Source organism: Pistacia vera, unplaced genomic scaffold (genome assembly GCF_008641045.1).
Source record: "Pistacia vera cultivar Batoury unplaced genomic scaffold, PisVer_v2 Contig143, whole genome shotgun sequence".
NCBI classification, from domain to species: Eukaryota; Viridiplantae; Streptophyta; class Magnoliopsida; order Sapindales; family Anacardiaceae; genus Pistacia; species Pistacia vera.
Window position 1 is genome coordinate 1,030,764 of NW_022195500.1, and position 72,089 is coordinate 1,102,852.

Here is a 72,089-nt window from a genome sequence, read left to right on the forward strand (position 1 = left end):
AAATCGAATAAGGTCGATCTGAAGATGCAAATCCATGGATCGAGCAGGGTTAATCCGAAGGTGTAAATCCGTGAATCGAGTAGGGTCGGTCCGAAGGTGTAACAAACATTTGATCAAGCAGAGTCGATCTGAAGATGTAAATCCGTGGATCGAGCAGCGTCGATTCGAAGGTGTGATTACGTGGATCGAGTAGGGTCGATCTGAAGATGTAAATTTATGGATCGAGCAGGGCCGATCTGAAGGTGTAAATCCGTGGATCGAGCAAGGTCAATCCGAAGGTGTAACAAACATTTGATCGAGCAGGATCGATCTAAAGATGCAAATCCATGGATCGAGCATGGTCGATCTAAAGGTGTAATTATATGGATTGAGCAGGGTCTATCCGAAGATACAAATCCGCGGATCGACCGAGGTCGATCCAAAGGTGTAATAAACATTTGATCGAGCAAGGTCGATTTAAAGATATAAATCTGTGGATCGAGCAGAGTCGATTAAAAGGTGTAATTACGTGGATCGAGTAAGGTCGATCTGAAGATGCAAATCCGTGGATCGAGCAGGGCCGATCCGAAGGTGTAATTACGTGGATCGAGTAGGGTTGATCTGAAGATGCAAATCTGTGGATCGAGTAGAGCCGATCCAAAGTGTGAAAGCTCATGAATCGGGCAGGGCTGATTCGAAGGTGTTAGTTGCTGAATAATGTTTCATTGAATTCAGGCCGTGAGACCGACTGTCTATGAAGGCAGTGGATGGGCCCACTTATCCTTTTTAAATAAAAAATGAAAAGACAACAAATATTTAGATTGATTACACCTAAAAGTAGTAGCATGTAGGATGGATTGCATTCCAACTGTTGCTGATGTCTTTGCCTTTGGGAGTTTAGAGCTGGTAGGCACCCTTCCCTACTTTTTTGGTGACCTTGTAGGGCCTACAATCGATCTGAGCTCTGGCCTCTTGTCGTTTGCATTCAGTCATACCTGGCGTGAATTGCCTGATTCATCTCATCTTCCTCCCACCTTATTTGAATCGTTGCTCTAGCCAAGGCGTCTTCCATCGTGGTGCAACCTAGCTTTGTCAGTTCTTTGTATAGTTCACCATCCGAGAGGAGACCTTTTTTGAAGGCGTCTACGGCTATCTCAAGGTTACAGGAAGGGATGGAAATCTTCTCTTTCTTGAATCTGTTGACATACTCTCTCAATGGCTCTCCCTTCCTCTGGTATACTCTGTATAGATCGGCCGACAGCTTCTCGAGTTTCTTGCTGCTGGAGAACTGCTCCACAAAGGTGTCGGTGAGCTGAGTGAATGATTCGATGGAATCGTTCAGGAGATTTGTGTACCATTGGAGTGCTAGATCGGATAAGCTTGAACCAAAACTCTTGCACATGCAGGCTTCCCTCAACTCTTGGGGTATTGAGACAGTGAACATCTACTGCTTGTACGAGGCTATGTGATCATCTAGGTCGGTTGTGCTGTCGTAGGGTTTCATGCTGGGAATAGTAAACTTCTGAGGCATGTCGGCTAGGGCGATCTCGTCCACAAAGGGTGAATCTGCGTAATAGTGAGGCCTGCTCTTCTTGGTCGGGACCGGCATTCCTAGGATGCGCCTTATCACTGCCTTTACATCAGCCAGCCTTTTGGCCAGTACCTGTTCCATAGGAGAGAGGGATACCACTAGGTCATACCGTTTGACTAGGTCAACCATTGCATTCGTCCTTGGCATATTCAGTTGGGTCATCCCGCGCAGTATAGTCTGGTGGATCATTCCTTCATGCACACCCTGGTGGCTCGGATCTTCATTCATTTCCTCCGGTCGGATGACTCCCATGGTAACTGATCTAGTGTTTCGCCCTACATGAATGGTCAGGAGGGTTGTTTGATATTCGTTCGGGTCCGTCAGGATGGGTAGGCTCGAGTGCTATAGTTTGGTTGGGTTGGCCGTTCAACCCGTGAGGGTGAGATGAGCTGAATGGTGTTTGTGCGAGGATGGTTGACTGGAGGTGAGGCTGGATGGTAAGAATGGGTTAGTCTTGCAAGTGTGGGCTCTCTGTCTCTTGGGCGTGTTGATCTCGAGACTGGGGTGGATCGGATGAATGGGGTTCTGTTGGCAGATCTTTTCCTCCATGAGTCAGAATCGAGTCGTCAACCACTGATGAACTTAATGGACGTGGCCTTTTACCGGAGGCCGAGGGTCTGTGCGCTGGGGTTTGGAGAGGTTGCATGGATGGAACTGGGGCGCGGAATCGATTGGGAGGTACTTGGCAAGGCAAAAGCTCCGGATCATAACTCACCTTCTCTTTAAGAGACTGGTTTTCGGTCCTGATGGATACGTTTTCGCTCCGGAGTGCATTGTTCTTGGCTTCCAGTGCGGCCATCTTGTCTGAATTTTGTTGCATGAGAGCGGTCAGAGCTTCCAGTCTAGCCTCGAGGCCAGAGTTAGCGTTTTTCGAAGGGTCATCCATGGAAAATTCCTCTACGTAGCAAGGTTCATCGAGCTGAATGATTGCTAGAAGCCCCATGGTAGGCGCCAAACTGTAGACGTAAAAATCTACCTGTACGGAAGGGGGGTCTGATCCCGTGAGATTGAGGCCACTAGCGATCAGCTACACCTACACACGTAGAGAAATAAGCGTGAAGCGAATGGAAAATACCGGGATGGTGTTTGTCGTAGGCACTCCGACGCTCAAGTCAGCAAGATTGAAAGAGGCTAGTATAGTGAAGGCTAATGAGTAGAGAAGTTACCGGAAGTCTAGTCGGGGACTATGACTACGGCAGTGATGTGAAGCTCTCAAGTAAGAGCTTCGAGTGTAAAGGTGTAATGTAATCTAATCTCCCTTGTGAGAGGGCTGGCCTCTGCTTATATAGTGATTGTCTGGTCTCCCAGTCTTGGTGGGAGTAGGAGTCCTAGTGTGACTCTGATACAAACCCTAGAGGAATTAGGGCGGTGGTGAGTTGTCTTATCAGTGTTCGAATAGGAAGGTGATCCCAAACAGGAAAATAACCTCGAGTAGGAAAGTGACCTGAATAGGAAGGTAACCTCGAATAGGAGACTGATCTGGAATAGGAAAGTGATATGTGGGTGCCGTGGGCTTTGGACTTGCTCATAGGTCCAGGAAGTGAACTGGGATTTGGAGGCCCGGACCCAATGGTTTGGGCCAACTGTATCTTGTATCAAATGGGCCTAATTCGGATGGGGCCACATCGGGATTAGGCTTGGTCTCTTCCTCATTCAGTATCGTTCTCCTATTTGGGCCAAAGACGATTTTTGGCCCTAACAATATATATTTCCAAAATTCATCAGAAATTGCTTCTTTTTTTTCTTTTTTTTTTTTTTTCTAAGAACCTTAAATTTTTTTTAAGTTCGATGAAATATATAAAAGTTTGTTAAGTTGTCAATAATTCTTGGAATTTTTTATTGCAATGGACAAAGAGTCGCAAACACCCGACTCATAAATTCAATGAGAGAAGCCGGAAGGTAACAGAAGGATTTAACCTGCTAGATTTTTTATCTAGAGATGGCTGAAAAATATTCAGAACTTTGAGGGGTTTAAGTAATAGAGTCATCATTTTTTAAGAGTTTGAGAGATCATTGGGCAAATATTAGGGGGCGCTGGCTATTTACTCGTTAAATGGATTCATTTGTACTTCTCTTAAGTCTTAATTGAGAGCTTTTAAATTCAGAGCTGGGCAAGGCCCAGTCCCAGCCAGGCCCAGGACTGGGCCTGGTACCGGTCCCAGGCCCATAAAAAATATCAAGGCCTGGACTGGTCCCTAGGACCAGTCTTAGGCCCATAGCACCGGTAGAAAATTATATAGGATAGTACTAATTATGTATGATATTGGAATTTGGACATGGTTATAAATATAATTGATAAGTTTTATTTATATTTCCTTTAAAACATGTATTTTATTAATTAAAATTAAAATTATATATTTTATAAGTATAGCTAGTAAAATGAATTGAATGTCACATATCGATTTGGGTTTGATTCAATTTAATGATTTGGATGCATGTGATTTTACACCTTGTAAATTGAAAGGTGGTGCTACATGTACAACAACCAAAAATTTATTTTAATTTATCGAATTAGTAAACATTAATTTGCATAAAAAATAAATGAAAAAAATAAAAACACAAATTAATTTTACTTTTAGTAGACAAAAAAGGTCATCATTTTATTTGTATTAAAATTATTTCTTAAATTTAAAATCATTTTAGTGAAATTTAAAAACTTATATAATTTGCTAATAATTTTTTTGACTTATTTAAATTATTGGCATAGATCAACTAGATTTAATTTAATTACTATTAAAGCATACTTAGTCAACTAATCACATTATAAAATAATAAAAATATATTAATTAATATATTAATGATTAGTGCAAATCAAGTTGTCCTCTTATTATATAAAAAATTAATTTTATAAATGTATTTGTGATATCTAAAGTCACAAATTAATAATAACATTTTCAACTAATTACAAAATCAAACAAACACAAAACAAACTCACAAGATTCATACTTTTTTCATCAGAATAAAAAACCTTCATAAAAACAAATATGATCTAACCCTAAAATAAACTAAACTAAAATAAGTAATATACATACCTAAAACTGATAAAACAGAAAATAGTCTTTAAAAGTTGTAACTTCAACCGAGCCGGTAAGACAAAGAGAAAGAGAAGCGCACTCACTAAATAAAATTAGGGATACAAAAGTTGTGGTCCTATGGAGATTGGCCGCATACAGCATATATATAATATATTTATAATAATGAAATTAGTGGGCCAATATAATCCCAATATTTATAATGGGTGAGCCTGACATTGATGTATTAACATATTATAGCAATTAGTTTGATTGTAGACCATATATATTTGTACTTTTTGATATAAAAACAATTAATTATAAATATTTGTAATTTTTTTTTTTTAAATCTGGGCCTACCCTCAAGGATGCTAGATCCCCCCTGTCATGAACAATGAGGACACATTGAGGTCGAATTCATGGTTCATATGTTTCATTATCATAACGGATGTATTGCCACATGTATCTCACTGAGAATTTCAAAAAAAGAATCTCAAAATATTCAACAGTTTGTAAATAGCATAAGAAAAGAAGCTATTATATATGTTATAAAAACAATCATTTTCTTGAAATGAATAGGAATTCGGAGGTGCTTTTAGGCATAAGAGGTTACCTCGCACGAACAACTTTAAAAATCTTATTATCTTTTATTTTATTACAATGATTATTCACCCATCACTGATTATTCGTAATCACGCCCACATCTATTCCAATTCCACTAAGGTCAATCAGATCTCTTTGGTTGGTGAAAATTTTCGTATCAACAAAAACCAACGTTTAACAAAACAAAACAGTTTTGGAACTTCATGCCCCCTTTGTCCAGGATGCGGACAAAGGCCAACCCCAATTGGATGCCCCCAATCTCAAGTACAAGAATACCACTATGAAGAATCTTAGATCTAGTTAATTCAACTTTTTCACTTTTAATCAAGTGGACCCTTAAAGTTTGAAAATTGTATTATTTGTATCCCTTTGCCTAAGAGTATCAACCATCTATTCAGTTTTTTAAGTCAAAATCACTTATATATCCCCACCTTTTGTTTAGTTTAACGTCATGTCAACTCGTGTAACTTGTTCATAGTAAGGGTGTTGGCTGAGCCGAGTGTGGCCACTCGTACTTGGCTCGGTGGAAGCTTGAGCTCGGCTCGACTCGACTATAGTGTCGAGCTCACGAGAACTTGGCTCGAAAAGCTCGAGCTCATTGGGAAAGTGGAAAAGTTGAGACGTTTTTTTTTTTTTTTTTTTTTTTTTAAACTCAAGCTCGACACTATAGCAAACGAGTCGAGCTCGATTAGTCCAAAGCTAAGCTTGGCTCGGCTAAGCTCGTTTACACCTTTAGGCCACTTCATAGTACAAGCTGGACCTTTTTATTGTTTTTTAATGTAGTAAATATATGAGATTATCATATCATTTAATACATCGTCACTTCATTTATATATCAATGTCATATATGATGACACATAATTTAAGATATGAAATTTGTAATAAGTTTTGAGAAGAATAGTATTACTTGGTACTTATATATCAATTCTATTTTAATTATTAATTTTATTTACCTTTATTTTAAAATATGATAGCAAACTGGTCAAGGTGTCCAAGAAATAAGGGAAAGAAGGTGTTTCTATTGATGGATGCCTACACAGCAATATAGAGAAGAGAAAATTTCTTTGCGAAGAAATTTAAGAAAACTAATATTTTTTATTATATGAACGTAATACCACCATTTTTTATTCTTTTTTCTTTATAAAATTAACAAATTTATGATAATTATAAATTTTTCTAACCAATCACTTCTTTTGATATATGTTTCCAAAATTCATCAGAATTTTTTTTTCTTTTTCTAAGAACCTTAAATTTTTTTTAAGTTCGATGAAATATATAAAAGTTTGTTAAGTTGTCAATAATTCTTGGAATTTTTTATTGCAATGGACAAAGAGTCGCAAAAACCCAACTCATAAATTCAATGAGAGAAGCCGGAAGGTAACAGAAGGGTTTAACCTGGTAGATTTTTTATCTAGGGATGGCTGAAAATATTCAGAACTTTGAGGGGTTTCAGAGAATTAAGGAAATATTAGGGGGTGCTCCGTTATTTACTTGTCAAATGGATTCATTTGTACTTATCTGAACTGTGAGCTTTTAAATCAGAGCTGGGCAAGGCCCAGTCCCAGCCGGGCCCGGAACTGGACCCATATTTTGGGACCAGTCTTTCAAAGATCATTCCTCATGGGCTTGAACCGGTTTCAGACCCATAAAAAATATCAGGGCCCGGACTGGTCCCTAAGGCCAGCTTAGGCCCAAGACCAGTCCTATTGGCCTGAAAAATTATATAGGATATTATTAATTATGTATTATATTGGAATTTGGACATGGTTACTTATAAATATAATTGATAAGTTTTATTTATATTTCTTTTAAAATGTGTATTTTATTAATTAAAATTAAAATTATATATTTTATAAGTATAGCTAGTAAAATGAATTGAATGTCACATATCGATTTGGGTTTGATTCAATTTAATGATTTGGATGCATGTGATTTTACACCTTCTAAATTGAAAGGTGGTGCTACATGTACAACCACCAAAAATTTATTTTAATTTATCGAATTAGTAAACATTAATTTGCATTAACAAAATGAAAAAAAAAAAAAAAACACAAATTAATTTTACTTTTAGTCGACAAAAAAGGTCATCATTTTGTTTGTGTTAAAACTATTTCTTAAATTTAATTATATTCAAAAATCTTATTTCCACTTCAAAAGTTAAACATCCGAAAACAAACATTAAGAGCAAAAAAAGAAGTCAAAAATAAAATAAATGAAACAATTTTTATTTTCTGATGTTACATTAGATTTTAGATTTTTCTAGGACAGCTTTAAAGTTTAAACTAGTTATGAATTCAGCAGAAAACATTGACATGGCTATGCAGGTGAACTTTCAAATCATACTCCATTTATCAACAAGACAATATGAAGATTTTTTAGCAGGAGAAAGATCTAGGGTTAGCCTAATTTTCTGCATAGATAAATAATGCTCGCAGAACCTTCGGAATAATGAATACCAAATTCGAAGACGGGGTACATAATCCTTTTCATCTCTTTGACAACATACTGGTTTGAGCTACCTCTTTCAAAGAGTGGTAAGCACGATTGATGATGAGAAAGCATAACTGCACCAGGACAAACAAGCAAAACTTGGATAAAACTATGATTGGCAAAGAAACAGAGTCAACAATACCAACAAATTAAAAAGGTCGTGAATCAAAATACAAATGCCATGTTTTTTTTTTTTTTTTTTTTTTTTTTTTTTGTTTAATGATCTAGGGTGTTCGGGCTAGCTTCTATGCATCTCAACTAATCTCCTAGTGCCCTAAAATTCTGACTGGGTAGCCCTTCAGTGACCAACCCTATTAGAGCCTGGGAGGACTCAAACTCAGAAGCTTGGAGAAATTTCTTTTACTCTTTTATCATCAGGCCACCCAGTGGTGGTGCCCTATTAATTATCAACGTTGGGATTTGAAATAGGAAAGAACAACAACATTCTGAATAGCTTGATCCTCCCACCCAATGGTAATCCTCCAATGACCACCCCTATTAAGGCCTGGAAGGACTCGAACTCAGAAGCTTGGAGAAACTCCTTTTGCTCTTTTACCATTAGGCCACCCAGTGACCAGTGGTGGTGCCCTGTTAATTATCAACCTTGGGATTTGAAATAGGGAAGAAAAACAACATTCCGAATAGCTTGATCCTCCTATTCCAACTCTTCCCACCAACGTTCCTCTGCTTCAATAATAATTTTAATTGGTTTGCGCAACCAGAATCAAGAGGAAGCTTCTAATTAAGTTGTGGACATCCAAATATGTTCATGTGTGTAGATGCAAAAAATCTATGGTTGTAGAAATGATGGATCGTGTTAGGTTTAAGCCACTAACAATCCGCTGGACCTGTACACACGAAGAGACAAGCGTGAAGCTTATGGGAAACACCAGGGTGGTGTTTGCCGTAGGCACTGCAACGCTCAAGTCAGCAAGGCTGAAAAATGCTATTTAATAAGAACTAAGGGGAAGAAGGATTACCGGGAGTCTTGTTGAGTCTTGTCGGAGGCCAGGACTACGACGAAGGTGTAGAATTTTTGGGAGTAGGAACTTGGGAGCAAATAGCTGATTTTGAGTAGTAGAGATTGAATATTCAATCATGGATCCCTTATGAGAGAGTAGACCTTTGTTGATATAGTAGTCATAGGATCTTTGAATCCTAGTAGGACTCTGAGTCCGTAATTATATAAGTTTAGTGAATAGGAAAGTTTTTGATTTACCTGCCTTTGGAATAGTAAGAGTCCTAATTCATATAAGATTCAAGATCTTGGATGAATTATGATACCGATGGATCTCTTGGGAGAATTAGAACAGTGGTGAAATAGGAAGTGGATGTCTTTAGGGTTTGAATAGAACACTAGACCCTTAATAGATAATATGGGCTAACAAGCCTATCCAGGTTTAGGCCATGGTCTTGAATCATGTTGTAGATGTTATGCGCTTGGGCCTGATAAGGCCCAAGACAATTTTTTGCCTATACAGTTAACCTCCCACTCTCTAAGTTAAGTAATTAACTTGGAGAGTAGTCCAGTTCAAACGGTAATGATCTGGGCTGAATGGAGATGTCTCAAGCCGAGTGAGAGTGTTCAAAGTGGGTGAAGGTGAAACCACTCGGTCAAGCAAACCGAGCGAGAGGATGTAGGGCACATCTTGTGAAGGTGACCTCACTCGATGCATCGAGCCGAGTGATGGGAGTGTACATCCCTTGAAGGTGTTATCACTCGGACAGGCGACCAAAGTGAGAGGATGTGAGGCACATCCTATGAAGGTGTCCTCACTCGGTGCATCAAACCGAGTGAGAGGATGTGAGGCACATTTTGTGAAGGTGTCCTCACTTGGTGCATCGAACCGAGTGAGAGGATGAGTCGGGCATATTGACGGTGTTTCCATTCATTTTAAACAAGTTGCATGTAAGACTCAGGTAATTCTCTTGTATTCCTTGACAAAAAAGGGCCAAGCCGATTGAATACTTGGGATATTTTCTAAACTATATGTATTTCAATCCACACGGGTTCAGGTGGTGTGGATTACTGCGTGAGATATTGCTGAGTTGGCTCTGCTCTTTAGTTTAAATGCGGACACAAGTAGAAGACTTAAGACGATTCATATAGTGTCATGTATGGTGTGCATATGTTAAGCAACAAACTAAATGGAGAAGAAAAAACCAAATGGAGAATAGACCAAATGGAGAAATAATATGCATGGCATGCATGCATAATAAACCGAATGAAAAGTAAGTCAAATGGAGAAAAAAGACAAATGGCGGTGAATGCTTCTATCATGTGATTGGAAAAGGTCGAGCAAAATGAAGTTTTAAGTAAAACGTACCAGGCAAAAATGGTGCGCATGCAAAATGTGCCATAGTGGTTTCGAATGGAGGATCATTTAAGTGAACAATGCATTTGCACATGCCCCAACAGGTGCTACTTTGCTCGCTGATGCAATTGTTGCTACTGTTGCATTGGCTTCTTGTAAAACCCCCCTCCAGTCAGGTATCCTCTGAATATCCCTCAAAGAGAATCCCGAGGATACATGTCTGGAGAACGAGTTGTATTTAGAAAAAATCTGTATAAGGATAATAATAATAATATCCAAAACATGCATATAAAATGTCACGCAGGATCCAAACTTATAATTTACAAACTTTAAGAAATTACACAATCAAAACATATTTATAGGGTGGAAGCTTCCAAAGGTATTTCACAAATATTTATCATTTACATTATTTACATCAAGATAAAAACATCGAGATGACAATAAATCATCTCCCCTCACGTGTAGTCCCGCTGTCTCTAGCATCCCTCGCTTCTAGTCTACCTGCAAAGCAATCAACAATGAAAGGGTGAGCGCTAATCGCTCAGTAAGGAATGATCTATTTCATTCTGAATGTACTATTTGATCTTTATTTAAACATATTTATTAACACATCACTTATCTTTTACATCTAGGGATACTTCCCCTTTTATTACTAATTCATATGCTTTTCATCATTTTATCCCATGGCTAGATAAACATCAATGTGTACACATACAAATAAGTATGTAAACATAGTACACACACATCACATATCATGACATAACATCTAAAATCATCTAACATGAGTATAAATCATCTCATGATGTAAATAACATCATAACTCATGTAATGCAACTAAATGCATATGAAACATTTAACGTCTAGCCGATCGGACCTTTCTTAGCATCTTAAGCACTTCATATCATCTAGCCTCAAATTTCATCTAGAGCTCATATCATCGGGAGGCGTGCTTACGCGTTATTTAGCATCTAAAGCATATATTCATCTTTCCTCAACCGGTATACGAGGATATGCTTACGCGTTTTCCATCATGTCTATATGCATCTCTATCATGTCTATTTGCATCTCTAACATCTTATGGCATGTAAATACATATTTTGGTGAGCTTAATACTTTTAATTCATCTATGGATTATCAATCCACTTACATTACCTCTTGCTCACATACATCATCTTAAAACATGTATTATATTGCATCTTCATGCCATTTCATAACATTAATCATGTATTAACATCATGACCATGTATATCTTTCAAATATCATCTAACTAATGGGTAAACATTAGTACATGTTATACTTACAATAATACATTAATAATCAATTCATAATCATAAGAATTGATTATGTTAAATCTTAAACTTTAATAACCAGTTTATGCTTCAGGCCATTTTCCATCCTTTTCTCAAACGAATTGGCTCTTGGCATAAACATAAAAGTTATAGGTCTGTGTCTTAGCTTTCTAATGCTTCAAGAATCATCTCATTTCGATTTTTATAACTCAAGTTATGGTCGAAATACTGAAGCAGGGTTAACAAAACCCCTAAGCCCACTAAATCCGAATTTTCATATTAACTATGCCACATCAATTCCTATTGACATTAACCAATAGGTTAACTTATGGATCAAATAAACCTCCCCTTAATAGTCTTTAACATCTTAAAGGAAGTGTAAAATCTCATTCCCATAATCATCCATTATTGCTATAACATTGTAAGCTAATGCAAACAACACATCAACACTTCTAATAGCAACCATTCAACACCATGTGGCCTCCAATACTACAATTTTTGCCACAATCAGTATCCACACTTCATTTTCTTCAATCAAACATAACAACTCATAAAACATAAATAGCAATAACTTCATGTATAATGAATTCAAGGCAATAAGTAGAATAAATGAGTTCAACTACACTTGCCATCAACTAATTCTATGCCTTAAAGCCTTAATTTAAGGTTTCATAAAAATCTACAAACCCTAGCATAAACCCTAAAGTCATGGGAGGTTCTTCCTTACCTTTTTAAAGACTTCCTCCAACAAATCCTTTGCCTTTGACTTCTTTTACACCTTAATCCTACATATATAACATTATACCTCAACATCTACTTCAAATCTTCAAATCACATCAAAACTAAAGTTTTTAATCCTTACCTTAAACCCTTCAAATTGAAGATCCAAGGCTCCTATCTTGTTCTCCTTGAAAAATTATGCAAAACTCCTTGAAAACCTAGAGAAAGAAAGCTTGTTTCATGGAAGATTTGAGAGAAAATGGAAGAAATGTTGAAGAAAGGCTCTCTCCTTTGGCTTGAACGAATTTCATCTCATTTATAGGAAAATATTTCATTTATTTTCCAAAATTATGCAATTGGCCCAATTATTTTAATTGTATAACTCATAAGTCCTTAATTCTTCATATAAGGGCATTTTGGTCATTTCACACTAGACATAATTATTACTTAATTAATGCCATTAAATGCAATGAAGCCTACTCATCCTTGACTTTTTTCAATGCTTATCCATAGGCAAAATAACCATTTTACCCCTAAGCCTCTCTATGAATAATTGATTCAAACCATTCCAAATGAATTGACTATTTTGCCCTTAATTAGATTTTATGCTTTTTAACATAAAATTAACATCTAAAGGACTAATTTGAGTTAGGAACATACCTTTGATATCTTGGGTATTACACTTCTGTATCATTTGACACTGCCTCTGGTGGGGCCGCATTTGTTGTTTGAGCTGTGGTTGTTGCGACTATGACTGTTGCCCTTGATTTGGTAATAAAGGTGCACTCTGTTGGCTTCGTTGCTGCAATGGAACCTTGGATTGTTGTAGCATATGCATAAAGTGTTGATTAGTTTGCATGCTGAGTCTCCAGACTGATTTCCAAGTAACTGTTACTGTTGCCGTGACTAAAATCCTGAAATATCATTTTGTGGGCCCAATTGTTGATGATGCATACTTGAGAGGTTTTGCTGAGCCAACATCTGCTGCTGCTGATGTTGTTGTTCCTCACTCTGTCACCTTTGCCTTGGCTAAATACGTTAGTGTGAAGAGTGTAAGGATCACCGCTTAAATTTCCCCGGAATTCAAAGTCTATCTCATCCCAAGCTGAGCCTTCTAATTTTAAGTAGTAGGCAATAACAGTGCCGTTGTTGAGAATTTACCCACGACCATCTCCCCAAGTTATATCAAAATTTGGTAGAAATTAGCAGAAGCAAGCATGAAATAGCGAAAAACCATAAAAGTCATTAGCATTTTGCTAGAATAAGAAGCCATGGATTGAGCTAAAGCCTTGATATTTTGTTGGAATTGATGAATAATGCAAAGGGTTTATATAGCAGGAAAAGTGGTAAAATTAATTAAACAAGTGACCAAAAAGGGAAACTTAAGTGCGTGTATTGAAGGATCCTGGCAGGTCTTGAAGCTGATGGAGAGGAACCCGTCATCATCAATCATTATTCATGAAAGTGCTTATGAAGAAAACGAACAGGCTTTGAATTTTTTTTTTTTTCTTGTTTCTGGTGTGTGGAAAGAAGCAAAACTCGTTTTTGCAAAGGGGCTTCAAGATATACGATACCTTCATTCGGCTCGATAGGTTTTGAATATATTGCAGAGTCGAATGAATCTACATAAGGGTTTTGGGATTTTGGCTCGAAAGTCAGTTTTGGAAAGATGTTTTAGACATTTTAAAACACGCCCAAGACACACAAGGATATTTAAAACATGAAATACCTTCCAAAGAGGCAATTAGACATGCACTGATGTACATAAAGTCCCAAAATGTGATCAATGTTTAAAGCGGTGCATGAATAAATAATAAACATGGGAGATGTGTTTCAATGCTTCAAAATATTATGTTTCCTGTTGAGCAAATATAATATGATAGGTGAATGATTCCTAGATAATTTCAATGGATTTAAAATGAAGAAAGGTAAAGAAAAACTTTCTTATCATGGTGAAACTTTTTTATTAACGATGTCAGTTGAAGGCAGTTATGTGTCTCCTCTCATGTTGCAAGTCGTCGTTGGTAGATGATTGTCAGAGCCCCATGGTGGGTGCCAAACTATAGATGCAAAAAATCTACGGTTACGAAAATAGGGTTTAATCTCGTGAGGTTGGGGCCACTGACAATCCGCTAGATTTGCACACAAGAATAGACAAGCATGAAGTTTACAGAAAACATCGGGATGGTGTTTGCCGTATGCACTCCAACACTCAAGTCAGCAAGGCTGAAAGAGGATATTTAACAAGAGTTAAGGAAAAGAAGGATTATTCGGAGTCTTGTCGAAGGCCAAGACCACGACGAAGGTATAAAATTCTCAAGAGCAAGAACTTAGGAGTAAGGAGGTGATTTTGAATAGTGGAGATTGAGTATTGGATCATGGATCCCTTGTGAGAGGGTAGACCTCTGTTTATATAGTAGTCATAGGATCTTTGAATCCTAGTAAGACTCTGAGTCCATAATTATAGAAGTTTAGTGAATAGAAAAGTCTTTGATTTATTTGCATTTGGAATAGTAGGAGTCCTAATTCATATAAGATTCAAGATCTTCGATGAATTAGAATACATATGGAACTCTTGGGAGAATTAGAATAGTGGTAAAATAGGAAGTGGATGTCTTTAGGGTTTGAATAGAACACTGAACCCTTAATAGATAATATGGGCTAACGGGCCTATCCAGGTTGGCCCATGGTCTTGAGTCGTGTTGTAGATGTTACACGCTTAGGCCTGATAAGTTCCAAGACCATTTTTTGCTTATACAATGTGCGTCAGAAGTGGGAAGGACAAGGCATTCCGGTTGATACTTTTCGATTTTGGCAGACTTCGTTGTTAGAATTGGAGACCACTTCAACAATGAGGGGTTCACTTATATGGGGTGACGCACACGGGGAGTTGATGATGATGATAACAGTGACACAGAAGAAGGGGTTGATAAAAAAACACGAGGAAAGTTACATTACGATCTACCAGGAGCCATGCCTAATCGTGGAAGGCCCATTATTCGAACTAAATGCTTGAGACTTGGACCCACTAATCGGAGCATTGCAGCAGCAAAAACAGAAGGGGTTCTAGTTTATTCAATTGATGAATCTTTTCTCTGATCCCATTGATCTTGACATAGATGTCACACCACAGGTACTTATCTAAACCATGGAACCTATGAAATTTTACGTTGTTATTGATTCTGATACGACAACGGAAATCTTTTGAAGGAAAATTGGTGGTCAATCCTCATTTTTGTTAAGAGCCAATAGCCGGATGTGATTGTGTAGATCTGAATATTGCTTTTAGAGTTTCTAGGAATGTATTTACTTTTTTCGGTATTTATTATTTTCATGTCTATTTGGATTAAAAATATATATATATATATATATATGGCTTAATTTGTACTAATTTAGTAATTTTTACATGATGTGATATCTAAAATTGTTAAAAATTATAGATTCAATCATTGTGTTTGTATTTTGATTTTCTTAATACATGTTTATGATTTTTTACATGTAATGGTGATGGATCTTACTAAGAAGTGATTTTATTTGAGGATTAGATTAATTTTTTTTCTCTTATGAGAGATATCAGTGTGTTTGGTAGAGTATTTTGAGTAGTATTTTTGAAAAAGTTGAGTTGAATTGTTATTATGAGGATTGAATCTAAAAATTAACAAAAACACCCTCTAGGTTTGTTAATTTAGCTAAACATCCCATTACAATAAAACATTGAAAATTAACGAAAACACCATCACCCACCCATTAAATGTCGGCGATGGCACATGATCAGCTGGATCTAGGCGGTCGTGGGTCGATCTAGCTTTTTCGGGCCAAATTCACCATTGATCTGACTGAAAAAGGCCGGATCTACGGCCAGATCTGGTTGTTAACCAAAGATCTGGCCTTCAAAAAAGGTTAGATCGCTGCCCGACCGGCCAGATCCAACTGGTTATGCACCATTTCGGTGACTTCCAGTCACCCTCCAGTGATGGTGGCTGACATTTGATGGGTGGGTAGGGGTGTTTTTGTTAATTTTTAATATTTTATTGTAGGGGGTGTTTAGCTAAATTAACAAACCTAGGGGGTTAAAAAATTGAATAGAATATAATTGGATTTTGAGAATATTGAGACTAATATGTAATTTGGGTAGGACAGGAATAGAATCATTATTTTAAAAGCCGGACCGGACCGGCCGGTCCAACCAGTTGGACTGTGAATCGATCATGTGTCCGGTTCGGTTCAATATTAAAACCGTTATAATACAATAGACCATTTTAAACCATTTGAAAACCGGATATTTGCAGCGAATCGTCGGTCCAATCAGACCGGCGGATAAACCGGTCCAAATCTAAAAATCCCTAATACACGAAAACCTTTTCATCGCGTTCAGTTCTTCTCTTTCACTCCTTCTCAGCTTCTTACGAAAATTTTCTCAAGTTTCTTATGAAAATTTTCTCAGTTTCTTACGAAATTTTCTCAGCTTCTTCTCTCTTCTCTTCGAAAATTTATCAGCTTCGTCTGTGTGTGTTGTCTGTTCTTTGTGAAAATTTATCTCTGAAATCCCACCCAAATCGCATCTGAGCTCTCTGAAATTGACGACGATGTCTGCCTCCCTAGCTAGAATCAACAACGACAGCTACGTTCCTCGCTAGAAATCGACGGCGACAGCTCCATTCATTGATGACAACTTTGTTCCTCGACCTAGCTAGCCATTCTTCGATCACATAGTTGACTTTTTTGAGAGGGTTTTAAGGGTTTTAGAAGAGGACAGAATCACATAAATGGGGAAGGAGATGAAGAGAGTGAGGCCATTGTTGTGAGTGGTTCTTGGTTGTGTCTGTGTATGGATAATTTCGTGATTCATAGCTTGTGGTTTTTGGATAAGCATTTGGTAAATGCAGTAAAACCTTTTTATAATGATGCAAACTTAATCTGGAGCAATAATTAATGCGGCTTGGTTTTAGTCATTTGTTCTTCATAAAACTTTTGACTGTAATTGTAGTATTCTGTGTAGGCTTGGCTGTGGTTGGATATGGAACTTTTGACTGTAATCGTAGTATTCTGTGTAGGCTTGGCTGTGGCTGGATATGGAACTTTTGAGTTTTGACTGTATTCGCAAAATCTCTGATTATTTCTACTAATTAATTGATGTCTAAATGGTGATTAGTTGGGTTGAAGATGACATGAGCCGAATAGGAAAGAGATCCTTTATGAACAATTAATTGTTAGGAGATTGATCTCTTTTCTTAAGATAGCAAAATAGCTGGTTTACATGAGCACCCCACCACTTTTCATTGCTTAGTGCATGTTTAGTACGTGTTTTTCAAGTTTTAGACAGATGTTGTAATTTTTTTAGATTGAAAGTCCTGGAAACCTAATCATATTGTAAACGTTTCATTTGTTCAATTATAACTTAGCGATCTTATAAACCTTTTTAAGTTAGCTATAGTATTTATAATGTTAGTACTGTATTATAATTTTTATATATAGTTATATACTAAATGAATGAGAGGAAAAAAATGGAAATTATATACATATTATACATATCAGTCTTATATTTTAGGTGGGATTTACTTCTTAAAATATTTTTGAAGAGAGAAATACTAAAATATACAACAAGAGAAGAGAAAAACTTGCAGATACTAGGAGCTAGCCTTGCTGTTTAATGTATATATCATGATGTGTGATGACATCACCGGTCCAACCGACGGTTCAATTGGTTGGACCGGTTGAACCGTGACCCGACCGTCAAAGCGAGTTACCCTCCGGTTTGGTTTTTAAAACAATGAATAGAATACGATATGAATAACAAAACAAACACAACCATATGGCTTAATTTGTATTAATTTAGTAATTTTTACGTGATATGATACTCTAAAATTGTTAAAAATTATAGATACAATCATTGTGTTTGTATTTTGATTTTCTTAATACATGTTTACGATTTACATGTAATGGTGATGGATCTTACTAAGGAGTGATTTAATTTGAGGATTTGATTGATTTTTTTTTTTTCTTATGAGAGATACTTTTAGAGTATTTTTAATAGTGCAAATATAGGATTTTACTACAATATGACTGGAATATTTGTCATTGATTTATCAATATCTCTTTAATTATAGAATGATGAGATAAGTGATTTAGCTTATCCTATAATTAAATTAGTTCATTGCCTCGTCTTTTAACTAAAAAGATGTTGCCAAATAATCAAATATCACATAGTTAGGATACAAAAATTATTTGTAGATAAATTTATTGTTATCTTTTGGTAAAATCAATGCTAATCAATATTAAAACAATCATACTCAGTTGTTGATCATTATTATTAACTGCTACAACTTCATCGTTTGTTCTTACAAATTCATTGTAAAAAATGACTGTTGTGACATTTTTTCCTAATCACAAGTTATCTTTACAATCTTAAGAAAATTCAACGATAAATATGTAAACTGTTGTGGGAATTTAATTAGATACTAGCAAATCTTAAATCTCTATGAAAGCAAAAATTAAAGAATGCGAATAAAGGACAAACAAATAAACACACAAAAAAACACAAGATTTATAGTGGTTCGCTCTCCATATGAGAGATACATACGCTTTGTCGTTATGAAATTTCACTATGAAGATGAAGAAGAAAATTACAAATGTCTCTCACAAGCCTCATAAACTGGCTCAATAAATAAACACTCTTTGGTGGCTCTCACTTTGTGCTGTTTAACTCCAAGACTTAACCCGTTTTTATATGTAATACATGAGATACTGTTCCTAATAGGACTCAAATCTCATATCCTAATAGGAATTTTATTTTAACTCTTAATACAATTATAATCCTATTCCTAATTGTATATCTAAAGGAAAAACAATTCTACATAAAAACATATTAGGAAAACCCATGTCCTAACCCAATATTAATTTGGATTGACTTTGACTCCAAAATCTCAACAATCTCCCACTAAAAGACTAATTCAACAAATGTTTTCGATTCTTCACTTCCATCAACAGCGGCATCAACTTCTCTTTCTTCAAGTGAGAAGTCCAACTGAAGTTGTACACAACTTCAGTTTTTCAATGGTAACCACTTTTGTAAACATATTAGCTGGACGTTTACTCAATTGAATCTTCTCGAGAGCTATAACTTATTATTACAAAACTGAGCATGTGAAGTGGTATCGAACTTCTATGTGTTTTGTCCTAGCGTGGTAGACTGGGTTCTTTACTAGGTGAATTGTGCTTTGGCTATCACAATACAAAACGCTCTTTTCATAATTCTGATTCAATTCTTCTAGGACCCGCTATAACCATATTAGCTCCTTAATAGCCTCTATCATAGCAACATACTCTGCCTCTGTAATAGAGAGAGAAACAATTTTCTATAACTTTGAAACCCAATTGATTGTTGTCCCACCTAATGTAAAGACATAACCTGTGGTACTCTTGCAATTATCAATGTCACCAGCCATATTAGCACCCACATAATCTTGTAGCTCTAACTTTGACTTCCTAAAGCATAATGTTGAATCTGTAGTACCTTTCAAATATCTAACAATCCATTTTATTACTTCCCAATATTGCTTTCCTGGTTTGCTCATGTACCTATTCACAACTCCCACTGTATGGGCTATGTCTAGCCTTGTACGCACCATGGCATACATAAGACTACTGATTGTTGATGCATAGGGTACCTTAGCAATATAGTCTCGCTCATGCTCTGTTATAGATAACTAATCTTTGGATAGTTTAAAATGGCTAGCCAAATGGGTGCTTACTGGCTTTGCTCCATCCATGTTGAGCCTATTGAGTACTTTCTTCACATACTCTTCTTATGATAGCTTCAAGAAACCTTTCGATCTATCTCTGTTAATCCTCATACCAAGGATTTGTTTTGCAACTCCCAAATCCTTCTTAGCAAACTCTTTTGACAATTGCCTTTTTAACTTGTCTATTTCTTGTTTACAAGCCCTTGTAATCAACATGTCATCTACATAGAGTAATAAGATGATATAGGAATTACCAAGTTTTTTGAAGTAACAGCACTGGTCTGCTTGGCATGTTAGGAAATCATTACTACACATAAACCCATCAAACTTCTTGTACCATTGTCTAGGCACCTGTTTTAGCCCATATAGGCTCTTTTGAAGTTTGCACACCATTCTCTTCTTTCCTTGTATTTAAGAACCTCATGGCTACTGTATATAAATTTTTTGATCCAGTTCTCCATGAAGGAACGTCGTCTTTACATATAATGGCTCAGATAAAGGTCTTCTTATTCCACTAACCTAAGTACTATTTTTATTGTAGTCAACTTAACAACTGGAGAGAAAATTTCAAATGTAGTCAATGCTTTCTTTCTGCTGAAGTCCTTTTAGAACTATCTTGCTTTATATCATTTGCTACCATCATGTTCATCTTTCACCCGATAATTCTACTTGTTTTACAATGCTTTATGTAAGTATTTTTGTCAAATGATGAATTCATTGTGGTAACACTGATTTTTGATGTCATGACATCGCTTTGTTAATGCACATGCAGTCGTTTTAAGTTTTGCTAGTGTCACTACACTCATTGTCTGTGTGATGACACATGCATGCCCAACCAGATATTTATATACACATGTTGCGTCTCCATTTGATGTTAGGATTTTATTCATATGTGAATGTGTAACTGGTCCTAGTACACTTGCAATGAACTCATTAGGTGGATCAAAAAATTCGTTTTGCTTTATTGTGGTCCTAGTACACTTAAATCTTTAGTGTTAGTGGCTCCACTTGCTTCTCCCTTTTTCTACCTCCAAAACTCAATCACATGATCACCTACCCCCATTGACCTAATTAGTCTTGATTCCTTTCTTTTTTGTGCTCAGAATTAGGTAGCCATGATCATTTATTTGAAAATAACAACAATACACATTTATTTTCCTGTTATTAGTTTCTGAATTTTCTGTAATATATATCCACCAAAACAATTTAGACTGCTGATCATCTTTAGAGCCAAATGAAACCTTTTACATGTGTCAGAGAAATAAGGCTGAAACCTTTGTCAAGTGTCAAGCACAGGAATCAAATATTGCGGTTCTATGCAACCTCTCCGATGCTAGCTGCTGTTATATACACGGATTCCATCAATCAGGTTTGTTCATGATTTCAGGTTTGATGAAATTCACTTCATTCTTCATCAATAAAATTACGGCTATTATAGACGACGACTGAAAACAGTTTGAGCTGCAAGTAGGGGTGTGTAAAAATACTCAAAAAGCTGAAGCAGACCAAGCCGACCTGTACGTTTTGGTTTGGTTTGAAGAAGATTTTCGTGTTAATTGAGTCTAAAAATTCTATTCTGAATTATTTTCTTGGCTAGAAACAATTGAAGTTTGTGATATCCATCATCCATCCTTCTTGTATGTTTTTTATTTTTTGTGACCGAGGTATCCGGACAGTTTATATATATCTTAATTAATTCTTGGATTTTATTTAACACCCTACAGATTTAATAAATTAAATAAGTTATAAATGTGATAAATGATCACTTTTAGTGAAACTTAAACATAAAACCACTTAATAATCTTAAGTTTTGTTATCCAGCCACAAACAAAGTGGTACCGTGGTTGATATATAGAACATGAAGAAGTAACAGTACACCTAAGATAATTCTAGTAAATGGTCGATATTTTTCAACATTATTTGTCGGTGGATACTGTAGTGTGGGACAGTTTGAGAACGACGAACGGTAACTATTTCCCTTCATTATTGCCATACTGGAGTGCGTTTGTGTGGGATCCATTAAACGGCTCTTTGCGTTTAGTAACTATTCAGAGTACTGCCAAAGCTAGGAGAACTATGAGCGGTAACTCTTTAGAGTTGTGGGGAAAGCTATAAGAGATTACCTTGTACTTTCTGTTAATATACATTAAAAATAATTCCATTCTAATTACTTTATATTTTACGACTTATAATTCCTTCGCATTTTGGGATTGTGATATTATAGCTGCAAATTTTTTTATTAGCTTATCTCCATAATTGATCTCGATTGTGACGATGATTTATAGGTGACATAAGTAAGGGTATTAAAAAAATACAGAAACCGAATTAAACCGATAACCGAACCGATTTTCTTGTTATCCAAAAAACCAGTTTGATTTTAGTTCAAAGAAATACATAAAGTTAATTTCTGGTTTGGTTATCAGTTTAAGGAATTTATAAACCGATTAACCGAAACCAGTTTTTATTTTAAAATTAAAAAACCCTAAATTCTCAAATCTATTTCTCTTTACTTTTCACGCTTTACGTATTTCTCTTCCTTTTTTTTTTCACACACAAACATAGATTTTAGAATTTCGTGTGAGACCAAGTAAGGTAAGGAACATAATCATATGGAAATTGAAAACAAAATGGAAAATAAGTTAAAAAGAAAACCGGTTTGGTTTCGGTTCATGAAAATTCTTGAACCGAAAACCGGTTTGGTTAAAAAAAAGTGGTTAACAGGTTATGAACACCCTTAAATATAAGTAATACTCTCCGATATTTTAATTTTTCTTTTAGCTTCATAATCTTTCATAATATCATTACACCATGTTGCTTAAATTATTTTTCTTGTTACACTATTCACGTTTCAATTTGTCCTTTTTCTTTGTTGTAGTAAAAAAAGATTACTTTTTGCTTTCCTTCTAGTCTTTCTCTTTCTCTCTCTCTTTCAATTGTCATTTGTCAATACCTGAAACCCACTTTTGGAGGGCTTTCATTTGCTAATCCCCCCCAAGAAGTCTCTGTGGGTGCGTTTGGTTTAGTATTTTGGGTAGGATTTTGAGGATAGTATTGGATAGTTGGATAGGGTTATGATTACGAGAATATGATTTTCAGAATATGTGTTTGGTAGATTATTTTGATCTTGATATTTGTGTTAAATATTTGATTAATATATTTGTTTATAAATGATTTATTAATAAAATATTTTATTGTATTTTGTTAAAATAATGTATTATTATATATATATAACTTATCACCTCACATTTTAATAATACTAAATATTTTATTGATAATTTTGTTACCCGTATATATTAAAAAACAAAAACCCATATTAATTTCAAGTAGTAATCCAACAGTTTAAAAACATCACATTAATACATATATGACAAAAATACTAATTATCAACCCTTACAATCTTTTAACAACTTTACTCCAGTAAACAACTATGACATGGTCCACTGTGCTACCCACAGTGCATTCGTTATGTTATCCCGTACAGTCATCATGTTTTCTATATACCTTGTTCGGTTGACTCGATCCTTCTCCATTTCCGCCATATTCTGCCCCGTTTTGATGATCACAATGCTTGCTCATACCCATACTATTATTGGTTTGTTCGAAGATACGGTCGTCCATATTGTACATTCTTATAAAATTATGAAGTACACAACATGCCATGACAATCTTCCCTTGTTTGTCCAACGGATAATTGTCATTCCATTTAGAATACGGAACCGTTTTTTCAAAACACCAAAGGTTCTCTCGATAACATTGCGGAGTGAAGCATGTCTGTAATTAAACAACTCTTGTGGCCCCCTTCGGTTACGGCGGTGATCAGAATATGTTAAGCCACTTGCCTATGAGGGGCGAGGAACCCATCCCTATTTGCATAACCCGCATCAACCAAATAGTATTCCCTGTAATAATTCAGACATTTTATTTGAATTACAGGGCCTCAACAGTGGATGTAATACGCTGTAATACGTCAAGAAAATACTTATACCTGGTGAGGATATGGGAATCCAGAATTAGGATCATCAATAATTGAATTAAAACTCTTGAATCATGCGCTGATCCTTCCCATCCAGTAACGACATAAGTGACATCATGTTAAAGTCGCATACAGCCATTATTCTGTGACATCGATCCTTTGCGATTCCGGTACCTAATGGCAAATTCACGTGGAACCGAAGCGTATACATGTGTGCCATCTATGGCTCCAATACAGTCCTATCATGAAAATGAGTCATTTCACTAATATTAACCTACTAAACAATTTAATAATACAATGAACTTAACTATCTACTAATACCAACATATAATGAACCAGTACCTAAAGAAAGGGTATATTTTCTGTTGGCTGATATTTCCCATGGAACATCATTGAGTCAGGTGGTCTGATAAACTCTGTCTTCAACTCACATATGCATCGCAAACTGCGGTAACATGTCTAGAAATCGTCTCACCCGAATGTTGAAATCCTCCATCATCGTTCTGATTGTCTCATTTTTTCCAACGATTGTTAGAAATATCATAACTTGTTCTTCTAACCTCGTCCTCCTGTTGGTTGCAATTTGCCTTGATCGAACAAAATTCACATAACAATGTAAAACATCTCTGTCCATGCGGCACTTGTCATAGATCCTGTCAGGATGACCGTTGAGTACTTCCAACATGTACTGATGACCAGTTAATACAGATGTATGTCGTGGTTGAGGTCGACTTGCTTCTAACGCGGCAACACCGCATAGTGCAATGGCTATATCTGTCAGTATTTCTTCTTCGTCCCTCTCATCTTAGCACGTTGTCTTCTTCCTGTACGGCTAGACGACGCCATTTAAACCTACACATTGCAAAACATTTATCAACAATTAATAGTTGTTGTACTACTTTGAAAAATATAACAGTCATATTTAATTGCAATGACAATCAAAACAGTGTTTCACATACAATATCACATAAATAAGTTCATACAGTAACGTTATAAATTGTAATTGTAATGACAACTGCCCACTGACGCATACAAATTGTTGCCAACAATTATGAAATATAGTGTCATCTACGAATTATTGAAAAAGTTTTTTTGAATCCAGTTAGCCCTTTCGTCCAGTGGGAGTTTCACAAATATCTCGCGCCACCCTGGATTTTCATATAAGTACGTGACAGTCGGCAGGAAAAACTGTGTCGGTACTTGCATGGCCGTCATGATGTCAATACAATTGCTCATGGAGAAAGGATCAATGGAGCACTGGTGTTCGCTTCTTCCCCTCATCTCTAGGACGATCGAAGCCCTGGATCCCATGTCCGCTTTTCCGCAAGCCATCCGTCAAGCTATAAATGGCATCCGCAATTGTATGTCCGGGCCCCCTTCTATGCCTCCGATTTCTCGCTCCTCCATGACCAGATATGTTTGGCCGTTTTTCCCCTGTCAAACGATCAGGATCAGGTTCAAAGTCGCTATCATCCATAGGAACCGAGCCGGGATTGGAATAACTGGAAGCCTCCACCTGTTGGGATGTAGATGTGTACGCATATCTTCCAGTGGCAGTTTGCTTCTCAAATATTATTTCATAAAGTTCCTTGTGGGAAGTCCCTTGGTGGTAAAATTGTTGCGCCATGGGTTTTGCTGATGAGTTAACGAATATATATTAATATTTTAGCAGTCCGAAAAATGCGTATATTACAATGACGTTGATAATAATGTTAAAAAATATATTTACCTTGACATATTCTTGCCAAACCTCAACGGGACACGTTGGACTTTGTGACTCTTGATCCCACCCGATCCTGTTGTGTTGCAGCAATTTCCGCCATGCTTGATAAAGTTTTCGCAGGCGAAAGAACTTAGAGGCTAATTGTGTCACTTTGAGTTTCCTGCCAGCCAATGATGATATGTCGTCCAACATTTTGGTAATCAGCTGTTTTTATTGCAGTACCATGTGAAGTTTTGGCCCGCTCAGATAACAGACCAGAAATCTGTGTGTCATCTCAGACCAAGCCACAGAATCACCCATCTAAGGACTACGTGAACAACCACATTGGGGCACCATACGAATCACCAAGCACATTACACAATATAATAATCACATGTTAACGTAATCAACTAACCCATATAAAAGTGTACCTCTTTCGATCCGACACTGCTTGAAGACGTCAATGCAGGGGAAGATACAGACACTGTCGACCAACAGGGTGTATGACGAACTCCAACTCTAGAAAAACGTCGAAACTTTCGCCTCTGTTGCAAGTAATAATCAATCCTGCGACGTCGAGATAAATTATGCTGACATCTATGCATATGAGCGTAATTTTTGGGTACGATTAAAGAACGATGTCAAATCTATAAAACAATAAATCAATTAGTGAAACCGGAATAAATATTTCAGTTAACCAAATACAAACGCATTATTAAAGTCCATTCAAAGGATTAATGAAAAAAAAAAACAACTATACAAATTATTTCCAAAAAAAAAATTGAAAAAATAGCGGCTCTGTCTTGAAACACAATAGATACACGGAAACTTACAAATTGATTTGGATACGTCGTGAGTCTCTTTCCCTTCTCTGGTCAGATACAACATCCAAATACATTAAATGGATCCGTGTGTACACGAGATTAAAAAGCTGTCAAACAAAACAAAAACCCATTAAAACAATCCTGTCCAATTACCGAATAAAATAAAAACCGAATTAACAATTATATGCTAATAGCCTAATCAATAAAAACCGAATTAAAACAAATCCCAATAAAACGAATTGCCCCAAAAAAAAACCCAATTAAAAGCCGAAAAAACCAATTGCTTTTATATGTGTGGGTTTGGGTTTGTTTTATTAGACAAAACAAAGCATTTTATTTTGAAGAAAAAATTCAGTTTCAAAATGGTGGGTGTCTTTACGCAGATATGAGGTGGGTTTGATGGAGATTGGGGTGTGTTTTGATGGAGATCGTGGTGGCTCGGGTGGGTGCGTGGTGGCTCGAGGTGGCCGGGTTGGGGTCGTGGTGGTGCGTGGTGCTTGGGTGGACTTGGTTGGGTCGTGGTGTGTGCGTGGTGGCTTGGTTGGGGTCGTGGTGGTGCGTGGTGGCTTGGGTGGGCTTGTGTGGGGTAATCGGGTCGTGGTGGTGCGTGGTGGCTCGGGTGGGTGCGTGGTGGCTCGGGTGGGCTGGGTTGGGGTCGTGGTGGTGCGTGGTGGCTCGGTGGGCTGGGTTGGGGTCGTGGTGGTGCGTGGTGGCTCGGGTGGGCTGGGTTGGGTCGTGGTGGCTCGTGGTGGCTTGGGTGGGCTTGTGTGGGGTAGATCGGTGGGTGGTGGCTTGGGGTGGTGCGTGGTGGCTCGTGGGTGGGCTGGTTGGGTCGTGGTGGTGCGTGGTGGCTCGGGTGGGCTGTGTGTGGGTCGTGGTGTGCGTGTTGGCTTGGGTGGGCTTGTGTGGGTAGATCGGGTGCGGGTGGCTCGGGTGGCTGCGTGTGGCTCGGTGGGCTGGGTTGGGGTGCGTGGTGGCTTGGGTGGGCTTGTGTGGGGTAGATGCGGTGCGTGGTGGCTCGGGGTGGCTGCGTGGTGGCTCGGTGGCTGGTTGGGGTCGTGGGGCTCGGTAGGCTGGTTTGGGTAGATCTCGGTCGTGGTGGCCGGGGTGGGCTGGGTTGGGTAGAGATAGGGTCGTTGTGGGTGGAGGCGGGGTGGGCTGTTTTCCGGGTTGACGGTGGGTTCACGTTGGTTACAATGTGAGTTTGTGACACAGGGCATTGGGGGTTCACGTGCTGGTACTGGAAACTAGAAAGGGAGATGGTGTAATGCAAACTGGGAAGTGAAGCATCGAACCTGGTAATGGATTATCAGAAACTGAAATGGGACTGAAATGGTGGTGATGGATATTGAGAATGAAGCACTAAAACGTTTATTGATTGAGAACTGAAGCACGGAAAGAAAGTGAAATGGTGAGGATGCAGTGAAAAAAAAAAAAAGAAAAAAAAAATGTAACGGTCAATGTCAGATTGGTGTCAGGATTCTATTATCAGAGTTGGATTCTTCAAGTAATAAAACAAACCAATTTCAAAATCGTCTAAAATACAGATAAAATAGTAAGCCAAACACGCACTGTAATATTTTTCATTTGCCAAACCCTTCCCTATCAAAATAGAAGAATTGTAGGTTTGTGTTTTCTCAACTTCTCCAAAAGTATTATGCTGTTAATTTTTATATATGTATAATTTTGTTATATATTAAGGTGTTTGGTGAAATAAAAGTATTTGAATAGGAATGTAATAGTTTCAAGTTAATTAACAATGTGTTTGGCAGGTTACGAGCATGGACAACCAAAGAAGGTTGATCTTCTGTGGAACATATGCAGCTTGATAACTGGTTCATTTACTCATTCATCTGCAAGGTAAAAGTCAGAATTTTGAGTTTTAGCTTCATTATCTTCTATTTATTGTTCTTCACTAACATATTTTATTCTCATGATAACAGGGTTTGAGTTTCTGGTTAAACACCAGAAACCTGCGGTGGTGTTGGTTTTGTTTATGACTGAAGCAATATCCGTTGCGCTCGATCAGCTTGGAAAAAGTAGTCCAATTGCCTTCTCGCTGCACTTCTCCTGTCGGCCTTTACTTTTCTCATTACTGTTTTTCCTCATATTGTAAAGGGAGGACCCAGTGCAAGAAAACAAAGGCTGAAGGGAGCTTCTTGTTGTTGAAATTGTCTTCTCTGGGTCCATTGATCGCTTCTTTGGCTCCTATATCATGACACTTTTGGGTGTCAAGTATAATTACAACTCATGATTTTTCCATTAGCCTTTGCTACAATTGCGTTGTCTTTCTGTTCCTAAAGGATGACAGTGTTGCCGATTCTCTCTATGACCAAACACAAAATATTTCATCACCAGAGGTTCACATTCTATAAATATTCCTCTCAACTGATTCTGCACCGAGCAGTGATCCTAATCATGAGAATCAACTAGTAAACTTCAGATCCAGGTCTATGCAGCGTAATCAATCAAAGAACATCGTCGAGTATGGATGTGATTTTTTTTTTTTTTTTTTTTTAATATTGGCTTTGTTATTTTTTTAGTTTAGATATATGTTATGCTTTAATTTTTTTGTCTTTATACCTAGAACCTAGAGCTGGAATTGATCTTCAATAGCCAACAATTAAAATGAGATCAAATGAGGATTTTGTTAGCTGGGGGAAGATCTGCAGTTATGTGTAGATCAGAGAAGATTTCTGCATGAAGAATGTAGCAAACCAAAGGTAATATGATAGGACTTGGATCTACGCAATAGAAAAGTGAAGAAGGGTTTAAAATTAGATATGGCTGCTTGCTTTTTTTTTTTTTTTTTTTTTTCCAAGATTATGATATGCAGTTGCTTCTGTAAAGTAATCCTATTAATTTCTCTCTGTTCTAACCTTGATGCCAGCTGTGGTGCAGTTGCAACAGTTGGATAAAGTACATATTTATCTTTTTTCCAGGTTCATACTGGACAGTGGAGCTCGTGAGTCTATTGATTTGCCAAATTTTACCGCTATGAGATCTTTATAAAAACTGGCAGAAATTTTTAACACAGAGGAAGAGCTCCTTGCATCGGGAAGTTTCTACATCGAAGCGCTTGAAAAGAAGCCATGGGAGTAAGTACAATTATTGATGTTCTTGATATGGTGATAAGGTTTTGGATATTACGTTCTTGATGTTCTGAAATTTTAATTATTTGATTGCAGTGACCTCTGCTTGTTCCTAGTAAAATCATCATCGTCTACCAAAAAACAACAGGAGTTCAACAATGAGAGATTGTGAGAAATGAAGATCTCTCTCAAGAGTCTGGAGAATCTAAGAGAAGTTCAATTCACAGAATATACTAAATGAAGAAGTTAGAGAATGTAAGAGGATTTTGATTCACAGAAAGAGTAAACAAGAAGGGTAAGATCAAACTTCTCTCATATATCATGCTTTTTATAGTTATATTCTGATTGTGTAATTGTGGAGTCAATAGGCTCCAACATTTTCTAAACTTAATGTAACTTGTATGCATCTCTCTGTTTCCCAAAGAAAATATATTTTTATGTCCCTTTGCTTATTTTGAGTATATTTGCAGCAAACACAAGCAACTTTCGCTGCGTGTTCTCGCCACAGTGATTAGTTCGACCCTTCATCGTGCTTCAAAATTCTCTGAAATGTTTTGGCATGCTAGCTCTCCAGTTATCTCATGCATATCATAGTCAACACCAATGATCTTCTACTTGTGGAGGAGTCTTTGGATAGTATTATATATGGCACTTCTTGTGGAGGTCTTGCTTCTCATCATGTGGAGCTAATGGCTCGAGAGATTGTTGATCCTCGTGGACTCTTTACTCTTCACAGCAAAAGGCTTCGATGCACAGTTCAAATCCAACAGGAGATGTAGAGGCTATAGCAACAAATGCTTCCATAATATCCACAAAGAAGGTAAACACAACGGTTTCATTTGTTATGTTACTACCAGTTTACCAAATAGTTTAAACTAATATTTGTTTTAAGTTAATAGGTAAAAGCTTAACATTAATATTCAAGTCTAATAAGATGTGAGAAGAATAATAATTAATTAACTCAATCCATATGTGTGAAAGCAAAAGACTTTTTCCCACCTAAATAATGGTTTAATAACACTTTTACACTCACTGACTTTTTAAAATACCATTTTACTATCCAAATTTATATTCTGTTTTTTATTCTGGCATCATTGCGACCCAACGCCACCACCATTATCTTCCCCAATCATCACTGACCAAGACCTCTTAAACCCTACTTCCACTGACCTTGTCAATTGCCGGCGATTGAGCGATTAAGGTGTGTGCAGCCGCTCTCTCAAGTTAAATTCTGATCAATCTCAACTACAAAAATCTAATTTTCCATCACCAAAAGAATCATTGGTCTCCTTTCTTCAAAAACCTCAACAGTTTGGATCGAGTTTGCTCTTTATTCACCATCAGACTAAAAATTTAGTTAATAAAGTGATATTTTAAAAGTCTATTAGTAGAAATGTATCATTAAACCATTATTCGGGTGAGAAAAAATCGTTAACTCTATGTGTGATGATTCCAATGTGCGCGGCATCATACGGGAGGACTTTAATTTTAAACTCCTAATTAAATTTCCAGCCTTATTATTGTTTAATTTCTAAGGTTTGTTTGACTTTCACTTTTTAAAAATCAAAGGTCAACTTCAACTTGTTTGTAGAAGTCATCAGCTTACTGGGTTTCCGAATTACTATTATATCATCTATAGTAAAAGAGTGATGCTATGGGTACTAATGGATGAGTACAAATTTGTGTACTAACTAAAGCATAGTACCCGTACTATGCACATAGTACGGGTACTATGCTTTAGTTAGTACACAAATTAGTACCCATCCATTAGTACCCAAAGTGTTATTCATAGTAAAATGCTCTTTATTCGATGATTAATTTGAGATTATACCATTTTCATCTTAATTAGCTTATCCTTCGTTTCTTCAATTTGAAATATTATTACCACTTTTTCATTTCTCTTATGTAAACTTCAATTTCTAATTTATAGGGCTATAAAATGCTTGTTATATATAGAAGGTTTGCAATTTCCAAATCCACCATTGATTTGGCCGAAAAAGACTGGATCTACGGCCAGATGTGGCCAAAGATCTGGCCTTCGAAAAAGGTTAGATCGTTGCCCGACCGGCCAAATCCAACTGGTTGTGCACCATTTCGGTGACTTCTGGCCACTCTCCAATGATGATAGCTGGCATTTGATGGGTGGGTGGGGATGTTTTTTGTTAATTTTTCAATATTAATAAACCTATAAAGTTTAAAATAGTTGAATAGAATGTGATTGGATTTTGAGAATATTGAAACCAATACGTATTTTGGGTATGATAGGAATAGAATATGATATGAATAACAAAACAAACACAGCCATATGGCTTAACTTTTATTAATTTAGTAATTTTTACATGATATGATACTCTAAAATTGCTAAAAATTATAGATACAATCATTGCGTTTGTATTTTGATTTTCTTAACACACGTTTATGATTTTTTACATGTAATGGTGATGGATCTTACTAAGGAGTGATTTAATTTGAGGATTTGATTAATTTTTTTTTTTTCTTATGAGAGATACTTTTAGAGTATTTTTAATAGTGCAAATATAGGATTTTACTACAATATGACTGGAATATTTGTCATTGATTTATCAGTATCTCTTTAATTATAGAATGATGAGATAAGTGATTTAGCTTATCCTATAATTAAATTAGTTCATTGCCTCGTCTTTTAATTAAAAAGATGTTGCCAAATAATCCAATATCACATAGTTAGGATACAAAAATTATTTGTAGATAAATTTATTGTTATCTTTTGGTAAAATCAATGCTAATCAATATTAAAACAATCATACTCAGTTGTTGACCATTATTATTAACTGCTACAACTTCATCGTTTATTCTTACAAATTCATTGTCAAAAATGACTGTTCTCACATTTTTTTCTAATCACAAGTTATCTTTACAATCTTAAAAAAATTAAACAATAAATATGTAAACTGTTGTGGGGATTTAATTAGATGCTAGCAAATCCTAAATCTCCATGAAAGCAAAAATTAAAGAATGCGAATAAAGGACAAACAAATAACCACACACAAAAACACAAGATTTATAGTGGTTCGCTCTCCATATGAGAGCTACATCCGCTTTGTCGTTATGGAATTTCACTATGAAGATGAAGAAAAAAATTACAAGTGTCTTTCACAAGCCTCATAAACTGGCTCACTTATTAAACCCTCTTTAGTGGCTCTTACTTTGTGATGTTTAACTCCAAGACTTAACCCATTTTTATAGGTAATACATGGGATACTATTCCTAATAGGACTCAAATCTCATATTCTAATAGGAATTTTATTTTAATTCCTAATACAATTATATTCCTATTCCTAATTGTATATCTAAAGGAAAAACAATTCTGCATAAAAACATATTAGGAAAACCCATGTCCTAACCCAATACTAATTTGGATTGAATTTGACTCTAAAATCTCAACAATCTCCCACTTGGAGACTAATTCAACAGATGTCTTTGATTCTTCACTTCCATCAGCAGCAGCATCAACTTCTCTTTCTTCAAGTGAGAAGTCCAACTGAAGTTGTACATAACTTCAATTTTTCAATGGTAACCACTTTTGTAAACATATTAGCTGGACTTTTACTCCCTTGAATCTTCTCGAGAGCTATAACTTTTTTTTCCAAAACTGAGCATGTGAAATGGTATCGAACTTCTATGTGTTTTGTCATAGCGTGGTAGGCTGGGTTCTTTGCTAGGTGAATTGTGCTTTGGTTATCACAATACAAAATGCTCTTCTCATCATTCTGACTCAATTCTTCTAGGACCCATTATAACCATATTAGCTCCTTACTAGCCTCTATCATAGCAACATACTCTGCCTCTGTAATAGAGAGAGAAACAATTTTCTATAACTTTGAAACCCAATTGATTGTTGTCCCACCTAATGTAAAGACATAACATGTGGTACTCTTGCAATTATCAATGTCACCAGCCATATCAGCACCCACATAACCTTGTAGCTCTAAGTTTGATTTCCTAAAGCATAATGTTGAATCTATAGTACCTTTCAAATATCCAACAATCCATTTTACTACTTCCCAATGTTGCTTTCCTGGTTTGCTTATGTACCGATTCACAACTCTCATTGTATGTGTTATGTCTAGCCTTGTACGCACCATGACATACATAAGATTATTGATTGTTGATGCATAGGGTACCTTAGCAATGTAGTCTCGCTCATGCTTTGTTATAGGTGACTGATCTTTGGATAGTTTAAAATGGCTAGCCAAATGGGTGCTTACTGGCTTTGCTCCATCCATGTTGAACCTATTGAGTACTTTCTTCACATACTCTTCTTATGATAGCTTCAACAAACCTCTCGCTCTATCTCTGTTAATCCTCATACCAAGGATTTGTTTTGCAACTCCAAAATCCTTCATAACAAACTCTTTTGACAATTGTCTTTTTAACTTGTCTATTTCCTGTTTACAAGCCCTCGTAATCAACATGTCATCTACATATAGTAATAAGATGATATAGGAATTACTAAGTTTTTTGAAGTAACAGTACTAGTCTCCTTGGCATCTTAGGAAATCATTACTATACATAAACCCATCAAACTTCTTGTACCACTGTCTAAGAGCTTGTTTTAGCCCATATAAGCTCTTTTGAAGTTTGTACACCATTCTCTTCTTTCCTTGTATTTTAAAACCTCATGGCTACCGTATATAAATTTCTTCATCCAGTTCTCCATGAAGGAACGTCGTCTTTACATATAACGGCTCAAGATAAAGGTCTTCTTGTTCCACTAACCCAAGTACTATTTTTATTGTAGTCAACTTGACAACTGGAGAGAAAATTTCAAATATAGTCAATGCTTTCTTTCTGTTGAAATCCTTTCACAACTATCTTGCTTTATATCATTTGCTACCATCATGTTCATCTTTCACCCGATAAACACACTTGTTTTACAATGCTTTATGTAAGTATTTTTTGTCAAATGATGAATTCAGTGTGGTAACACTAATTTTTTATGTCATGATATCACTTTGTTGATGCACAGTCGTTTTATGTTTTTCTAGTGTCACCACACTCATTGTCTGTGTGATCACACATGCCCAGCCAGATATTTATATACACAAGTTGCGTCTCCATTTGATGTTGGGATTTTATTCTTATATGAGACATGTGTAAGTGGTCCTAGTACACTTGCAATCAGCTCATTAGGTGGATCGGAAAATTCCTTTTGCTTTATTGCGGTCCTCGTACACTTAAATCTTTAGTGTTAGTGGCTCCACTTGCTTCTCCCTTTTTCTACCTCCAAAACTCAATCACATGATCACCTACCCCGATTGACCTAATTAGTCTTGATTCCTTTCTTTTTTTGTGCTCATAATTAGGTAGCCATGATCATTTATTTGAAAATAACAACAATACACATTTATTTTCCTGTTATTAGTTTCTGAATTTTCTGTAATATACGTATCTCTCTAAGTTTTATTTATCCACCAAAACAATTTAGACTGCTGATCATCTTTAGAGCCAAATGAAACCTTTTACTTGTGTCAGAGAAATAAGGCAGAAACCTTTGTCAAATGTCAGGCACAGGAATCAAATATTGCGGTTCTATGCAACCTCTCCGATGCTAGCTGCTGTTATATACACGGATTCCATCAATCATGTTTGTTCATGATTTCAGGTTTGATGAAATTCACTTCATTCTTCATCAATAAAATTACGGCTATTATAGACGACGACTGGAAACGGTTTGACCTACAAGTAGGGGTGTGTAAAAATGCTCAAAAAGCTGAAGCAGACCAAGCCGACCTGTACGTTTTGGTTCGGTTTGAAGAAGATTTTCGAGTTAATTGAGTCTAAAAATTCTATTCTGAATTATTTTCTTAGCTAGAAACAATTGAAGTTTGTGATATCCGGACAGTTTGTACATACCTTAATTAATTCTCGAATTTTATTTATTATCCTACAAGCTCAATAAATCAGATAAATTATAAATATGATAAGTGATCATTTGGTGAAACTTAAACACCAAACCTTTCAGTAATATTAGGTCTTGTTATCCAACANCCTGGTATCTCTTCACTCTACTTATCAAAGAGCAAGGTTTCATCATCAAGTTATGTTCAACTTAAAACTGGGTCACTTGCTTCGAAAGCCACGCGCTTGGAGTTCTCGCCGTTAACTGAGAAAAAAGAATCTCCTTTGAGGGTTAATTTTTCCAGCGAGTTGTTGAGATTTACAGGCTGGAGTCAACAAATAAGGCAGCGAAATACCGTTGACTTTCCGGTTGTTTCAGCTGCTGCAGCGGATGCAGATGGTCGAGAGATTGAGATTTCTGATGGGTTAGACTTGTTACTTGGTTTTTGTTTTTTATGTTTTGATTATTTATTTATTTTTTCTATTTGGTTGCTGAGATAGCAAAGGCTATATTTGATAGTGAAACAAAGTTTTGGCTTTTATCATTTATTATTGTTTTCTACAGTTTAATTATCGATAGGATCAATTTAAGAGAGAAATAAGTTGTATTTTTTTTTATAGCAAAGCAGATAGAGAAATTTTGTTTTGGATTTGCTGATTTTGTGACTGCAGGTATGCGAAGCCTTCAAAGAGCTTTGGTGAGAGATTTCCTGCATTGGTTACTGGCTTCTTTTTCTTTATGTGGTAAGATATTAAATTACTAATTCTGTATGCTTTTAGAATCATATTCTTTAATTCGAAATTTCGATAGTAGTTGTCTAAAAATTCTTTGATTGATGGACGAATCACATTGGCCATACAGTGGAGAATAATGAATGTACGGGTGCCGGTATGACTGCTTTTCTTACAGACAATTTTATTTATTTTACAGAAAATTCTTGCTTTTGAAGGCCATAAAAATACTTCCAAATCATTTTTAATAATTGTGTAAATGAAAGTAGTTGTCCTTTGGTTGTGTTTCCATTTCAGTTTAAATGGCAAAACTGTGTTGTTTTATATTTGCTATTTATATAATTGCTAAACTCTAGATGTTGCTGGCGTTTTGTTTTCTACAGGTACTTCTTAAATGTCATCTTCAATATACTCAACAAGAAGGTCTACAATTACTTCCCATATCCATAGTATGTCATCCTCATAGATAACTTACTTGTTTTGTCACATTTGTGGATTTCAATTTTCATGTGACATCCTTTGCAAAAAGTGGATAAGATAGTTTTTCATTGTTTCATGTCTATGGATCTCATAGCCTTGGCGTTTCTAAATCTTATCCCTGCATAACTGTACAAACTTTCTCATTTCTGCAGTTTTGTTTCTGTTATACATCTTCTAGTTGGAGTTGTATACTGTCTTGTTTCTTGGGGTGTTGGTCTACCCAAGCGTGCTGTAAGTATCGGTTCCTGTCTTGCTGTCTTTGCTCTTCTAGGTGCATTCTGGTTTGCCCTTGTAATATAGTTTTCTTTTGTAACCAGCCAATTGATAAGGAGCTCTTGTTACTATTGACGCCGGTTGCATTCTGTCATGCCCTTGGACATGTCATGTCCAATGTATCATTTGCCGCTGTTGCTGTATCTTTTACTCACACCATTAAAGGTATAAAAAGTTTAAGATAGGGCAAAAGCATCTTACTCAAGTTAATTTCATATCTTCTAGTCAAGTATGGAAAAGAAAAAAAGTATCTTATTTGAAATAATGCAAAACATGGACATCACTTTCTGTGTGCACCCATATTGTTTTTAGAAAACATGATCATTACAAGATTGTGGTCCAAGTCATTGATGCCCATTGTTAGCTTAGTACCTGTCCAGTTGTTATGCAGGCTGGATTTTTGAAATGAAGGCCTGTTGGTAGTTTAGTGGTATATTGTATTAGAGGTGCCCATCCACATGTATTTTGAGTGAAAACATGTTCTGCTTCTTATCTATCTTGTGGAGGAATATATTTTCAATCTTTGGTCGGTATTTTATCATTTGTAGTTTCAATGCCATGGAAAAGTCTTTGAAATCTGTTTAGGTAAAAGGTTATCTAATGAACTATAGAAGCTGATTGTTGCTGAGACAATACTTGAGAGCTCTTCAATATTTTATTTTTTGGAATGGCTGTTTTATGTCATGTCTTATCTGTAGTAAGCTGTCTTTGAGCTCTGCCTTCCTTTGGCCAGGCTCAATATCTTAATAAAGTTTGAATAATGATGGTTTTATTCCACTTAAAATCTCACGATGCTCTTCGCAGCTTTGGAGCCATTCTTCAGTGCTGCTGCTTCTCAATTTGTTTGGGCCACAGATTCCCTTGTCCGTGTGGTTATCACTGGTCCTGTTGTATATGGTAAATCTCAGACTACATCTCTTCCATTACTATCTTCTCTCCTTGTTGAAAAATAGCAGCCTAATTTCATAAAACTTTGACTTTCGAAGTAAAATTTAGTTCTTGGATTATATACTATCTAAAGTTTCTCATATATTATATACTAGTGAGGTACCTGTTACTCTTATATGGTGTTCAATGGCTTCACTGACTGAACTTTCTTAACTGGACTGGTTTCATCAGTGCAATGATTTCAAACATGCATTTATTACAGAAGTGATCTATTCAAGAAAGCAATGGTAAGATTTGGAAGGGGATCCTTGATCTATATTTGTATCTTGTGTACTATAAATTGTGCCAGGCTATGAGGTCATGCCTGGTCATGTTAAATAATGCATTTTAGCCAATAATATATAAGGTGAATGATATGGCTCTTCCTTACCTTCCCTCTATAATGTTTTTTAACCATTGGTTACCATGATTTCTAATATCTAATCTAATGTATCTTGAAAATTCTTCTGATGGGAAATTTCTTCCTCTGGAGATGTAGACTCTGAGTCTGATGTACTTTGGAGTCAAAGCTTTAATAAATGTTATGAACTACTAATTGAATGAGTCAATTACCTTTGTTGTCTGAGCAACCCTGCAAGATAAACATAATGCAATGTATTTTAAAGGCAATGACCAAGAGATAAGGTTTGGGAGGAGATTTCTAGAAGATTTGGAAATCAAATTTTGTCACCTTTTAGTCCTTGTTAAGATTCAGCGCATCTCTATTGTATACTTCCTGCACTGGGTAGCATCTTTTTTTTTTTTTTTTTTGTTTTCCTAATGCTTTATATGTTGACAAATCTTCATTTTAACAGACAGGTATGGACAGTATCAAATGTGTATGCTTACATTTCAATAATTGCCCTCATAGTCTGCTCCGCCAGCGTGCTGTGAGTTTAGGAAACCAATTTCGGACATTCTTTTTGTCTTGTTTAAACCATGTTTATCTTACCTTCAGTTGGTCTAAATGTGAAATTCAGATTGAAGGCCCCCAGCTGATGCAATTTGGTTTCAAGGATGCCAAGTGCTAAAGTGGGTTAACCAATTTCTTATTGATCGTTGGGATTGGAATGTTTTATCATTTATACAATAGGTATATAATAGAAAAAACATTTGCTGTTCATTGAATCCAAGGAAAATAAACCTGTGGCATTTGGTTTACTTGATGTTCACTCTCTATTTCTCTGTTACAGCATGCATGCCATACTGGAAATTCATATATGTTCAAGATGTTATATTTGTAAGGACACACTTCGAAAGATATAAACTTCATGCTGTGAAATTCTGTGAGGGGGGTAGCAGTTACTAAATTTGGATGGTTTTTCAATTTGAGACAGATATTTCAGCTCACAAAGGTTAACAAAATATGAAACTTGAACCTGTGGAAGCCCTTGGGGTATGCTCACGCTCGAGTCATCTAAGTTTATTGTCTTTGCAAGATATATACCCATCCATGTGCGCACATGTCTCACGCCAATCAAATCGTTTGATGTGTAGCCATAAAGATGGCCACCATCTCTGTGTTTTTTGTGAGATAAGTTGTGCAGTACGAATGACTAGCTCACTTTCTTCGTAGACTCAGCTTGCTTGTAGACGCTTCAACAACCATTGGAAGCGGTTGCACACCTTCACAACATGTCCTCGGTTGGAAATGTTCTAGTAGCGAGTCTTACGGCTTCATTGGTTTCTCTATTGTGGATTTGGTACTTATTCTACTGCCTCATTATATGAATTTTAGACAAGATGTAAAAACCAAGTTTCTGCGTAATGGAAGTTTTTGTAGCGTGAGAGTTTGTAGGGTTTAATTACACGTTGAGTCCTAAATGATGGTAGGTCTAGAAAAGGCATGGAAATATTGTCCGAAGCGAGCCCATTCATGATGCCTAAGTATCAGCTGCTAATCTAAGGTGGCCACACTGAACCAAGGACATTCCTTGTCTGGCTAAATCGCATGGGTAGCATTAAAGACAAGCCTGCTCAAGACATGTCCCAATCCTAATTGTGTTGTGAGTAAAAAGTAATCGCTCCGCAATCCAAAGCAGAAGCAAGATGTCCAAAAATTATAAAAATTGGCAAGAGATTCATCTATTGCTTGCATTATGCGGATCACGTGTGAAACCCTGTAGTGGAGTTATACTCGAAAGGGCTCCAAAAAGTTGGAACGTGGACTGTCTTATGCTCGGGTGAGGGAACAAGTTTATTGCACTTTTAACTACCTTAATATTGTCTTTATATTACTGCCAATCTTGCAAGGGCTATGCCACAAATTGGAATTGGGTCGAGGCAACGAAGCTCCCTACCAAACTGGGATAGGCTACGAAGATGCAGGTGTTTGCCATTACTCCCTCATAAAGGCAAAAGGTGACAGGAGCAAAACGAGTAAGATTTTGATAAGCCGTAACTCTTTCATTTCTAACCTCTTTTTTCACTCATATCTTTTAGTCAAGTGAGTTGAGCCATGGGTTGTATACCCTTTTGGAATGTTGTGCTGCATATGGTTATCATCAGTGAGCATTTCTTATGCCATTGCTGGATCTATTGGTGGATAGTCAAGTGTGATATATTGATTTGTTGTATGATCACCCTAAGGCCAGCCTCTGCTAATACAAACCCACATAACCCGTATTTTTTAATCTTAAAAATTACAAGCTTCATCAATATTTGTAGCTTGTAAATAAGAGTCGGAGACCCAGATTATGCTTACCATGTTCTCAATCCCAACATGTACAGACATTGCAATATACTTATGAATTTTGTCGTCTTTTTCAGAGAGCTGCTTTGACTGGCGCTTCATAGGAGGAAATGGTTAGAGTTTGAGTATAATGCAGAGCCTTGTCTATTAACGAGAGTAATAAAGGAGATCCGCATTAAAAGGTGGGATGGAATCTTCATAACCGGACTTACAGAGTTGATGCTGGTAATTGACTTGGAAAAGTAGTAAACAATGGATATCAAGTCTCAAAAAATGGCTTTATCCAGTGAGAAAATAAGATATGAACTCATTTTGGATTAATTATGTATGTAATATGCTATTGGGTAAGCAAATAGCATCAGTCAAATTTAAAGTTACTTATTAAACAAAGTGAATTCTTTTTCCAGAGCTCAGCTATTTGTGTGTCTCACTCTCACCCTCTGGTATGCTCTAATCAATTCACCGTCGCAATTGTGAGTGAATCATGATAAAAGGTTCAAACCATTTCAAATATGATATAGCAAATTCCTTTTCAGCAAAAACACTTAGCCGCAAACAATTATTAAATAAAAAGATTTAATACTAGTACAATGACAAATTATATATATCAAAATTTCAACTTTTGATATGCCACAAAGAAGATTTCACCTTAAGGACCGTTTGGATGGGGGTATATAAGATAACGAGGGTAATCTTCGTTTATTTTGCAAGATTATGGTGTTTGGTTTACAAGTAATAAAATATTACTGTAATCTTTTATTATAAATAGTGCTTATTGTTGGTAATGTTTGGGATAATCTTATTACCTTGTTAGGGGGTGTTATTAAAACATTGTCGGAGTAATATGATTTTTCTACCCATTTTGCTCTTAATTAAAAACCATTTTGGAGACAATTGCCCTAAAAAATAACAATTACCCAGCCCTCCTACATTTGAGAAATTAGTTAAAACACGCCAATCACAAAAAATGTTTAAAAGTTAACAAAATACCCCCAACCACCCAAGACCATCGCTGGTCTTGACTCACCACCGCTAGCTGCCCGCGTTAGTCGCTGTAATGGTGCACGACCGATAGGATCTAGCCAATCGTGCGCCAGTAAGGCCTTTTCCAGTGCCAGAAATGACCGGATGACATTAATATGGCCGTGAAAAAGGCAGATCGAAAAGTTGGGACTAATATTGCATAAAAAAACAGAAAGGAAAACGACATGTACTGAAAAACATTTCTTATGTTTGTAATTCTTACTGATTGTCGTCTCTTGGTATTCATAAAATCTTAGAAGTAACAACACTTCAGGAAGAAACAGGTAACAAACAGGTCACCTTCTATTTCCTTGCCCCTCCCCTTCCACATTTTTTCTTCATTCTTGGTACCTTCCCTTTTTCCCTTGAGTTGTTGTGTGGTTGCTTGTGCTTTGATGATGATGGAAGAAGGGTAGTGTTTAGGTTTGACCGTGGTTTCCCGTGTTTGGCAGCCAGAGTTAGTTTGTTGGAGTTGGATTGTCGGTGTGGTGGTGTCCCTTGGTTTGGCTGTGAGTTGGTCGGAGGTGTCTTTCCCGTGGGTGGTCATCCTTTCTCCTTCTTATTTCAGTTGTTTGAATCAACCCACCCCCCCCCCCCCCCCCCCCCAATTCCACTCCTTATCCTTATCTGACATGTGTCATAATCCTATTGGTTCTTTCCATAATGAATCTAATCTTTTAGCCAACTCACCTTCTCAATCTATTATTGCCACATCACCTCCCCAAGTTTGCTTACCCGCCACATCACCTTGCGACATGCCTTGTTGCCATGTCACCCCTATTGCCATATCACCTTGTCATGTCACCTCCCTCAACACATCATCAAGCCACATCACCGCCTCCAACACCCAAATTCAAACCGATTCCAATTCTTTCACTCCCTTTGTCTCTTGCCCTACAGTGTTTAAGGAATGTGTTAACAATGGTCTTTTTAAGGATGAAGGAGAGAAAAAGAAGAATTTTGTCAAGGTTAAGCTTGTCAAGAATCCTAATGGAGCCATTTTGTATTATAATAACACATTATATGAGGAGGGGGAAGTCATTTGGGTGGCTAGAGATGTCATTATGGGGGAGGTTGGCCTTGATTTCACTAGGAACTCTCCTTTGTATGATGGAATGGGAATAAAAGAAAGAATGGCCAATGGGGATTTTCGGCCTTTGATAGGAAATGACTCTAAGGAGAATGTGGGAAAAGGGGATCCCGTGTATTCTAAGGAGGAGGTTATCAAGAAATCTCTTGGAGGGGGTTCTCAAATTTCATGGAACAAACTCTTTGTTTCTAAACAGCCCGATTCAAAGTTGGAGTTTTTTGAGCCAGAGTATGTGGGTGAAAGGAGGAAGGTGAGAGTTTCCCATCCTAAAGAAGTTGCGGAATTGGGGTTTGACAAATGGAAGAATTTCTTAATTTGTTTCTTTCTTGGGAAGAAATTACCCTTTTCGATGGTCAAGAACTATGTGACTAGGATGTGGAAAAATATGGAAATGTGGGAGTCATTTCACATGGGGTAGGAGGTTATATCTTTTGATTTAATGATAATGTGAGTAGAGACCAAGTGTTGGAGGGAGGACCTTGGCACGTGGCCGACCAATCTTTGTTTATAAAGAAATGAAGCCCAAATCTTAATTTAGCTAAAGAGGGAGTGAAGAAAATGCCGGTGTGGGTTAAGATTTTCGATAGTCCTCTTGAGTACTGGACTCCCAAAGGTTTGAGTTACATCGCTAGCGCCATAGGGAAGCCCCTTTACTTGGATAACATTACAGATGCGGGTGATAGACTTGAGTTTGCAAGAGTATGTGTGGAGATTGATTCTTCATCGGACTTTCCGAAGGTTTTTGAACTCTTGCTTACTAATGGGGATATGGTGGATTTACATGTGGAGTATGCTTGGAAGCCTTTGACATGTTCGTGGTGTAAAGTTTTTTGCCATCAATCCAAGAATTGCCCGAATGCCCCTAGGGCTACTAACCCCTTACAAAACACCAAAAAGTCGCCCCAAAACTTAGAGTGGAAAATGATTAATAAGAAAAATGAGTGGTTTCCAAGAGATGGATTAGAGAATGTGATGGGTTCTAATCTTGTCAAGAAAAACTAATTTGATATGCTTAATGATAGTTTAGCCTTGTGTTTTGAAGGTGGAGAAACTGGTAGTGGCCTTTATAAGGTTGAGGTGGGGATTGGTGGGTCATCCGAGGATATAAATGGAAGAGCCAATGTGGAAGATAAAGGGATTCAAAGGGGGATAGTGAGTGAGGACGTAAGGGTAGAAGAGACTAGGAGGGTAGGGAAGGACATTATTGATTTACGGGTTTCGAATGAAAAAAGGTGGTGGTTTGGAGGTTGGTGAGGTTGAACATTTGAAGTAGAGATTTGATGGGTAATAGGGGGAATAGCATTACTCCTTGGTTAGAGGAAGTGGAGATGAGATTCATCTCATCGGACGTAGTTAATTTTTGGATGCTTAAAAGGGCTGATGAGAAGGAGGTGGCAGATAAAGTTTGAAGTATGAGCAAAGCCTTTAGAAAGAAATTAGCCAAAAAGGCTAGAGCACTTGGTAAATCTTCCTCCCCTCAATGATAAATTTTGGAGTTTGGAATATTAGGAGTCTAAATTCCCCTATAAAACATAAAGAGGTACGTAATTTTATCATTTATAATAATATTTATTTGTGTGGTGTTCTGGAGACTAGAGTTAAAGAAAGTGATCGTGAGGTTGTGATTAAGAAACTGTTTGGTGATTGGAGGGTTGTTGGCAACTATTGTAGTTCGGATGGTGGCCAAATATGGGTTGGATGGATCCGAATATGGTGGATATTTTTGCAATTGGGGTCTCCTATCAAGCCATTCATTGTGTAGTCCAAAAGGTGAGGGAAGATTCTAAGTTTGTGTACTCCATGGTGTATGGGTTACATACTTTCGTAGAAAGGTTGAGTCTTTGGGAGGAGTTAGTCCTTTGGGGGTTAGACTTTGTCAATGCTCATGGGTTGTACTAGGTGACTTTAATGCCATTAGGAAGCCTAGTGAGAAGAGTGGTGGAGATAACAAATGGAGGTTAGAGTGCTTGGATATGGATAGGATGTGCTTCGATGCTAATCTTGATGACTTGAGGAATATGAGGTGTTTCTTTACATGGAGTAATCGGAGTGAGGAAAGCAGAAGAATTGTGTGCAAGCTTGATAAAGTTCTTGTCAATGATCAATGAGCCTTTTCTTCTCCTAATTTGGGAGCTTTTTTCCATCCCATGAGTGTGTCCGACCATAGTCCGGCAACGATTGATTGTGGTTCTCCAAGAGAGATTAGGAGATCCCCTTTTAAGTTCTCCAACTTTTGGGCTCATGACTCTAGGTTCTTGGAAATTGTAGAGTCAATTTGGAGAGAAAATGTAGATGGCAATCCCATGTCTCGGTTAGTGACTAAACTTAGGAAGCTTAAAGGAGAACTTAGGATGCTTAATCGTAAGGAATATTGGTGTATCTTGGAAAGAGTTAAAGAGGCTAGGGATTTTCTCTTAGAAGTTCAAAACAAATTGGATGTCGATCCTTTCAATAGTAACCTTATTGAGGAAGAGAATGGTAAAGCACTTAGATTCAAAAAGTTGAGTTCGGCGGAAGAGAGTCTTGCTAAACAAAAGGCAAGGGTTAATTGGCTTAAGGAAGGAGACCAAAACATAACTTTTTTCTTCAAAACCATCAATGGGAAAAGAAATAGGAATAAGATTTCCTCTTTGGTTCTTAAGAATAGTGTAGGAATAAGATTTCCTCTTTGGTTTTTAAGAATAGTGATGTGACTAGAGACAATGCTAGAATCAAGGAGGAGTTTGTGACATTCTACCAAAATCTTTTTCGGGAAAAGGAGCCCAAGAGAAATTTTGAAGGCCTTGACGAGCTTATAACTCCTTGCATAAGGGATGAAGAGAAGATATTCATGGAAGCCGAGGTGACTAGAGAAGAGATTAAATGAATTATTTTTTAGCTTGGTAATGATAAAGCATCGGGCCCCGATGGAAATGGTGCCTATTTTTTTAAACGAGCTTAGAACATAGTGGGAGAGGATGTTATAAAGGCTATCCAAGGTTACTTTAGATCCAAGTGATCCTAAAGGAAATTAATTGTACAATTATAGCCCTCATGCCGAAATATGAGAACCCATCCACTTGTCATAACTTTAGACCAATCTCTTGTTGCAACACGATTTATAAATGCATCTCAAAGATCATTGCAAATGGAATCAAGGATGCCCTCCCTGGTTTTATTGATCGAGCCCAAGCCACTTTTGTTAAAGATATAAAGATTTGAGATAACATTCTTCTTTGCCAATAGTTGGTACGCAACTATGGGAGGAAATCGACAAAGAGTAAGAAATGTGCCATGAAAGTTGATTTGATAAAAACTTACGACTCGGTGAATTGGGACTTCATCATCGAAATCCTTAAGAGGTATGGTTTCCCTCCTAAAATTGTTCATTGGATTGAGATTTGCATTAAACGCTTATGTTTTCTATTGCCATTAATGGGGAGTTGGGATTTTTTTTTTGGTAGCTCTAGAGGGTTGAGGCAAGGGGACCCAATCTCACCGTATCTTTTTGTGATGGTTGTGGAAGTTTGTAACGCCCACTTGAGGTATGTAGCTAATGTATGTTCATTTTGCCCTTAGTGTTGATTGTTTGCCCTTAGTTAAACTTGTATGTTGTTGATATTGCTTGGTTGGCTCCTAATTGAATTGATATGTTGTTTTGGTTAAGTGGTTGCCCTGAATTTGGTGAAGACTTGGCGAAATCTTAGAGTTACAGACTTCATCGGGGCGAAGAAGAATCTTCGCCGCAGCGACGAGGTTCTATAGGGTGTGTTTGGTTTATTATTTTGGATAGGATTTTGGGGATAGTATTGGATAGTTAGATAGGGTTATGATTATGAGAATAGGATTTGCAGGATATGTGTTTGGTAGAGTATTTTGACCTTGATATTTGTGTTGAATATTTTGTTAATATATTTTTTATAAATGATTTATTAATATAATATTTTGTTGCATTTTGTTAAAATAATGTATTATTATATATATATAACTTATCAAATTACATTTTAATAATACTAAATATTTTATTGGTAATTTTGTCACCCGTATATATTAAAAAACAAAAACCCATATTAATTTCAAGTACTAATCCAACTGTTTAAAAACACTACATTAATACATATATGACAAAAGTACTAATTATCAACCCTTACAATCATTATTACACGTATATTCCATTAACAACTACAACATGGTCCACTGTGCCACCCACAGTGCATTCGTTATGTTATCCCGTATAATCGTCATGTTGTCCGATTGACTCGGTCCTTCTCCATTTCGGTCATATTCTACCCCATTTTGACGATCACAATTTACTTGCTCATTACCCGTACTATTATTGGTTTGTTTGAAGATACGGTCGTCCATATTGTACATTCTAATAAAATTATGAAGTACACAACATGCCATAACAATCTTCCCTTGTTTGTCCAATAGGTAATTGTTCATTCCATTTAGAATACGGAACCGTCTTTTCAAAATACCAAATGTTCTCTCGATAACATTGCGGAGTGAAGCAAGTCTGTAGTTAAACAATTCTTGTGGCCTGTTTCGGTTATGGCGGTGATCAGAATTATGGTAAGCCACTCGCCTATGAAGGGTGAGGAACCCATCTCTATTTGGATAACCCGCATCAACCAAATAGTATTTCCCTGTAATAATATCAGACATTTTATTTGAATTATAGGGCCGTAACATTGGAGGTAATACGCTATAATACGTCAAGAAAATACTTATACCTGGTGGAGGATGTGGGAATCCAGAATTAGGATCATCAATAATTGAATTTAATACTCTTGAATCATTCGTAGATCCTTCCCATCCAGTAATGATATAAGTGAACATCATTTTAAAGTCGCGTACAGTCAATACATTCTGTGATATCGATCCTTTGCGATTCCGGTACCTATCGACAAATTCACGTGGAATCGAAGCGTATACATGTGTGCCATCCATGGCTCCAATACAGTCCTATCATGAAAATGGGGCATTTTACTAATATTAACCTACTAAACAAATTAATAACACAATGAACTTAATTATCTACTAATAGCAAACATAATGAACTAGTACCTTAAAGAAAGGATAATATTTTCTGTTGGCTGATATTTCCCATGGAACATCATTGAAGTCAGGTGGTCTGATAAACTATGTCTTCAACTCACATATAGCATTGCAAACTGCAGTAACATGTCTAGAGATCGTCTCACCCGAATGTTGGAAATCCTCCATCATCGTACTGATTGTCTCATTTTTTCCAACGATTGTTAGAAATATTATAACTTGTTCTTCCAAACTCGTCCTCCTAGTTGGTTGCAATTTGCCTTGATCGGACAAAAATTCACATAACAATGTAAAACAGTCTTTGTCCATGCGGCACTTGTCATAGATCCTGTCAGGATGACCGTTGAGTACTTCTAACATGTATTGATGACCAGTTAGTATGGATGTATGTCGTGGTTGACGCCGACTTGCTTCTAACGCGGCAACACCGCAGAGTGCAATGCCTATATCTGTCAGTATTTCTTCTTCGTCCCTCTCATCTATAGCACGTCGTCTTCTTCTTGTACGGCTAGACAACGCCATTTAAACCTACACATTTACAAAACATTTATTAGCAATTAACAGTTGTTGTACTACTTAGCAAAATATAATAGTCAATATTTAATTGTAATGACAATCGAAAACAGTGTTTACACATTACAATATCACATAAATAAGTTCATACAGTAGCGTTATAAATTATAATTGTAATGACAATTGCTCACTGACACATACAAAATTGTTGCCAAACAACTATGAAATATAGTGTCATCTACTAATTATTAGAAAAAAATTTATAAATCCAATTAGCCTTTTCCTCCAGTGGGAGTTTCACAAATATCTCCCGCCATCCTGGATTTTCATATAAGTACGTGATAGCCGGCAAATAAAATTGTGTCGGTACTTGCATGGCCGTCATGATGTCAATACAATTGCTCATGGAGAAAGAATCAGGTGGAGCATTGATGTTCTCTTCTTCCCTCTCATCTGCACTGCGATTGGAAGCCCTCGATCCCATTGTTCGCTTCTTCGCAAGCTCATCCGTCAAGCTAAAAATGGCATCCGCAATTGAATGTCCCGGCCCCCTTCTGTGCCTCTGATTTCTCGCTCTTCCATGGTCATATGTGTTTTGCTGTTTTTCCCCTATCAAACGATCAGGATCAGGTTCAAAGTCGCTATCATCCATGGGAACAGCACCGGGATTGGAATAACTGGAGGTCTCCACCTGTTGGGATGTAGATGTGTACGCATATCTTCCAGTGGCAGTTTGCTTCTCAAATATTATTTCATAAAGTTCCTTGTGAGGAAGTCCCTTGTGGTAAAATTGTTGCGCCAGTGGGTTTTGCTGATAAGTTAAAAGAATAATATATTAATATTTAGCAGTCCGAAAAAAATGCGTACATTTACAATGACGTTGAATAATAATAGTTAAAAAATATGAAAAATTACCTTGACATATTCTTGCCAAACCTCAACAGGACACGTTGGACTTTATGACTCCTGATCCCACCTGAACCCTGTGTGTTGCAGTAATTTCCGCCATGCTTGATAAAGTTTTCGCAGGCGAAAGAACTTAGAGGTTAATTGTGTCACGTTGAGTCTCCTGCTCGCCAGTGATGATGTGTCGTCCAACATTTCTTGATAATCAGCTGTTTTTATTGCAGTACCATATGAAGTTTTGGCCCGCTCAGATAACAGGACCAGAAGTTTGTGGGTCATCTCAGCGGACCAGGCCACAGAATCACCTATTTAAGGACAGTACGGTGAGGAACAACCAACATTGGGGTACCATACAAATCACCAATCACATTACAAAATATAATACTCACATGTTAACGTAATCAACTAAACACATATAAAAATATACCTCGTTCGATCCGACACTGCTTGAAGACGTCAATGCAGGGGAAGATACAGACAATGTCGACCAACAGGGTGTATGACGAACTCCAAGTCTGGAAAAACGTCGAAACTTTTGGCTCTGTTGTAAGTAATAATCAATCCTGCGACGTCGAGACAAATTATCCTGACATCTGGGCATGTGAGCGTAATTTTTTATTGCGATTAAAGAACGATGTCGAATCTACACAACAAATATATCAATTAGTGAAGCCCGAATAAAATATTTGAGTCAACTAATTACAAAACGCATTATTAAAGTCCAAATTAAAAGGATTAATGAAAAGAAAAAAATAGTATTAACAAAAATTATTTCCAATAAAAAAATTGAAAAAAATAGCGTCTCAGTGACTTGAAAACAAATAGGTAACGGAAACTTACAAACTAGATTTGGATACTTCGCGAGTTTATTTCCCTTCTCTGAGACAGATAAACATCAAACACAATTAAAGGGTGTGTGTACAGGAGATTAAAAACCTGTCAAACAAAACAAAAAACTTATTAAAACAATTCATCTGTTTGCCAAACAAAAAAAAAACGCATTGAAAAGGATTCATGCCTAAGCCAAATAAAACAAAAACAAAAAAAAAACAAAAATGAAAAAAAAAAATCATTCCGTGCCACACAAAATAAACAACCGATTACAATCATGTGCCAAATGCCAAATTAAACCCATTTACATGCATGTGCCAAATGGCAAATAAAAGCAAAACCCATTCCAAATACCAAATAAAACAAAACAAAAACCCATTCAACAATCCATTAACGCAAAAAGCATTCTCTGTATCCATTAACGCAAAAAGCATTCTCTTCTACACAGATCAAACAAAAAGCATTCTCTGTATCCATTAACGCAAAAAGCATTCTCTTTTACACATATCAAACAAAAACTCATTCACACCATTAACGCAAAAGAGCATCATCTTCTACACAGATCAAACAAAAACCCATTCACACCATTAACGCAAAAGAGCATCCTCTTCTGCACAGATCAAACAAAAACCCATTCACACCATTAACGCAATACATCATCCCCTTCTACACAAATCAAACAAAAACCCATTTACAATCAATTCATTTCAAACAAATAAAAAACGTAAAACAGCATCTGAGGTGGGTTTGATCCAGATGGGGGTGTGGGTTTGAGAAGGATCGGGTCATGGTGGGTTCGTTTTGGATAGATCGAGTCACGGTGGTTGGGTTGCGAAGGATCGGGTCACAATGGGTTCATTATGGATAGATCGGGCCACTGTGGTTGGGTTGCGAAGGATCGAGTCACGGTGGATTCGTTGTGGATAGATCGGGTCACGGTGGTTGGGTTGCAAAGGATCGGGCCATGGTGGGTTCGTTTTGGATAGATCGGGTCACGGTGGGTTTGTGTGTGACAGATCGGGTCATGGTGGGTTTGTGTATGACAGATCTGTCACAGTGGGTTTGTTTGTGACAAATCAGGTCATGGTGGGTTTTTGTGTGACAGATCTATCACGGTGGTTTTGTTTGTGACAGATCTATTTTCGGGTTCACGGTTGGGGATCTGAAGTGGGTTCGCGGTGGGTTTGTGACGGAGGCATTTGTGGGTTCACGGTGGTGGGTTGACAATGGTGGGTTCACGTTGGGTTAGGATGTGGGTTTGTGACAGAGGGACTTGTAGGTTCACGGTGAGAAGTGAAGCACTGAAGCTGCCAGTGGATACTAGAAAGTGAAATGGTGGTAATGCAAACTGGGAAGTGAAGCACTGAACCTGGTAATGGATTATCAGAAACTGAAATGGTGGTGATGGATACTGAGAAAGTGAAGCACTGAAAACAGTAATGCAAACTGAGAAGTGAAGCACGAAGCTGGTAGTATACTGAGAATGAGAAAGTGAAATGGTGAAGCAGTGAAGAAAAGTGAAAAAGCAAACTGTAACGGTCAAAAAAAATTTGTCGGGTAGTTGTTAGGATTGAATTATCAGGACAGGGTTATGTAAATAATAAAACAAACGCTATCTGAAGAATCGGGTCCAAAATATGAATAAAAATAACAAGCCAAATATAGCCATAATTTTTTGTCGAGGCGAAGAAAAAGTCTTCGCCGCGGAGAAGAGCCGACTAAAATCCTTTGTAAATCTTCTAGAGAATTTTCCATAGGAGCAAAATGACTATTTTATCCCTAATTAGCAGGAAAAGTGGGGAGTGAAATGTAAGAAAATTTCATGGAGAATTTATTGGAGTTGGGGTTGTGATTGTAAAGAATAAAAGGGCAAAGATGAAATTTCCAAGAAAGTGTAAGGGCAAAATGGGAAAGGATGCTTGTTAATATGAGATATTAAGGTTTTAGTCTTATAAACCCCCTCATTTCTCTTCTTCCACTGCCATTGCCATCCTTCATTTTCTCTCAATCCTTCACTCAATTTTTTCAAGGATTTTGAGGGCTTTTTAGTGGTTTTTGACAAGGAATTGATCCTAAGCAACAAGAGGTAAGAATCCTTGCTTTAGTTATGAGTTTTATTTGTGCAAGAGTTGAATTCTTATTAAGTTTATGCTTAGGAAATAAGAGAAAGTTTGAGTCCAACAAGAGTAGAAAGCCTTAGTGAAGATTACTCAAGTATAAGGTAAGTAAATCCAACCAAGTTAAAGTTTAAGAAATCAATTGAGTAGAGATTTCTTTATGTATGTATATGCTATGATTGTTGAGAAACTGAGATGAGATTGGTGTTTATTTATGCTTGTAGTTGAATATCTTTGGGTTATGAGAAGTGTTTTAATTGTATGATGATGGATTGAAGTTTGGTGGAAATTGAAAGAGTTTGAGGAAACTTTTGAGAGTGTTTTTCCTTGACAGGGATTGTGATGATACAAGGGAGTTTTACTCCCATTTTGGATGGTTTAAGATACAAGTATAATTATAAGTTAAAGTAGAGTTTATGTATGCACAATAGTTGTTTGATGAAATGCCTAAGAGAAGCATGAGTATGAGTAGAGAACCTTAATTTATGCAACATTGCATATTTGCATTTCATGAGTACATTTAACAAAGAATTCTAAGCATGAACCATCCATATGCATATAGTTATATATATGTAATAACTTAAGAAAGAATCATGAAAAGAAAGAATAAAACACTCTAAGAATAAAGAGAAATAATGAATAAACACTAGAGAATAAAAGAAAGAAAAGTGCTAAAGAAGAGAAAAGAATAAGTTGTGCGATGGGGAACCTGTGAGTGATGAGCAGAATATTCCCGCATGTACGCCGCCTTCAGTGAGCAGCCTGAGAAAGAAAAGAAAGAAGTGGTATAGCCCATGAGAGTACATGTGGATGAGGGCTATCTTGAGAGAGAGAATACACTCACGTGGCCAAGGGTTCCGAATCCATGCATCAACCAAGTTTGATCGGCATAGAATAAGAAATAATAAGAAAGCATGAGAAAAGAAAGAAAACAAATGCATAAAAAAAGAAAGCATAATAAGAAAAACAGAAGAGAAGAAAGAGAATGCATTCTTATGCATGACTACATGTGCATTTCATTCATGCATTGTTATCATGACTTCTATCATGATATGAAAGAATAAGAGAGAAAGAAAGAAAAAGAAGAAAAAGGGCAGAGTAAGGAAAGAATTAAAGAGTGGTACACGGGGACAGCGGTTTAGAGGATTTACTTACTGAGCATTTTTGTGCTCACCTCGTTGTTTTCTATGTTTTTGCAGGAAATAGGTGAGGATGCGGTCGGATGGACATCGGCAAGCGGAGAGAAACGGTTACACTGTCCATCATTTTGATAGTTTTTTGTACATGTTATTTTGTACTATGTAAAGAATGTATATATTAAATAAAGAAAACTTTGGGCCCAACTATTTTCCATTAATTATACATTTATTTTTATTAAGTATATTTTATGAGCATATTAGTAGAAAGAAGTCATTACAAACTTCTCTCTCGGATCCTTGGGAAAGTGGCTAGGGACCCTAGGTTCAAATTCCACTCGAGGTGTAGTGCTGAAAACATTACACATCTTTGCTTTGCAGATGATCTCATGAGTTTTTGTAATGGGGACACAATTTCTATTGGGTTAATTAAACAAACTTTGGGAACCTTCAAGGATTGGTCAGGGTTAGAGGCTAACACTAGTAAAAGCAACTTGTTTTGTTCTAGAGTCTCAAAGGAGGAAAAAGAGAATTTTTTGTAGGATGACAATTTTAGAGAAGGAAATATCCTGGTCCGGTATTTGGGTGTCCCTTTTATTAGAACTATGTTGAAGTATGTTGATTGCAAAGTTCTTATTGACAAAATCCTTGCAAGGGTTAATTCTTGGAGAAGTAAGTTTTTGTCTTACGCGGGACGAATCATTCTCATCAAAGCTATCTTGTGGAGCATCCAAGTTTTTTGGTCCTCAATGTTCATCCTTCCCTCAAGAGTGCACAAGGAGATTAAGGCTTCCCTTAGGGCATTCTTATGGTCTGGATCCAATCTGAAGAAACTAAAGCAAAGATTGCTTGGGAAACTGTTTGTGTTCCAAATGAGGAGGGGGGTCTAGGCATTATGAGAACTAAGGAATGGAAAAAGGCAACCATGATGAGGCATATTTGGAACATTGCCAAAATTAATCATTCCTTGGGATGGGTCACTTGGATTAAAACTTATCTTCTTAAGAAAAAAAAGTATTTGGGAAATTCTCATTTCCCGTGATTGTTCTTGGAATTGGAGGAGCATCCTTAAGCTTAGAGGAGAGGCTGGGTTGAGAATCAAGTGTGAGGTCAGTAATGGGAGACATATTCGACTTTGGCGTGATAATTGGCACAATCTTGGCCCGCTTGCCCTCACATATCATCCTCGGATTATTTACGAATCTGGATTATCAAATGATTCTCGAGTTAGTAAGATTTGCAATCGAGGTGAGTGGAAATGGCCAGTGGCAAACTCTTGTGCTTTGTTGGAAATGAAAGGTTGGTTAATTTCAATCCCACTATGAAGGAGGATAGAATTGTTTGGATCTCGTCTATGACCAAGGGTTTCTCTATTAGTTCAACATGGAATGAAATAAGGTTGAGGAAAGCTGAGGTTGATTGGTCCCATTTTGTGTGGTTCCCGAAATCCATTCCAAGACATGCTATGATTCTTTGGATGATTATAAAAGGGAAACTCAACACAAAAGATAAGCTTGAGAGGTATGGCATTTTGCAAAACTCATGTTGTTGTTTTTGTAATTCGTCCCAAGAAACCTTGGATCATCTCTTTTTCTTTTGCCCTTTTTCCAAGTCTATATGGAGTCGAATCCTTGCCATTCGCTCTATGGGCTATGGGGCAGTGCCATGGAATGCTTATATTCATGGCTTATCATTAAATTGGAAGAGAAATAAGCTCAAGTATTTTTTGGCAAAGTAGTGTCTTAATGCCACTATCTATTGGATTTGGAGGGAGGGAAACAATAGGGTATATGGAGGGGAGTGTAAAGATGCACTAACCATCCACAATATCATTAGGTTAGTGGTGAGGGATAAGACCATAGAGCTTAGGAAGATGAAGAGGACTACGAGAAATAAAAGGCTTGCACAAATTTGGGGGTTACCAATGTCTATTTTTTACTGGTGATCATTTTGGGTTTTGTGGTCTTGGTGGTGGTGAGGTCCTAGGACAAATTTGTTATTGAGGCTTTTTGTGGTGAAGGTTTTTGTCGAGCACTTGGAGGGCTATGAAAGTAAGGGTGTTTTCTTTGGCTCTTAAGAGTTGGATTGGCCAAGGCAGGCCCTAGGGGAGGTTTCCATGCTTTGGGGAAGAGTGGAAGTTGGTGTAAGGTGGGCGTTGGGTTTCTTTAGTTTTGTTCCTAACCCACGGTTTTGGGTCCTAACCCAGGGGATTGTCTTGAGGTAGGTTGGCTGCCTTTTATAGGCCTTTTGTACATTTTTTTCTTTTTCTTATGAAAGCTTACTTATCCAAAAAAAAAAAAAAAAAAAGTCAAATCTTTGACCTTGAAATGGTCATAGATCTAGCTATTTTCCGGCCATGGATTTGTGATCCATGGCCATTTCCAGCTTTGCCGGCGCATGGCTAGTCATATATGGCCAGTTGTGCGCCATTCTGTCGACTATCGGATGTTGTCGGTGGTGGTGGTTGGCTACCGGCCGTGGCTTGAGGTGGGTGGAGGTGCTTTTGCTACAAATTAAAGTTTTATATGGTTGGGGTATTTTAGCAAAATTTCAAATATAAGGGGTTTAGAGAAATGATTCAAAAAATAAAAATAAATAAATACTATTATATTAATATTTAAAAAGGGGGACAATTTAATAATCTATACAATATATCCACTCATTTATCCTCCCAACCAAACATATTATTCACTAATTTATTCGAACCAACTACATATATTTTATAAACATTCACAATAATCTTTAAGGTGATCTTTCTTTCCGTTAATATAATATACTTCTATAATAAAACATTATATGATCTATACTCTCCATAAGAGTTAAGACATTTTATCTTCTTCATCTACAAATTCTCTGATCAACTAAAGAACATTTACTTTTTCATAGCGTTTTAAAATTCGACCCAGCCCAGCCCAACTGGTTAAACTAGTTGAACCGAGACCTGAGGCTTTCATCGGGCCGGATTACCTATTTCACTATTCACCGAAAATCCTAAAAATTGAGGTGATGATCGACGAACAATTGAAGGCCAGGACATTGAGGTTTTTGAAGAGAAAGTGTCGATGAGTGTAATGGTGGCAACATAGTTGATTTTCGGTAAGTGAATCAGACTCAAAATTGAAAAAAATAGGTGACAGCAACAACCAGCTTTTGTCAACGATTGTCAAGGCTAACGGGGGTGGGGTGAGGTGAGTTTTGGTCGAAAGACTGAGGAGAGTATTTTCGTAGTGATGGAGAGGGCTGTCGACGTTGACATTAGTGAGATTTGACCTAAAATGTCGACGCCAACGTTGGTAAGATCGGACTAAAATCGGATACTGGATAGATTTTTTGAGGAATGAACTCAAGAGATGATTGTGATTGCATTTATTGTGTCACCGTCGCCAACCAATTGACCGCCTATTTGTATTTGAAATGTGTTTGCTAAATTTCAAACCTAGAAGGACTTAATTATAATTTTTAGAAGTGCATTTGCTAAATTTTAAAATTTATCACTCGATTTGACTAACTGGTCAAACCCGAGACCCAACAACTTTGTCAGGTTTCACCCCCGGTTGGTTATTAAAACATTACTTTTTCGCCTATGACAATATACCCCACAAAATTTCAATCATATTTATATGCTCTAAACATCTAAAAACAAAATCAACTATTAATTTACTATATTGAAAACATGGTTAAATAAACAGGCTACCGAAAGGACAAATTAAAAAATTAAAGAAAAACATATATCCTCTAAGCATCTTTAAAAATTTGGGATGGTACTACAATTATTGGTCAACATTGGATTGGAATATCTATTGGATTGGCATTTTACTACCGTGCTCCTCAAAAAGCAAAAAAAGAATAGAAAAATAAACAGGTGAAATTATGAATATTGCTCTAGGAAGCTATGATCCTAGCATTAATCGTTCCAAGACTCAAAATTGATAACAATCAGATAATTTACAAACAAAGATGAAGGCTCGTCAAAAACTAAAGATGTAGAACATGAAAATTTGTTGAACCATATCATCATCATCATCATCATCATCATCATCGATATTTCCAAGACTGAGAAATGAAAAGCCAACCTGCAAAATAAAAAATAAACATCAAAGTATAATCAAAGCATGGCTGTTACTGAGAATATCCAGGGCACTAAACAAAAGGATTCCAGTAATTGACAGTGGACTTTGGCATCAAGGTGACAAACAACAGGGAGTATAATATCTCGCTAACCTGAATATAGCAAACTACTATAGTCAGGTAAATTATGGGATAGAAAAAATTTAAGTACATGGCCCCAAGAATTGTTGAAGACCGGAACTAAGTTTTAGGGTTATAAATGAAAATTCTTAACTGGTATAGTCTAAGCAGAGCATTCTGAAATATGGTCAACCAACATGATGTATGCTAAAACGGAATGCCTAAGCAACAAGGACCGCAAACCACGCAGCTTTGACATTGTAAGTTATTCAGCATGCATCAGAACTTACTTGTCAGATATAATTATTGCTGTACTGGAGATTAAACAGCATGTTCCTACGAGTCTCTGAACCCATTCGAAACTGAAACTTTCCAGCCAGGGCCGTAACCTTCTCATCACTTTCATGGTCGATTTCTCGTACGCATCGCCTTCTGACCTTTTTCAGAGTGTCTTTTGAAGGTGAAAATCCAGCAGTTACCTGCCAAACAGATATACATGATTTTAAATTCTGTAGACCCAATCCAAATGATAGAAACACACACAACACCGGCTTACCATGTCATCAATCACAGCGAGAGCAGCTTTCTGATCTCGGTTGATAAGATGAGCATCAACAAGCAAAGAATATGACATTGCGTTGGGTTTAACACCCAAACTTATTAAGTGCTCAAACACCCTTGAAGCTTCAAATGTCTGCCACAGGAGAAGGACGTGAATTTTCTATTCAATACTCAGCATATTAATCTGAAAATTGATATGTTAATTCCATGTGCATGCAATGCAAAGTAATAGATGACAATGCATGTGGCCCAATTTCTACAAAGAGCATGCATGTGGACTTTCAATAGATATTATGCCATTTAATCGACCCCAACACTAAACATCATGGAATTTTATCATGACAGTAGAAAATATTTTAAAATATAAATATAATTATATTTTAAAATTTTATATAATATAAAATATCTTGGGAGAGTAGGGGGGAATAGCTTCTCAATGCATTGCCACAAGTCCACAATAGGTGTGCACACAATTGTACTGGAGGATGCACATTTGAGATCACATGTGTATATATTTGTGCATGTCAAAGTTAAGAGTTAGAGTGAGCAAAAAGGCCCAAAGCATATGCACCTTCTTGAGCTTCCCAAATGCATACATTAGAGCATTGTATGAATGAATATCCGGAGTCAACCCAAAAGAAGAACCAATTGCCTCGAAAGTTTGGTAGGCACGGTCAAGGTCCCAAATATTAGCACAACCTAAAATTATACAATTTAGAGCAGTAACAGATTTGTAAGGAGGATCTGCATTGCTCAAATTCTCAAGCTGAAAATACACCTGGAAAAATTTTAACAATGCAAAGTTAGCAACAAGCTGCAATACAATAAATGAATGAAAATTCAGCTACCACTACATCATTAATACAAATCAGAAGCATACTCTCTTCAAGAGAAATATAATACAAGCCACTAATTACTACAAATATATCAATCCCACAGTTCAAGAGCACTATTATAACAGATCTTAACAAAATGTAAGGGAAAAAAGTAACGGCAGAAGAAATAGCAACCATCAGTCTCTTTTCTTGGGTAACTGCAAATTTTATTCTATATCTACATTTTTTCTCATTTAAATTATTGTTATGCTTGAACCTGATATGCAGACCTAAAGAAGGAAAAAAGATAATATATGATGTCCACCATGTGTGAAACTTGATGCTTGGAAGAACAAAAAACCATTGCCCAAATACACATACATAACTTTAATAACCAAGAATGAAAAAGAAGCAAAATAATAATAACATTAAATAAAAATATTAAAGTTTGATGCATGTGGTCAATATTTTGATTTCGATTCAGAAATATTGTGATTATGATGAATCTTAACTAATTGGTGATTCCCCATAAGATGGACATATGATAACAATCTGATTCAAGATCTAAAAGTATTTTAAGCAATACCGCGTCCAATGTCTCAAAACCCTTCTTGGCGCAGGCAACGACCAGTGGATATAAAGAGGTAAATGGCGAGAAAAGTTCCTCCTCTACGTATTTGTTGAAATTCCCATAGGCAGTCTCAAATTCATGCAAGGTACTAAAAGCCCTTTGAAGATCACCCAATAATGCATGAACATAGATTTTTCCAAGATAAGATTCAGGGTTAGGGGCCTTCTTTTGACGCAAAGAGCGACGTAGGATAGCCCATGATGCATCCAATAGCGCTTGACTATAGGTCCTTCCTGCAGTTCCAAGCACTGACACAACCAATCCTTCATCTACAGAAAGAAAAACAGGGGGCCGTGCATTCTCACCCCGAGCTATCCACTTGGCCATAAATTCCAAGGCATAAAATGCTAAACTACCGTTATCTTCTTGAATTGCAACTTCTGCAATATAATTACACATGATCCAGGTTGGACAGAGTGCTTTGTTTTGATCCATTGTCTGACAACACCCATAGGAATAAAGTCACTTTTAAATAAATAATAAGTAAAGACTGGACCTTCTTTAATGGAATTATTTAAGTACCAAGGAAATCAGTCATGTACCTTGCACTTCTCAATAATGGATACCAGTGTATCCAGCCTGCCCTTGGTAACGCAGCTTCGCACACATCCACTAAACACTTTCATAGACAACAAGTATCCAGATTTCAAGGCCATATCTATGAATTTCAAAGCAGTGTCAATCTGGTCTGTTAAAAATAGCATGCCAATAACTAAGTCATATGACTCATCATCAGGCAGAGATTCTTTCCCAGTTTGCAGCATCCTGATTACAATAAAACAAAGGTTGATCCATCAAAATTGAGCATACATTTGAACATTACATGTAGTAGACTGATTCAAACACTGAAACCAAAACCTAGAAAATTCCTGTAATGACACAATCAGTTACGTAATTAAACACACGGTGAAATGGCAATATAAAATCCTTTACATCAGATCAAACCAGGAATAGGTCGATGCCTCTAGTAAACCAAAGTTATCGTTTAATAGCAATTTTGCTTCAATCTAAACTATACAAAACAAAAAATGAAGATTTAGTTGCGATCCAAAATAGACATTTCGATCTTTATCCATGGATCCCCTACTTATTCAATTGGAAGTATGGACCCAATTCAAAAACATTATGTTTCGCAATTTCAGAATCCAAACTTTTATTTCAAATTGTGACCCTTGGATGTAAATCACAAGAATGGATATTCTTCCTCGAATTTTTCATACCCTTCTTCAGACCAAAAACTATCCCATCCATAGAGTTAAGGTACAACATATAAAATCAAATCAAATCATGCAAACAGAGATTAAAAATTCCACAGAAAATTCACTTGCATAACAAGTCATTCTGAAGCTTGAAATTATATTGTTTTCTACAATTTATGATTTTAATTTTACCATCCAAGAGAAGGACTTTCAGGACAGATTTACATCAAGCACAATCACTACATCACACTACCCCAGGGCTCCAGTAATTTTTACTACTTCCAGGTTCCTTTTTCCTTTATTTATTAAATTTTTTTAGTCAAAGTAGTTTATTTTCCACAGCCCTACGTCATGTTTCAGCCTACAACAGCAAAGTAGTTTATTTTCTCCCTACCCAATATCATATTTCAGCCTACTACTGCTGTAAATAATCTTATCACATAGACACAGGTAAAACATAATCTTCACCCTACATACCAACGAACAATACTATAAATGAACGCTAACATGAATACGCGTGTAAAATGCATAAATGAGGGTAAAAAGGGATTCCAAAAGGTAGTATTTGTCGGCAAAATTCCCTTTTGAATCGAAATAACAACAGTTTTAAATTCCGTTTCTCAAGGACTCATTCTTACATTCTTATCTAAACTTTTCCTATACAAAAGAGAGCAAACACGCACACACAAAAAAAAAAAAAAATGAAAACTACTAAAATACTACAAGTAAATTTGTACTGATATGGGAGAGGATTTGCATGATATCTTATCGAAATTAATTTTACGGATTGTAATTCTGTGATCAAGGAAAAAAAATTAGTGATTCCTTTATCCTCTGGCTTTGGAAACAGATGCTCTCACTCTATTAAACTCAATTAAACAAGGGAAATAAGTATTTACATCAAACTCATTACTGCAAAAGCCTTATAAACCAGTAATTAAATTCAAATGCAATTCATATATTTAAACGTATCAATCAAAACGCAGTAAGACAAACAACATAAGCTAACCGTTGGAGCAACTTCTGAGCAGCCTCGGTCTCTCTGGCCCGGTACATAGCTTTCAAGACCAAATTAAACGACGCCGTGTTAGGCAGAATAGCATAATCCTCCATCTGGGCCACTAAATCAAGCAAATCACCAGCACTGGCACCGATCATCAAGTTAGCCCTCAAGTAATGATTATACAGATTAACATCCGGCTTATTCGGCTTCCCATTCTTGTCTAAGTTCCGAATCCAAAACTCAAATAGTTGCTTCATATCTGACCATTTTTGACTCGTCATCCAGTAACCAAAAACATTCATCAAAGCCTGCACATCAAGTGTTTGAGATAATGCCTGAATGCGTGGGCCGGACGGGTTCTGAAGGAGAGCTAAAGGGATCAAGGACTGAGTGTCTGATGCCGAGTCGGTAACCGGTCTACGCCAGTTTTCGTTGATAACCGGGCTACGCCAGTTTTCGTTGTAAAGTGGGCTACCAGTGGCTGGGTTTGGCGGGAGAGAAGATGTCTCAGCAGACTCGGCGAGGTGGGGTTCTTGGGAAAGGAAAGTGAAGGTAGAGATAGAGATGGATTTGAGTTTGAGATTGGGGTTTAGGGTTTTAGAGAGAAGGCTTTTGGTTCGCATGAAGATCGACATTTGAGATGCCATTCATCCAAGTCGAAGTGAAGAGTTTAGTTAGGGTTTTGTGTCGTTGGAATTTTTAGTTAAGAATAAAGATCCATCAGTAAACTCACCTCATCTCGTTCAGTGCGAGAGCCGAGAATGAGGTGAATGGTATTTTCGAAATTATCGGAAAACGAAGTTCTGGCTCGTGAAAATACGGGGAACTGTCGATCTTTTCAGCCCAGTGGGCTGACGATTTCGAGGGTTCAATCCAGCCCAATTTCAACCCAACCCACAAGCTAGACACTGAATGTCCTTGATTTTCTTTGTTTTAAAATAAATTTAGGGTCAATTATCTCGTAAATTCAATCGATACTTTGATGTATAGGTGGGAATTTGGCCCGGTCCTGGGGAGGATTAGTCCTATAAGGACTGGTCCTAAGACTGGACCAGGCCCAAGAGAAGAGGGATCGAGGCCTAGACCCGGTCTTTCAATATTTGGGTCCAGTCCTTGAGGGCTCAGGCCCGGGATCGACTGGGCCCGAGCCTCTACTTTGATGATTGGAATTAGGCATTACGAAATTATTATTCGGGCTTATATTATAGGGAGAGTCCATTGGAAAGGTAATTCTTGTACGTAAAAGGGTATTCTTATAAATAAAGAAATAATGGTCAAATAATAGTGTTAGTTAATAATTATTTGTAGTTTTAGAATACCCAAAATAAAGATAACATGTGGGCATTGGCTGTATAAAAGGGCCCGTACAGCTTTTCGCTTAAGCAAAGGGATAAACAACATATGCCTAGCCGACTTATATAATATAATAATAATTAATCCACAATTAATTACGGATTAGCACGTGTTTAGGTGTCCTAAAACATTGTATTGCCAAATGTGATCTGCCTATTTGAACTTTGAAGCCACCGCCATTAAGGTGCTTTTCAGTTTCACCAACTTAAGACAAAATGCTGTAACTTTAATGAATACTCAAGAGTGGGTCTCTTATTACTGCCCAAATTATTACTCTCCATCACTTTATTTTTTATTTTATATTATCTTATCCAAGCAATTATCTGGGCTGTTCCCTTAATCTATACTTATCTAAACTCTCACTTTCTTGAGGAATCATAAAGAAATCTGGAGAGTTTGCTGCTACATTTTGGTAGCTTTGATTAGGGTATTTTTTACAAATAAATTCACAAAAACCTAACACCTCGTTTTGTACCCAAACCACAATCCCAAAAGTAAGATACAAATTAAAGAGAATACCTTAATTTTAGCCAAAAATACCCCAAAGATGTATCATTAATAAATAAAATACTTACAGTTTCATCCCTAAGGTTTGAGATATGTTATCTTGTTCCGGTTTTATGGGATATGAACATTCTTATTAGATATAGTGGACATCAATTTTTTTTTTTTTTAAAATTTTATGACCAGGGGTTTTTTAGGACCCTAAAACTATCGGTCAGATAATAACTCTAATGACTACCCTTATTAACAATCTATGAAAGACTCGAACTTAAAACCTCTTAAGTGATGTCAATGTTATTGGCTTAATTTCTTAACTCCTTAAAGAGTAAATATGATTATATTGACGGAATATAAACTTTGAAAACCCCTTGAACAGTGTTAAGAAATTAGGTCAATAACACTATGTTAGTCATATGACAAGATTAAAGTGATTGTATTCTATAATAGTGAGGCAAAGTGCCACAAACCTCAAACCTAAGAATGAAATAAATATCCCGTGAATCAACTAAGCCAATCAAAATAACAAATTAATCTCTTTTAAAGCCCTGGTGAGAAGATGGCAAATTTGGTTTTGATAAACTCAAAATTTATAAAGGGTGGAGGTTCCATTCATTAAAAAAAGACAAATGTCAAAAGAGAGATAAGAGAAGAGAAGGCACCTTTATTCTTTACCTTTGTGCATTTGTGGTCCAGGGATTCTGTTTCCCAGTAGGAATTTCAAGACCCCTCAATGATCAAATAAAGTGAAGCTAAAAAGGAACCACAGAATTTGCCTACAATACTTCCAAGTTCTTTCTATTGCCTTTTGGCTCTACCTTACCTAATCTTATTCTTGGCAACCCTCTTTTACATTTTACAAAATGGTATTTTTATATTATGTTTCTTCTTTCATTATAAATAATTATAACCTCAGTCCTCTCCCTTTAATCTTCTTCAGCTCTGGCCTAGATTCTCCTTTTCAACTTTAGAAGTTTCTTCTTTATTTATTCCTGTTTCCAGTCTATTTTACTACTTTCGCTTTACCCTTTTGGTTAATGGGTAATTGAATATAGATGAATCATAAATTTGGAATCAAGAATAAGAAATGTACACATATATTTTGTTTATGAATATAAACATTAACTTAATGAAGTTGACATATATTTAGCCTGTTAAAGTGAAGACCTAAAAACGACATCATTTTGATACTTAAGTGAAAAGCAGAGTTTTGGGACAAAATAAGCTGAACATCATGACCATCCAAACTGTTCAGATCCAACGGTTGAGGCTTGTCAAAAGGGTAAACGGTATAAAAGAGAGATGAATAGTTATTTGCACAGATAAGTTGTAGGTTTTTCTCTTGTAATCGTCTTCTCTATTCTGATTTATTAGATAATCGAACCATGGTAAATCTTGTGTTCTTGTGTTGTTGGTTTGTGCGAATCTTTGTGTTTGATTGATCTGGTGTTTAGTTTATGTTTATTGACTGGTTATAACACAGCCATTATTAAAAAGGTCACAATCTTCCTCATCATAAGCCAGCAATTTTAAGTTAATTGCTTTTATTTACAGCACGCTTTGCCCATTTGTAGAGTCTCGAAAACCTGTAATAGAAGATTTATACAAACAACTGATGAAAATTTCCTCAATGCCTCATAGCAAAAGCATAATAAAACTGTTTTTGTGGGAAGATACAATCCCTTGTTTTCAAAAACAGCTTTTAAAAAACAGATATATATACAGTGTAGAGAGAGAGAGAGAGAGAGGGCTATGAGTGAAAATTATTATGGTCTGCCTGACGGTGGGGTTTGATGCCTTTAAGCACAATTACAAGTGGGTTGAACAAATCATTCTACCTGGAAGGCTGAGCAAATCATTCTACCTGGAAGGCTGGAACCCAAATTCTGAGTCATTATTATTGAATCAGCTGTGCCAGAACAGAGCAAATAGAATTCTTTATTCTGAAATTTTGTTACTGTTAATTGAGGAACAAAATTTCAACTATATGAATTAGGATTTTGCTGTTAGGCTTTGATGTTGCAAAAACTCGGAACAATTAGAGATATTCAGTCGATCACGACAAAATTATGTAAGATGTATGCGTAATTAAGAATAACCAGCTAGAAAATGATTGGTGAATCCGTAATACAAGAACACAAGAGATTTTTAAAATGGTTTGACAAATTATAACCAAACCTACATCTACTGTTATACTATTTGCTTATCTTTGTTGTATACACAAATTGATTATAAGGAAAAAACACGTAATAATAAGTTAAGACTTTCTCTAAGTGATTTCTTGTGCTTGTGTGAATAACTGATCCGTTAAAACGGAGGTGATATCCCCTTTTTATATACATCGTCTAAAAGTGGTTGAGGGTTGATATTACGAAGTGGATTACACGTATAATCCTCCGTAATCCGGATCATGGTTATCAAATCGTGTATCGTATCGTGTATCGAAAACCTAATTTTTTGAATCGTGTATCGCGTATCGTATTATATCGTAAGATATGCTTTTTTCAAAAAAATTAATAAAATAATCAAAAAAATTTAAAAATTAATATAATCCCCAAGATTAATTAAAGAATTTTGTGGTATTATTGAATTTAAATTACGGTATTACATAATCAAAATTAATCACAAAATTCCAAGATCAATGTCAATATCTATATCTCCACTTATATTATTATTATCATGTAAAATGGGCAATATATATTCCTCTTCACTTTCTCCATGCAAAATAGGTAAATTTGGACAGGTTTTAGTGAATCGGGTTGGGTGACCTAGTTTCGACCCGAATTTTTTTTGGACCTTTGGCCCAAATTAATAAAGCCGTATCGATTTATATCGATATTTTTAAGGATATGAACGGATACGTATCGTATCGTAGGATACATATCAACATATCGAATAGTTTAGGATACACTCTCTGATACGTATCGTTGACGATCTGTATCGAATCGTATCGTATGATACATATCGGGTATCATAGGATACTAACAACCATGATCCGGATATGAGTCAATCCCTACCCATACTTAAGTATGAATAGCAATGCTTAATACTGATGAGTTTGTTGAAAAAGTCATGTGCTATAAGAGCAACACATGGGATGATTCTGACCACTAAATCTCGGTATGATATCTAGACAGGTGGCACGAATATGACAGTCGAAAAATCATCCCAGACATGTTTGTTTAATTTATAGGCACCCCCTCCTGTACAAGTGCATTTAATAAAAAGCTGGTTTATGAATTATTATGTTCCAAGGCTCTCATATGGTGGAGGTAATACCAGTTAATTACGCTAGATTATTTTTTCTCATGGACATAACATTGTCAAGACGTAAATGGATGATCAAACATAGAGTATGTATTGTCAGTTGTGCAATGTAGATGAGAAAATAAGGTAATATATTACAATTGTAATTTGACTAGTAGCTGCCTTTGCAATTATGTATTGGTTGTATTGTTCAAATCAAATCATGTCAAAACCATATTATTGATTTTTAAGTCATTTATGGCTCATATTTTAGCATTTGGGTATTATCCAAATGGGTGAAGTTACGAAAAATGTTTCAGAAAGAGTGTCAAAACCAAAAAAGGTTAAGCTAGAAACTTCCCAAGAAATCTTGAACCTAACCTAGCTGGTTCAACAAGATGGGTAGTACTACTACTATTCATTGAATTTAGGTGTATTTTCATTCTTTTGTATACGAATAAGATGAGTACATTAGTACAATGAAGATTAGAATTCGTTGAGATGTGAACTCATCTAAAGGGTTGATGAGATTGGGGTCAAAAATTGCATGCTGCAGAGGGTAAGCTGGTGGCTGCTGATGCATTGCAAAAACAATATTTTTGGAAGTAAATTTGATGAAGATGAGGAACGAAACTGGAAAATAAAAATAGAGAGAGAATACCAACCTGTAAAACATGGAAGATGATTGAAAATTGAGGCACCAAGATGAGATTCTGATATTCCAAAAGGAAAGCTGAAAAAAAGAAAAGAAAAGAAAGGACAACTACAGTGACAGCACATTAAGAATAGATATCAAAGGAGTGTTCATGAATGGTAGGGCCCTTTTGCTTTACAAAACCAGGTTTAAACTTAACCCAACGTGGTTTAAGTTTTGATCCTGCACATTAGTTTATGACCGTTTGTAAGAAAGAACAGAAAATACATAAAACATAAAAGACACAATCTGTCAAATACATGGCAAAGCTTTTTAGCCTTGCCCTATTTCCCAGAACACTCTCTCCCTTACCCTTTTATAAACAACATTAAAAAAATATCAGAAAAAAATATTAATTATAATAATCTCTTTGTACTAATAAATAATGAACAGTGTGTTACATAATAAAAAGGCTACTGCTACAGATACAGACACCCACCATTATCACCCACCGTCTATCTCTAATACTTGTCTAGAAATCTCCATCTCCCCACATCACTCTCTCTCTCTCTCTCACTCTCATACTCTACTATCTTTCATTTCAAGTTTTCTCTCTCTCTCTCTCTCTCACTCTCATACTCTACTATCTTTCATTTCAAGTTTTCAACTTCAACAACCTCTCTTAAAGAGTGTTTTGATTTTCTATATTCCCCCCACCCACAATCTTGCATTAATCATGGCTGCTATAGTGTATTTAGTGCTTTTCTTTGCCATGACCGGCCATTCAAGTAAGCTTCTTGATTTTTTATTCTGTCTCTCTTGTTCTTTTCTTACCAGCTTTGTTTAATAATCTTAACTCTAGATATCTGATACGAGGTTTCTCTGTGTTTCCCTCTTTGATCTCTGGTGCTTGTCTTCTTTTCTTTTGATGGTTTTTAACAATTATCCGGACAAAAATCCTACTTTTTAATTCCATTAGAAAGGAAAACAAGCTTCTTCTTTTTTTTTTTTTTTTTTAATTAAATTTCTGTGAAGTAACTGTGGTTGTTTCTGCTTTTGTTTCAGGTGCCCTTTATTGTTTATGTAAAGATGGGGTAGGTGATTCAGCTCTTCAGAAGGCTATAGATTATGCTTGTGGAGCTGGAGCTGATTGCACTCCAATCATCCAAAATGGTGTTTGTTACAATCCCAACACAGTGAAAGATCACTGCAACTATGCTGTTAACAGTTATTTCCAGAAGAAGGGTCAAACTACTGGCAGCTGTGATTTTGCAGGCGCTGCCGCAACTAGTGCCAACCCCCCTTCCAGTAAGACCCTTTTTCAAAACCCTCCATCTTTCTATATCTTTTACCTTCTATTCTCTACTCACTCTTCTTCTTCATCCTTGTGTCTTTGTAATCTCCAGATGTTGCATCCACCTGTGTTTACCCTTCAACTGCCAGGTATGGTCTCAGCTTTTTGCTTGTTTCTGTGATTTTAAAATCATTTATCACTTTCTGTGAATTTGTTCTGTGGCTGGATTCCTCCTCCTTTGGATTACTTTTTAGCTCATCGGTGGATCTCCTTTTCTTCATCCCATCTCAATTTTTTTTCTCTTCCCTTTTGATGGATGAATCTACACTGATGAGCTTTCAGTGTCAAGAATCTAATTCCCAACTCTAATGATTGAGTTTTTTCTTAAGGGTTTTCTTTTTTGTTAGGTACATAAGTTTTGTATTTTTCAAATTATTTGTGGTCATCATCCACATAGCAGATTCTAACTGGGAAATGAGTTTTGTTTGCATAAGCAAAATCAGTGATTTCAGATAAAAATCTTGATGTTAGTAAGAAAATGTTGATTAGATCTAATATCTGTTTTAATTTCTTAATCGTATAAAGTCAGTGGTTTGCATCATGTTGACAGCTGTGAGCTGTATTGATGTTGATATTTCATTAGTTCTTTGTCTCCTTTCTCACTAAAGATTTTGATTCCCAGATCTCTCTATCTTGGCTTGACATCTGTTATTCCATCTCAGTACTATAATAGTACACTTAATTTAATTTATTTTTTGGGGTTTGGCTCTCTGTTTTTACCCAGCAGCACAGGGACAGGAAATGGCTCCACACCAACCACAACTCCATCCACAACTCCCACCACCACAACTCCTACCACAACAACTCCTACCACAACGCCAACAACATCAACCACACCTTCAACTACAACAGGCACTCCCAATGTGTTTGGGGGCACCACTGGGTCTCTTGGCCCGACAGGGAGTGGCATCACCGACTCTAGTGCCGGGCCTCGCTTTTCAACAACCACTCACTTCTTTTTCTCAATGGCTGTGGCTTCATCACTAGCATTGCTATGGGGTTGAATTTAGTATAGTAAAGTAAAGAGGAAGTGAAGTGGGGTTTGATGTGAGTACCAGATTTAGCCACGAATGGATGGGTAGACATGTCATTTCACAATGGTCTAGAGGCAAAACCCCACTAGGGTTTTTTTCTTTTCTTTTTTTTTTTTTTTTTTGTTTTTTTCCTATGTGAAAAAGATGGGGAATTGGATTCCTTTCGGGTGATATATATGACTGCTATTTGCGGCAGAACCTGATCTTTTCTTTTTTAGATTTTTCCTTCTGTATATCTAGGGAGAGGCAGTATTTATTAATATTTTTTCTAATTTTGTTTAATGGAATCGGTAATCACTCCCAGACTATTTAATTGTTGCCCATGTCCATCAATCCATTTTCTTACTAATTTACTTTTCTTTTGGGTTATTTCTACCAACCTAATTTGGGTAGTTTGTTAAATGGTGAGTGAGAATCATTTATTCATTTGATGGACCAAGTATTTTGTCAGAAATTTAAAGGAGAATAATTCAGGGATTGCAGAACTTGAATGAATTATGAATGAAGTTAGTCATTACAAATGCATGGAGCTTATGGAGAGATTATGACTTGTGAACCAGCCACCTACCAACCATTCGGTTATTAGCATTAAAAAACTTTCAAACCATTAATCAAAGCATATTGGGTGGGGGGAGCTTGTGTCAAACTTCTAATCAAGGCAATATTTGATTAATTCGACATCGATGATCCATTTAATAACATTAGTGCTTTTAGATAGCCAAAATTCCATTTCCTAATCACCAACACACTTTAGCATTTGATAATTTGTCATCCATGATTAGATTTACTTCCCCATAATTATCACGAAAAAATACTAAAAGATCTCAAGATACTTGATATCATATTGATGTAATCTAAATTATCTAATCCTAACAACAACATGACCTTATTCTCTAGACAGGGACCGTGGTTCCCATTTACACATCTCAACCCAATGACATGCGGCCTATTAAATTGAACCATCGAAACATAAATGTCTAAGGAACATGGCAGACCTAAGAAATTCATAAAAGGACAAGTTAGAGAAACAGGTGAAGGTACTTGGAAGTATGCCGAGCTCCAACAACTGACGCACTCGTTTGTTCAAACAAATGAAAGTCAAACTGCATACCAGCAGAGTTAAACATTCGTGTTGGATAAGGATGACAATTGTATGCGTGCAGAACTATTTTGGTGATTCAAGTCAACAACTAAGGGGTCATTCAGTGGACCTAGAACAATCTAGACTGACAAGGAATCTTTTGACAAGTCCATTTCACTTTACATGTGTAAGGAATTGAATTATTGACTGGCACAGCTTTAACCATAAAACAGAATAGGATGAAAATTTCAACTTTACAGGATCCAAAATGCACCTATTCTACAGCAGGTCGGTGATTTTAAATTATATTACTTCATACATACAGCGAACAATCTAAATAAAATCGGTGAGATAAGAGAATAGACCTTCAATGCTGAGAAACACATTGAACTTCTATGTTGCAATTTTCTCTAATGAATTCCAATATCAACTTCGCAACTGAACTTGGCCTTTCCACATGAGGAAGGTGACCACAGTCTGGTATTTGGCGTATAATTGCATTCGGCAATTCACAGTGCAATCTCTGCATATATTATTCCAAGGGGCACACAAGTTAACAATTTTAAGCATCCAGCTTTACTAGGAGATGGTCACAAAAGTAGAAAGATTCGGCTCTAGGACAGAGAGTAATTTATGAAGAGAATATTGAACACTATTAAGTTCCTCCGAAATTGTTACAATAATAGAAATCACTTTTTCTGAAGTGGACTTTATATCTACAAAGTAAAAGCTATCAGTTTTAATGCTTACAACTCCAAGCTTGTTGCTAATGATCTGATCATCCTCACCCCATATGATAAGTGTCTTCTGCTTCACCTGTGCAACATAGTTTTAAGTAGCATGAGAAAGAGAACTGATATCTCAGGGTATTTATTTAGAAAGTTGGACTTTCCTGAAAAAAAGAAAAGCAACACCACAGCATTGTGGCTGCTGATTAAGAAACTTCTGAAAAAATTTAAAACAGTTTTCTTCCAGCATGATACTAAGGAATAATCATGATTAGAAGAGTATGTCAGTAATATGTGCACTGACTCCAAAATTTTTTTTGCATACACCCTTTCTCTGGGAAAAAGAATTCATATTTTTCAAATTTTGCATTGCCAGGTTGAAGATAACATGATTCAGTTTTAAAATGTAGGAGGCCTCTATACAGTAACGCGTCACCAGATACCCACCTAAGTAAAGATTTCCTTGTCAGCGGTTGACACAGAAAAACAGTTCCTATAAAGTTTTCAAATAAAAATCACATCTCCATGGTGTTCCCATTTCAATTCACACAGAGAATTTATAGAACATATATTTTCAGCAACAGGCAAGTGAATATAATGAACTTTTTTAAATTTATTCCCTTCTTTTAGCTCTCCTCTCTCTTCTTATTTATCATTAGCATTACTTCTGTTGTAGGAGCTGTGAAAAACAAAAAATGAGGAGAAGCTGCATAAATACGATAGGCAGGATCCAAAGCTCAATGTCTCAGTGCATTCATGCAGTTATGCACCAACAATTTATATTGGCACA

The 72,089-nt window shown here is 36.6% G+C and overlaps 3 protein-coding genes, 1 long non-coding RNA gene and 1 pseudogene across 6 annotated transcripts in view; 3 read left to right on the forward strand and 2 right to left on the reverse strand.

Annotated features, from left to right (window-relative positions):
* Positions 1-20,837: 20,837 nt before the first annotated feature.
* On the forward strand, positions 20,838-28,276 carry LOC116123593. Of its 2 annotated transcripts, none has more exons than XR_004127059.1 (3): positions 20,838-21,109; positions 28,012-28,099; positions 28,183-28,276. It is a non-coding gene; the product is annotated as an uncharacterized LOC116123593 (long non-coding RNA). The 2 variants fall into 2 exon arrangements; XR_004127058.1 differs by lacking the exon at positions 20,838-21,109 and adding an exon at positions 27,811-27,864.
* A 6,795-nt stretch (positions 28,277-35,071) lies between these two features.
* Positions 35,072-40,419, forward strand: LOC116123575 (annotated as a pseudogene).
* A 16,266-nt stretch (positions 40,420-56,685) lies between these two features.
* LOC116123587 (pentatricopeptide repeat-containing protein At1g26460, mitochondrial-like) lies at positions 56,686-62,139 on the reverse strand. The gene is made up of 7 exons (XM_031409334.1): positions 61,375-62,139; positions 59,709-59,931; positions 59,122-59,604; positions 58,292-58,498; positions 57,716-57,853; positions 57,450-57,638; positions 56,686-57,044 (listed from the first exon to the last, which is right to left on the reverse strand). Exons 1-6 carry the CDS (start codon positions 62,013-62,015, stop codon positions 57,453-57,455), a joined length of 1,878 nt encoding a protein of 625 aa, XP_031265194.1. The 5' UTR covers positions 62,016-62,139; the 3' UTR covers positions 56,686-57,044; positions 57,450-57,452.
* A 5,578-nt stretch (positions 62,140-67,717) lies between these two features.
* LOC116123530 (PLASMODESMATA CALLOSE-BINDING PROTEIN 3-like) lies at positions 67,718-69,805 on the forward strand. Of its 2 annotated transcripts, none has more exons than XM_031409289.1 (4): positions 67,718-67,890; positions 68,168-68,410; positions 68,509-68,545; positions 69,181-69,805. In XM_031409289.1, exons 1-4 carry the CDS (start codon positions 67,839-67,841, stop codon positions 69,458-69,460), a joined length of 612 nt encoding a protein of 203 aa, XP_031265149.1. In that variant the 5' UTR covers positions 67,718-67,838; the 3' UTR covers positions 69,461-69,805. The 2 variants fall into 2 exon arrangements, with proteins under 2 accessions (XP_031265149.1, XP_031265150.1); XM_031409290.1 differs by having other exon boundaries at positions 69,184-69,805.
* Positions 69,806-70,808: 1,003 nt separating this feature from the next.
* LOC116123531 (uncharacterized hydrolase YugF) overlaps positions 70,809-72,089 on the reverse strand; it is a 5,687-nt gene continuing 4,406 nt past the window's right edge. The window contains exons 9-10 of the mRNA XM_031409292.1: positions 71,322-71,387; positions 70,809-71,094 (exon numbers count right to left, since the gene is read on the reverse strand). Of these exons, the coding sequence (XP_031265152.1) occupies positions 70,939-71,094; positions 71,322-71,387 (222 nt within the window). The 3' untranslated portion in view covers positions 70,809-70,938. The remainder of the gene's footprint in view (positions 71,095-71,321; positions 71,388-72,089) is intronic.

Bases quoted from the DNA above. Each gene is read 5' to 3' on its own strand.
- LOC116123530 (XM_031409289.1), top strand. From the start codon at position 67,839: ATGGCTGCTATAGTGTATTTAGTGCTTTTCTTTGCCATGACCGGCCAT. The intron at 67,891-68,167 runs GTAAGCTTCTTG...CTTTTGTTTCAG, and splicing joins TGCCATGACCGGCCATTCAA to GTGCCCTTTATTGTTTATGT. The intron at 68,546-69,180 runs GTATGGTCTCAG...GTTTTTACCCAG, and splicing joins GTTTACCCTTCAACTGCCAG to CAGCACAGGGACAGGAAATG.
- LOC116123587 (XM_031409334.1), bottom strand. From the start codon at position 62,015: ATGGCATCTCAAATGTCGATCTTCATGCGAACCAAAAGCCTTCTCTCT. The intron at 58,499-59,121 runs GTATTGCTTAAA...AAATTTTTCCAG, and splicing joins GTTTTGAGACATTGGACGCG to GTGTATTTTCAGCTTGAGAA. The intron at 57,854-58,291 runs GTGCATATGCTT...CTCCTGTGGCAG, and splicing joins CATTTGGGAAGCTCAAGAAG to ACATTTGAAGCTTCAAGGGT.